This window comes from Crocuta crocuta, unplaced genomic scaffold, assembly GCF_008692635.1.
Source record: "Crocuta crocuta isolate KB4526 unplaced genomic scaffold, BGI_CrCroc_1.0 scaffold128, whole genome shotgun sequence".
Lineage (NCBI taxonomy): Eukaryota > Metazoa > Chordata > Mammalia > Carnivora > Hyaenidae > Crocuta > Crocuta crocuta.
In genome coordinates this window covers 615,014-687,102 of record NW_027532232.1, presented here as the reverse complement: position 1 = coordinate 687,102, position 72,089 = coordinate 615,014, and the positions used below count along the sequence as shown (strand labels likewise).

The window sequence follows — 72,089 nt, the reverse complement described above, 5'->3', positions numbered from 1 at the left end:
AAGAAAGAAAGAAAGAGAGAGAGAGAGAGAGAGAGAGAGGGAGGGAGGGAGGGAGGGAGGAAGACCAACATCAAGCCTCAAAGAAAATAATTTCAAAAAGTAGAACTAATATAGGCATTATTTTCTAAACAATTAAAAAATAGAAAATACTAACAAAATAGGAAAATAAAGATTTCATAGGATCTCAAAAATTTAACATAATGTGTAAACACTTGGTGAAAGAAATTTTAAAGTCCTTTGTAGTGCAACAAACCCAATCAAATGGAAGAACTTATGATATTCTTGAATAAGGGAACCAAGTATCAGAAATTCACCAATTCCCCTAAGCAAGTCAATAAATATAGTGAACTCCCCATGTGGCAATAGGATATATTTTCTAACTGGACAGAGTAATGCCAAAATCATATAGAACAGTAAAAAGCATGAATAACCAGAAAAATTCTATAAAGGAGTTATGAGGGCTAGTATCACCCTGATTCCAAAACCAGAAAAAGAAGCCACAAAAAAAGAGAACTACAGTCCAATACCTCTGATGAACATGGATGCAGATATCCTCAATAAAATATTAGCAGATCGAATCCAACAATACATTCAAAATGTATTTCACCATGTACATTTGCCATGATCAGGTGGGATTTATTCCCTGGATGCGAGAGTAGTTCAGTATTCATAAAACAACATGATACATCACATCAATAAGAGAAAGGATAAAAATCATATGATCATTTCAATAGATGCAGAAAAAGCATTTAACAAAGTACAACATCCATTCATGACAAAAACTCTCAACAAAGGAGGTTTAGAGGGAACACACCTCAACATAACAAAGGCCACATATGAAAAATCCATGGCCCACATCATACTCAGAGGTGAAAAACTGAGAGCTTCCCCCCTAAGGTCAGGAATAAGACAAGGATTTCCACTCTCACCACTTTTATGCAACATAGTACTGGGAGTCCAAGCCACCGCAGTTCGACAACATAAAGAAATAAAAAGCATCCAAATTGGTAAGCAAGAAGTAAAACTTTCACTATTTGCAGATGACATGCTACTATCTACAAAAAGCCCTAAAGATTCCACCAAACAACTATTAGAGCTGATAAATGAATTCAGGAAAGTCACAGGGTACAAAAATCCATGTACAGAAATATGATGCATTCCTACGCACTGGTAATGAATCAGCAGAAAGTGAAAATCAGAAAACAGCCTTATTCACAATTGCATCAAAAATAATAAAATATCTAGCAATAAACTTAACCAAAGAGGCGAAAGACCTATATTCTGAAAACTATAAAACACTGATGAAAGAAATTAAAGATGATACAAAGATATGGAAAACCATTCCATGCTCATGGATTGGCAGTACGAATATTGCTAAAATGTCTATGTCACCCAAAGCAATATATACAATTAATGCAATCCATATTGAAATACCAACAGCATTTTTCACAGAACTGGAACAAACAATTCTAAAATGTGATTGGAAACACAAAGGACCTCAAAAAACCAAAGCAAACTTGAAAAGTAAAACCAAAACTGGAGGTATCACAATTCCACATTTCAAGTTATAGTACAAAGTGGTAGCAATTAAATCAGCCTGGTACTGGTATAAAAACAAACACATAGATCAATGGAATAGAATATAAAATCCAGAAATAAACCCACAATTATACGGTCAATTAATTTTCGCAAAAGGAGGAATGAATATATAATGGGGAAAAAGACAATTTTTTAAAAATAGTGCTAGATAAACTGGACAACAACATGCAAAAGAATGAAACCGGACCATTTTCTTTCACCATACACAAAAATAAAGTATAAATGGATTAAAGACCTGAGGGCACCTGGGTGGTTCAGTCAATTAAGGATCTGAATTCAGCTCAGGTCATGATCTCACTGTCTGTGAGTTCAAACCCCATATCAGTTGAGCTCAAGCCCCACTTCAGGTAATAAAAAAAACAAAAACAAAAACAAAAAACATGAGCCCCACTTCTCTCTCTCTCTCTCTCGTTCCCTCCCCTTCCCAACCCTCCCTCATTTGTGCCCTCTCTCTCTCTCTCTTAAAAAAAAAAAAAAAGATTGAAGACCGAAATGTGAGACATGAAACCATAAAAATCCTTGAAGGGAGCACAGGCAGTAATGTCTCTGACATTAGCCATTGCAACATTTTTCTAGATATGTCTCCTGAGCCAAGGGAAATAAAAGCAAAAATAAAGTATTGGCACTACATCAAAATAAAAAGCTTCTACACAGCAAAGGACATAAACAGCAAAACTAAAAGGCAACCCGTGGAATGGGAGAAGATATTTGCAAAAGGATTATGTCTGATAAAGGCTTAGTATGCAAAATATACAAAGAACTTATCAAACCCAAACTTGAAAAACAAATAATCCAGTTAAGAAATGGAGAGAAGACATGAACAGACATTTTCCCAAAGAAGACATTGCCATCACTCATCACCAGGGAAATGCAAATCGAAACTACAAGGAGGTATCACCTCACACCTGTCAGAATGGCTCAAATCAACAACACAAGAAACAACAGGTATTGGCGAGGATGTGGCGACAAAGGAACACTCATGCCCTTTTGGTGGGAATATAAATTAATGCAGCCATTGTGGGAGATAATATGGAGGCTCCTCCGAAAGCCAAAAATAGAACTGCCCCATGGTCTAGGAATTACACTACTGCATACTTATTTTCAAAATACAAAAACACTAATTCAGAGGGATGCCTGCACCCCAACGTTTTTGCAACGTTACTTACCAGAGCCAAGATAGGGAAGCAGCCCAAATGTTCATCGACTGAAGAACAGATAAAGAAGAAGTGATATGGCGGCACCAGGATGGCTCAGTTGGTAAAGTGTTCTTAACCATTCATTCAGTTCAGGTCATGATCTCACAGTTTGTGAGTTTAAGCCCTGCGATGGGCTCTGTGCTGGGACAGCTCAGAGCCCGGAGCCTGCTTCAGATTCTGTGTTTCCTCTCTCTCTGCCCCTCCCCTGCTTGCACTCTCTCTCTCTCTTAAAAATAAACATTTCAAAGTTTAAAAAAAAGAAGTGATACACACACACACACACACACACACACACACACACACTGGAATATTACTCAGCCATAAAAAAGAATGAAATCTTGCCATCTGTGACAACATGACGGGAACTAGAGTGTATTATGCAAAGTGAAATAAGTAAGTCAGAAAAAGACAAATACCATATAAGTGATTTCACTTATATGCAGAATTAAAGAAACGAAACAAACAAGCACAGGGAAAAAAAGCGAAAGAGAGGGAAACCAAGAAACAGACCCTTAACTATAGAGAACAAACAGATGGTTTTCAAAGGAAGCATTTGCGGGAAGATGGGGGAATTAAAGAGTACACTTATCATGATGAAATAAAATAAAATGATAAAAGGAGAAAAAGCATGAGAATGACTGACAGTTTTGTATTTTCAAACTTCACTAAGTTACAGTAATTAAACCATGTGTTACCAGATCATGGCCAGAGAGACACATCAGTGGATCAGAATCAAAGGACTGTATGTAAACAAATAGATATTGGAATGTGTTCATGATGAAAATGATATCTCAAATCAGTGATGCAAAAATGGATTATATAATAAATGTACTGAAACCACTAAATGTATGAGAGAAATAATAAAATTGGATTCAGGTCTTTCAGTTTGTACCTTTCTATCTCCCAGAAAGCCAAATCCATTCCCAAGACACGGGGAAGTAAAGGAGATGTTTTTACTGTATACTCAATTTTAAGCCATGGTAAATGCATAATTTTTTTTAAAAAAATGAAATACGAAGAGCCTTTTGCTCTGTTCGGTTTTGAAATCATGTGTTTTTCTGATAGTTAAAGGAACATATATTGTAGAACATATGTTGTAGAAATGTGCAGAATCTAGAACATACAGGAAATCACCAAGACAAAGTAAAAAAAAAAAATCCCAAAAATGCAAAATGAAGGCAAACCTAGCTTAGTTACCCTTTCCTTTCTTTTCATGCTTCTATTTAATTGATTCATTTAATTATACTTATCTGAGTCTCATATAATATTCAATAGTATGGAATGTTTAAGATCCAATATTTCTTCAACTCAATTTCATGCCTCTTTTTTTTTAAATGTAAGCTGACACACACTGTTACATTAGTCTCAGATGTACAACATAGTAGCTAAGTTTATACATTGTGCTACACTCGCTACAAGTGTAACCACTATCTGTCACCGTGCAACACTATTAAGTGCCATCCGCTATATTCCCTTCCTTACCTGTGCCTATTATTCCGATGACTCAGTCATTCCATAACGGGAAGCTGTACCTTCCACTCCCCTTCACCCAGTTTGCTCATCCCCCACCTCCTTGCCATCTGACAAACCATCAGTTTGTTCTGCTTATAGGTCTGATTCTGCTTTTTTTTTTTTTTTTGCTTATTTATTCATTTGTTTTTACATTTTACATGTGAGCAAAGTCATATGCTAGTTAGCTTTCTCAGTCTGGCGTATTTCACTTCGCATGATACCCTCTGGGTCCATCCACATTGTCATATATTCATGCTCAATTTTATTCCCACACTGCACCTATGTCTTTAACATCAGCATCTATCATCAGGGTTACTTTGTGGATCCTCCAACAATTCGCTAAAGCACCCTGTTAGCCTCCCTTTAGGTTATTTGAAAGGCAACACCTTTGAATCAATGTATTATCCTGTAGTGAATCATATTCTAAGCTACAACTGCTCTTTCATATAACATTGGGATATTTGTCTTTTTAATTTATTCCATATATATATTAATTTACTCCATATTATATATATTATATAAATATATTTAATCTAAGCACTGTTACTTAAAAGAAGTTAAATTCCATACTCCAGGATTTTGCCTTTGAGTATGTTCACATGATTGACTCGACTTAGTGATTCAAGTTATTGGTTTATTGTTTACCTTCTCACACCAAAATGATCTAAAGCACTTCTAATTTACTTGCACCAGCCTCCGAGTCACTTAAAGAAGTTAATGTTCTGTTATCAACTCATCTTATTCTTATGTCCAGGGTCCCGTTAATAGGTCTTTGTTCTATACTTTTCACTGCACTAAATACTCCTTCCTTTTGCTACCTCCCCACCCCCCACTGCCCTCGGCTGTGCAAATCTTTGTTTACACAGCTTTCAGGATTCAGCTCTTCTGGAAACCTTATTTTTTAATTCACTGTGCTCTCAGCACATTTTTCTTATTCTTCTAGTTCTTATAGAGATTTTTGTCTGTATATTTTACCAAGAAGTTTTCAATCATATTGAATAATTTAAATATTCTTATTGTCACCTTTTACATATTCATGTCTTATGTCCTGTGTTGGTGGTTAATTATGAGAGGTAGGAAGCATGTTTTACAATTCTTAGCATCCCAGGTAAGTTCATTTCACATAATAGATGCTCAGCTTCATGAAGACTGTGAGAAACTGCTTAAATTTTGAAAATCTGTTTATTATTTGTAGAACGAAGAGTATTAGACCCGATTTTCTGCAAGCCAGTCTCAGTACTAGCTCCCCAAAGCCGATTTAGCTGTGGAGCATTACTCATATTTCCCACTAGATGGTACCAACATCAAATAAACATTTCTTGAAAAAAGGACCATTTTTATTTTTTTAATCTTTTTTTATGTTTTTATTTATTTCTGAGAGAGAGAGACACACACAGAATCCGAAGCAACCTCCAGGCTCTGAAGCTGGCTGCCCCACAGAGCCCAACGCAGGGCTCGAACCCACGAACCATGAGATCATGACCAGAGCTGAACTTGGACGCTGAACCAACTGAGCCACCCAGGTGCCCCAAAAAACTGACCATTTCTAAAAGTGAGTTAGAGACATGAATAATCAGAGCAAGTAGCCTATGAGGTACAGCAATTATAATTTGTGAAATTATAGTAAACGCACATCTTTTTTCCACTTTTTAAAAAAGTTTATTAATTTTATTTTGAAAGAGAGAGAGCATGCATGCACACATGGGGGAGAGGGGCAGAAAGAGAGGAACAGAGAGCAGCCAAGCAGGCTCTGCACTATCATCTCAGAGCCCAACACAGGGCTCAATCTCAAGAACCGTGAGATCACGACCTGAACTGAAGGCAAGAGTCGGTCGCTTGGCTGAACAAGCCACCCAGGCACCCTTCCCAATTTCAAAACTGGACAGATATTTAGTAATAAGTGGCTTGATGCATAGACCTGAGGACACATTTGGAGTAATGGTTATGAAATCAACCCCAAATACCTTACTAAGCAAATATTTACACAGCATTATGTGAGCGTTGTTTGAGGCCACACAAAGACAAGCCATGCGTGGAAGCTTCTAAAAGGAAGATGAGACATAAACAATGTAAAAACCATTCAAGTAAAAAATGAGAACTTTCAGAGGGCGCAGGTACGACTTCCAGCTACAGAAATTGGCATTGGTCTTCAAGGGAATTGGGATATTTTAGATTAATTTTGGGTTGTGGGTTCAATTTGTTGTGTCATAAAATAAAAAGCATGTTGAAGCAGAGAGTAGAGGATATCGAAATTCAGAGTAAGGTCTTTGGACTTTATTCAGCAGATAATAACAAAATTGAGGACTTTCCCAGAGTTTCATGATCAGCGCTGTGTTTTCAAGTTATGCCTGCCCACAGAAAGACTGCATGATCTCACCTGTATATGAAATCTAAAATAGACAAAATCATAGAAACAGAGAGTAGATGGCAATTGATAAGGGCCAGGAGAAGGGGAAAATGGGGAGGTGATAGTCAAAGGATGTGAAATTTCAGTTATGCAACAAAAATAAATCCTGGAGATCTATTGCACAGCACAGTGCCCATAGCTAACAACACCACACTGTATACTTAGTTTTTGAGAGGATTGATCTTATGTTCAACACGCTTACCGCAAAAATAACAATAATTAATAATAATAGCAATAATAAAGAGGGTGGGAGGAAGCTTTAGGAGGTGACGGCCATGTCTATGACCTTGACAGTTGTGATAAACTTTCACGTGTACACTTATCCTCAAGCTCATTAAGTTGTATACATTAATCACACACAGCTCTTTAAACATCAATTATTCTTCAATAAAGTGATTTTAAAAAATACATCTGCGTGCGGGGTGGCTATTTGATGAGAGTAGGAAGATGGAGATGGGGTGAAGGGCTATACCCGCACGTCTGCGTGGGGGGTTATGACACCTTAAAGGTGAATGGGGACAAAAGCGATCGTGCTTATCAGGCAGGGAAGGCAGCGAAGGATGGAGCGAAATGAAGGGCAAGACAAATGAGAACAAAGATAATAACTGGAGAACAATTGGAGAAAATCGGAGTCAGTTTTGCTCATGTGGGTTAGGAAGGAATTTGAAAAGGATTAATTTGAACCTCTTGAGTTTCAGAAGCAGACACTACAGCTTCTCTCTCAGTAAACCCAGTGTTTCTGTGCTGCAGCAGCAGCTGTTCTCAATTTCTGTTCTCGTAGCTACGTGTTGTCTGAGGACTTAAAAAGCTCCGAGATCTGGTGAATAAGTGTGATGATTGGAGCCCCATCTAATGCCAACAACCCCTAGCTCGGTCTTTGTTGAGATGCTAAGTAATAGCTACAGAATGTGTGGATCTTTGGGATTCCTGAGGAACCTTTTAAAGACCTTTAAAATAGTAGGGGAGAAATACCATGCATGGTTCCCCGAAACTCCTTAGTTCATTTTTCGCAGGAGCGCAAGCTCTCCCTTACTTCAGTTCAGCTGAGGTGAACAATGTTCATCGAACTACATCCCAGGTGCAGTGGTAGACTCTGGGGACACGGAGGTGAAAAACACACGATTCCTGTTCCTCTGAGTTCAGAGAAGAGAATATAGTGCAGATGATTGTGACTCAGGCAGGGGAGGGAGCCGCTAGTAAACTTCCGGAAGGAGATGATGCCCAAGCGAATTAGAAGAAAGGGGAGAAAAGCCCAACAATGCTAATCATATAAAGCTGGAGAAAGAAGATGCTGTAAGCCCAGGACCTCGCCAGAGCAAAGGTGGGGTGCCTGAAATAGCATTTGTATTGTAGAAACTACGAGAAGTTTGAGAACATAAAGTGCCAGGCGGGAATACCAGGCAAAGATACTGGGGAAGCAGGTGCCGAGGCAGGAAGGAGTACATCAGAGAGAGTCTCTGACCAGGCCAAGGACCACGTCCTTGCAGACAGTGGAGGGAAACACTTATGTGTTTTTAAAAGGAGTATGACAGGGCGCCTGGGTGGCTCGGTCGGCTAAGCATCTGACTTTGGCTCAGGTCATGATCTCGCGGTTCGTGAGTTCGAGCCTCACAGCGGGGTCTCTGCTGACAGCTGAGAACCTGGAGCCTGCTTTGGATTCTGTCTCCCTCTCTCTGTGCCCTCCCCTGCTTGTGCACTCTCTCTTTAAAAAATAAATAAGCCTTTTTTTTTTTTTAAAGAGGAGTATGACAGAGACACAGCAGCATTGTAATTTAGGAGGATTATTTTATCCTAGAAACAAGCAATACAGCTTTTTTACACAGAAAAAAAAAGTAGAAGATATGAGGAAAGTGGAGAAGGAGAAGGAGAACCAGGTGAGGAGGAAAAAGACAAAATCTTGGAATCCATATAGTCCTAGACAAACACTTCTTAAATTCTGTATCTGTACCCCCAGATGTTTTTCTTACTAGATTATTACTGACCACAGGGTCTCGGCAGACACGGAATCTTTCAATGTCTCAGACATGTAATCTTTCAATGTCTCGGACTAACCGTGAGTCAAAAGGGAAATGTTCCAAACATTAGATACATTTTATGTGGAGTTTTAATAGCTGCTTTCGTCAGCTCTGGCTTCTGAGCCCTACCGTTACCATGACAACCTTCCTAGCAAAAGGCGAGGTTGATCAAGTTGCTCTGATCCAGAAGATTTGCACCGCTGTTTGAGGCTTCAACATTTTTAATATCAGATAAACCAGAGACAACCTTTGCGTGCACTCGGTCATTCACGAGAAGTCTTAAATAACCTAAATTTCACGCTGCAATATAACATTTCCCTATGCACAGACTTACAGGGTCATAACTGACCCAATCCATAGATGCTCCTGGACCTCAGAGGATCTGGCAGTGAACAAAAGTAAAAATGCAAAATCGTTCTGTATACATTTACTACTCATTGATCTTGATGTAAGATTAGTGTGTCACGTGAGAAGCTGCAAGTTCAAAACGTAACAGCCTCCTCATTTTCTCTCAAATACTGCTGGGCTCTTAAGCCTTCACTTGATTAATTTTTATTTAATGTGTGATTTTTTTTTTTGAGAGAGAGAAAGAGAGAGAGTGCACATGAGCAGAGAAGAAGCAGAGAGAGAGGGGGAGAAAGAATCTTAAGCAGGCTCCACACTCAGCTTGGAGCCAGTTAGGGGCTCGATCCCACGACCCTGAGATCATGACCTGAACCAAGATCAAAAATCAGATGCTCAACCAACTGAGCCACCCAGGTGCCCCCATTTGATTAATATTTAACTTACTTACCTTCTCCTCTGCACCCCAAAGCTTATTAATTCTGCCTCCTTTTTCTATCTTTTCATGCAAGTACACATATGCCACGCATGCATGTATTTTTATAGGACCCTCATGCACATCGTTTTTGTAATCATTTATAAACTTTTTTTTTTGCTCAACAGTATATCATGAGCCACTTTTCCTTGTCGTTTTTTGTTTAGCTACAACATTTTCCATCATAAACCACATTTTACTCCAATTAACTCTATTTTTTAACACTCTGGGATTTCCTTTTTCCAATTTTTCTGTTATAAACAGCATTGCACGAAACATCCCATTAATTATTTCCACACAAAGGCATCAATGTCTACATTGGGATGATTAGTTCACAAGTCTGACTTTGTGCCAGCTTTATTGGGCCTTCTTTAAAAAAGAAGGTTACTCATTCTTCAGCTACTCTGTCACTCGCTTCAAGCTTCTGCAGTCAATATTCCTTCTGCTGATAAAACTTCTGTCCTAAGTCAGAATAAAATAAGTGCTTTATTGAGCAGTTACTCTGTGCCAAGCACTAATCTAAGGACTTTCCCCGTATTGATTGATTTAATCTTCTAAATGAGACAATGAAATAGATAAAATCATTTTGCCCAAGTTTACACAAAAACAACGGGAACCAGCTTCAAGCCAGGTTGTTTGGCCCCAGAGCCCGCACTTTTCAGTCATGATGCTTTACTTGTCATGACTGGCTCCCTCTCCATGTTCCGGCTTTGTGCAAAACGCTACTTCCGCCTCGGTCTTCCAAGATGGCTGATTCCAAACTATTCCCAGATCTTCCAAGATGGCTGATTCCAAACTATTCTCCACTCACACACCATCACCATGATGCTCATTCACCCTTTGCCCCACCCGGCCCACTGCCCCAAATCTAGTCTCTGACAAATAACAGACCCGTGCCAGTATTAACCTGCTAGTGAGAGAAATAGCAGACAGAAGACAAATGAGGTTGTTCTAACAGCACTCGAGAACAGAAATGCATACAGTCTCTCAGTAAAAGAGTAGCTACATAATTACTAAGTTGGATATAAGCCTGGTGAACTTTTTACACATCAGCTTTGGTTTAACTTCCCTAAGGAGGCTGCAAAATTATAGCATCCCATCAGTGTCTGTAAATTGACCTCTAACCCTATGGGGTTCTAAACCTTTGTCTGTTGTAAGTTGCTAGCCGTCAAACATATGGCGACATTCTCCAAGAATGGTACATTAGGATTAAGCAGGCTTATTATAAAAGTGTCTGCATAATATCAGAAAATCAAGAAATTGCCATTTTGCCATTTTCTGATCTGAGATAGTTTTTAATCAAAAAAAATTTTAGTTTATTTATTTATTTTGAGAGAGAGAGAGAGAGTGAGCAGGGGAAGGGCAGAGAGAGAGGGAGAGAAAATCCCAAGCAGGGCCGCTGTCAGGACAGAGCCCAATGCAGACTCAAACTCAAGAACTGTGAGATCATGACCTGAGCCAAAACCGAGAGTCAGATGTTTCACTGAATGAAACACCCAGGTGCCCCTGCTCTGAAATAGTTTTAAAAAAAAATAAATAAGAGCTGTGTGCACATACAGAGAGGATTGCTTAGTATCTTATCATCCTAGACCTTCAACTTGATAAGGTATCCACTGAGAACTGGGTTGTCTCCAGTCAGTGGTGGTGGGGCAATCATGGGGGAGGATGTGTTGTTGTTGTTAAGCTCGAACATTTTAGAAACTGTATCTTGGGGGCGGCCTGAGTGGCTCAGTCGGTTAAGCCTCTGACCTCAGCTTAGGTCACAATCTCGTGGTTCGTGGGTTCAAGCCCCACGTCGGACTCTGTGCTGACAGCTCAGAGCCTGGAGCCTGCTTCAGATTGTTTCCCCCTCTCTCTCTGACTCTCCCCTACTCTCTCTCATTCTCTCTCTCTCTCAAAAATAAATAAAAACATTTATAAAAAAAAAGAAACGAAAGTGTATCTTGGGAAATGAGGTATGTGAGGGTTCTAGGCAACCAAAATGGTAGCTCATTTGTAGTTTCAAGCAACCAAGTTCAAACTGCTTCTTGCTGCTGGTAACAGTTTCTTCTGTTTGAAATGCTTTCTGCCAGCAGCCACATGTCTTGCTCCCTAACTTCTTTGCATATTTGCTCCCATGTCACTTCCTTGCTGAGGGATTTTGTAACCATCCTATTGAACATTTCAAATACCCACCAACACTTGTTACTATATCTTCCGTCTTTCCCCCGACCATGGTGCTTATTACCACCCAAATTGGTATGAATATTGGTTTCCTAAGGCTGCCATAAGAAATCAGAGCAAACCTGGTAGCTTAAAACAACAAATTTACTTTCTTATAATGCTGGAGGCCACAAGTCCAAGATCAAGGTGTCAGCAGACCTGTGCTTCCTTCGAAAGCCTGAGAAGAGACTCTGTCCTTTTCTGCCAGTTTCTATCAGCTGCAAGCATCCCTTGGTTTATAGGAGCTTACGTCCAAGCTACCTCCATGCTCACACAGTCTCTCCTCTGCCTTCGCCCCTTCTCTGTCTTATAGCAAAACTGTCATTGGATTTAGGGCCCTTACAGATAATCCAAGATGGTCTCAGTTGGAAATCCTTAACTTAATTATTATGAAGTCCCTTTTTCTGAGTAAGTTGACAATCACAAGTTCTGGATTGAGGATGGGACAAATCTTTCCGGGAGTCACCGTCCAACCCACTACATGACGTATCTTACGTATGCCGTTTGTCTGTACAAATGTGTTGTCCGCCATCTGTTCCTATCTATGCGGGTTACAAGTTTTCACATTCTGTTTTAAAGATACATTTTTTATTGATTTGATGGACTCCATTATGGGTTTGATTGGTCATAACTGAATCCTGAGGCTTGGTCTCCAGGTAAGCTGCTAAAACTGACTACCAGAGTCTACATGGCCGTTGCCTGTCCCCAAGCAGGCTTGCCTGAAATGTCTACCTTGCTTTATGTGGCTCACTTTACAAATGATGTTCTTCTGTGTGCATTTGTCTGTTATACTGCTGTATGTATATCATCTTCCCTCTGTTGAGACTGATCCCTACATTGATCTGATCTGCACCCTCTACTTTCCTTAGCTCATGCATTGACCTCACAAAGAGGTCAAGGCAATATTACTGATTCCCATCTACTCTTTGAAACACAATTTAATAGAATTTGTGAAGAAATCTTACTTTCATACTTTCTCTCACCCAGACACTTATGAGAGATCATAAACAAACAGCCCTTACATCTGGAGTCTCCCAGATAGGGGTATGTGCAGCTCAGTCCGTACGGGATGGTTTCAGAAGTCTACACAGACTTCCCAGTTAGTTTCCCCACAAAAACTGTACCCAAGTTTGGCCTGCTTAGACCTAACACTGGCCCAGATCTTGAACAATCAAAGTCTTTTGAATTGTGTCAATTTGTCCTTATAACTATCACAGAAGGGAGGCAAAGCAGGCATTGCTATTTGTTTACCTATGAAGAATCAGGGTTTCAGAGAGTTTAGAGGGTTTGTCCCCGGTCACGTGATAAAAACAAATAATTTGTCAGCAGCCAGTTGGTTGTTCTTATCTCCCATCTCTACTTCTGGTTTTTCAATGCATGCATTTCATAGCCTGATAAGACTGTGCCAGTATGATTGGTTTATTTGAATTATCTCAGAAAATAGTTACGTTTCTTTATGTTTGGTTTTAAAAGGAAATATATTTATTACCACTTCTCTATTGCATCAAGAAATCAAAATATGTTCCAGGAGCAAACAGTAAATCATTTCCATTATGAGAGTCATTTCCTCTTGTATGTTTATTCTCTAAAGTAAGAAAGGTTTGCATTTTCTCTTAGTTTCTTGATCTCCTGAGGAATGCATTCCACATTTGTCCATTGTTATTTTACTGTTTCTCTGGGTACAGCAATTGATGATGCTAATTATACCCCTACACACTTAGCTTCCACACTCCATCTGTAGAAGAAGCATGTTTTCTCTCTAGAGAGATCCTAGCTAAGAACAGACCCAGGGTTCAGAGTCAGGAGATCTGGGCTTTTGACCTCTGCTCCCCATTGTCTGTGATTGTACATTATTAACTTCCTAAGCTTCTGTTCTGCAAGTTTGTAAAATGTAGCAAATAATCCTAACTAATGCCTCTTATTTCAAAAAAAAAAGGAGAAAGGATCTTTGGAAACAGTGTTTGTTTTTAGGTGAAAAATGTTGCAAATGGTACAAGTCATTCTATGTTTAACTGTTCTAATGGAAGGTTTAAATTCCTGCTGACATTAGCACATTATATTGACTACAGCTCAAAGTACGGCCCCTTGGCCATTGACGAAACTGTGAACCAAGAGTGGGCACATCTATACCTTCCTGTGGTGTGTGGCATGTCTGATCAGCACGCCTACTGTTAGTAGGAAGAGGATCAGATAAACAAGCCGAGACAACTGAGAAACACAGTAGCATAGAATGGAAATCTGCCAAATCCTAAACTTGGACTAGTTGCTTGTATTTGAGATGGCGTGCTGAGAGTTGACGGCCAGGGGGATTGAGAGCATATTGAAGAGGAAGGAGAACACGGAGGTCGGAAGAATAGATGGCTAACGAGGGCAACATTTCCTTCAACAAAGAGTATATTGGATGATGTTTATTTATTTCTCACTTATTTCGTGCTCATCCACTAGAAGATACAAACACACACACACATTGTAAATCTAGAAGGGAAATGTGAAATTCAGGACATAGCAACAGTATAAGTTATGTCAGAAGACAGACGATAATTGTATTAGGTACAGTTCATGTGCAGATAACAGAAAGCACTCTAGCTATTTGAAGCAGAAATGTATGAAATAAGGGAACCGGCTACTTACGAAAACTGTTGAGGGCACCAAAGGAGCAGTGTCTAATTTCTGCCACCAAGACTGACTCCCTGCAAAACACCCAGGTTAGGACTGTTGAGGACAGGGCTACCTCTGTCTCAGTCAGGAACCCACCCCAAATCTCTTAGCCCACAACCCTTAATGCTTGCGAGAGCCCCAACCAGCTAACTCCAGTGCTACCAACTTGCTCACCCACTTAACTCAGTTAGAAATGTAGATACAATCCCAGAAGCCCCATTTGAGGTCTTAGCCAAAGAGAATGTTCTATAATGCCCTTAGACCACAGACCACATATGCAGATGCAGACCTCACAACACAGCCAAGAGCCTGGGCTGATGGGGATGTGGTGATATCATAATGACATGAGTAGTATCAGTTCAGGCATTAAGCGAGAAAGGATGGAAGATGGAAGAGCAGGCACTGAATCAAATAATTTCTTTCTAATAAGTTGTAATTGACTAGTCCAATCGGATAGCTTGGCAATCGGCCAGTTTCTTCAGAGCCTCTTTGACCTCTCTGTTCCTTAGGCAATAAATGAAAGGGTTGAGAGCAGGGGTGACATTGGCGTAGAAGATGGAAATTACTTTGTTCATGTTGAAGGCATGGATGGCTCGGGGCCTGGCATACATGAAAATAGTGGCTGAATAAAAGACGGTTACCACCACGAGGTGGGAGGCACAAGTCGAGAATGCTTTCTGCTTTCCAGTGGGCATGCGGAGAACCGTAACCAGGATGCATCCATAGGACAGGACGGTGATAGAGAGGGGGATGAGAAAGATGACCAGCGCCAAGATAAAGTCCACCAGCTCAGCTACAGACATGTCTGTGCAGGAGAGGTTAAGGACTGGAGAGATGTCACAGAAGAAGTGGTTGATGACATTGGGGCCGCAGAAGCTGAGGCGGGAGATGAAGTAGATCTTAGCCAAGGAGATGCCAAAGCCAATGGCCCAGGAACCAAGAGCCAAGTGGAAGCAGAGTCTGTGGCTCATGATCGTGGGGTAGTGGAGTGGACGGCAGATGGCCACGTAACGGTCGTAGGCCATGGCCGCAAGGAGCACACATTCTGTGCACATGAGGGCAATGAAGAAGTAGAGTTGTATCATGCAGTGAGTGAAGGAGATACTGTTGCTCTCAGACCGAAAACTAAAGAGCAACTTAGGTACAGTCACGGAGATGTACCAGGTCTCCAAGAAAGACAAGTTGGCCAGGAAGAAGTACATAGGCTTGTGCAGTGACCGGTTCTGTTGCACCAACAAGATGATGACCGTATTTTCAGCCACTGTCAGAGCATAGGCAATAAGGAACATCAGGAACACTGCTACCCGCATGCCCCAGCTCCCAGGGAATCCCACCAGAATGAACTTGGTGACCTGGGTCTGGTTCTCCACTTCCATATTAGAGTCACAGGACTTAGCTCTCCTGGGGGGGCGGGGGCGGGGGGAGGGAAATCATTTGGTCAGAGTCCATAGTCCAGATAGAATCTTCCATCCTTTGCCTTCTCCGATCAGCAATAATAGTAACATATCATTTATTCATAATACAGGATAGGCTAGGCCATACACTGGGTACATTACTCACTAAGGTAATTCCTTCTCACATAGCCTCTTTACATGTTATTATACCCATTTTAGTGAGAAAGAAACTGAGTCTTGAAAAGACATTAAACAACTTACTAACTTCCCACTGGTAATAGGACAGGAATCGCATTGAAGTCTACATCTAAAGCCCAGGCGCTAATATTCTACACCGCCTGAACAATGTAACAGGATTCAGTCCCCATGTTCTATGTTACCACTATAAGTCCAAAGGATATGCGTGGCGCTCCTGGCCCATGTCTACACAGAACTTTGAAAGTTCTTTCTTACAACTCACTTACCCCTCACATACCATTTCACCCTTACCCTCCACCATGGAGGGAATGCAGCCATCACCATCTGATGATGACGATCACATGAGGTACGTGAGCGCTGAGATCAGGAGAGTTATGTTTTCAGTGTTAAAAAACTGGATCTCAGTCAAGTACCAGGTCTGCCCTGGTTTGCTATATGACCTTGACATCTTATCCTCCCTGAAACCCAATTTTCTCTTCTGTGATGTGAATGCTAGTATTCATTAGGCTTGCATCACTGTGGATGAAAAAACAAATGAGAGGATGTGAATGAAATATTACACACACTGTAAATGAGAGCACATGTGAAGGGACCTTCACTTCCTATTAGGGCACTAGGAAGGAGAGGGAGGAAGGTGGGGAGGGGCTGAGTAGAGAGCAAACACAGGCTTTGCTCTCAGGGAGTGGTAATTCCTCGTAGATGGATCTGGAATCTCTGGGAGGAGAGTTTTTAAAATAAGCAAACATGGGCACCTGGATGGCTCAGCCATTTAAGCCTCTGACTTCAGTTCAGCTCGGTCTCACAGCTCAAGAGTTCAAACCTTGCATTGGACTCTGTGCTGAGAGCTCAGAGCCTGGAGCCTGCTTCAGATTCTGCATCCCTCTCTCTTTCTGTCCCTCCCCTACTTATACTCTCTTTCTCTCTCTCTCTTTCTCTCATAAAAATGAATAAACATTAAAAATTTTTAATATATATAAAAAATGAAATAGGCAAACCAAAAGAAATGCATAATAAAACTTGAGATATTTTGTATGAAGACAAAAACACACAAAATGATACAGACAGGATTAGGGGATGTTCTCTGTGAGCTCTGAGGAGGTGACTCAGGCAGAGGAGGATTCCAGGGAGCCAGCCCTTTGCATTGTTGAGGAAGGACAGCGCTGCCTGAGTGGGGTCACCACTGTGTGCTGTGTGTGTGTGCATAAGATTACTCTGTCTGGGCACAAGGCTCTGGAAGCCAGAATGGTGGTGAGCCTGATTGCAGGCTGTTCAGAGAAGGTGGTGGTATCCCTGAATACGGGGGCACCAGAGAGGTGGGCCGATTTCAGATGCGTTTTCGAAAAATCTTTAATGGTAATTGATGGGTTGAGTATGGAAGGTAAGGGAAAGAGGGAAATCAAGGAGGAGTGTTAGACATACCGCTTGTTCCAGGGAAGTAACACCATCTACTAAGATGGGGGAAACTTGAGATGTTTACAGGCATTTTCCTCAGAGTTGAAGAAATGGCGATGGGCAAGAATTTGGTAGGGTGGTGTTCTGATTCGTTTTCATATGAAGCTTGAGCAATCAGCCCAGAATATTCTCTAACAATAATTTATTGAGCACTCACTAGGTGCTGAGAAGTTTGCTCAGTACTGAGTACTTTTCATACAACATCCAAATTAATCCACGAAACAATACTAGAGAGGTATTGCTATTCTAACTTCCCAGAACACACTGGCTTAGACAGATCAAGACACATTTCCAAGTCAGAGAGGGATGAGATCAGAATCACAGGCAGGCTGAGGCCTGTCTGATTGTGAAGACACAGCCTCGCCCCCCAGGCTGACTCACACACAGACGACAATACCAGATTTAAAACGCATCACCATGTTTTCGTATTTCAAATGTCTATTTTAGGAAATGTTCTCTAATCCTACTGAAATTTCTTTATAGGCACAGCCTACTAGAGATGAACCTAAACTTTAAAAAAATAACAATATGACATGGATACATATTCAGTCTCTCTCTCTCTCTCTCTCTCTCTCTCACACACACACACTCACACACACACACACACACACACACATACACACACACACACCAGAAATAAACATATAGAAATGCTTGGTAAATGTATCAGAGAAGAGGCAATCATTGGACTGAGTCTTGAAATATAAAGAAGTGAGAAAACACGAAATTTTAGGCAGAAGAATCAGAATGAACAAAGGCATAGGAGAGTGAAACAGCCTGGCAGTTTCAGGGAAGCAACTGAATAAGACTTATTTGCTGTGTGAGTGGGGAAATTATGAGAGAATGAATGAGTAGGAAAGGGAGACAGACAGACAGATGAGACAGACACAGAGAAGAGCCAGATCATAGAGACTTCCATATTAAATATTAAGGCATTTAGAAACTGTGCTGTGGTATAGACAATGAATAGTTGCTGAATGCTTTCAGCAGCTGATAACACTCTCATATTGTACCCTGGCTTTTGATGTGGGGAGCTGGACAGAGCTGGTAAATCAGAGATCAAGAGACTAGCTGGATGACAGCCTGATAGCAGACACTTTGAAGACACACATCAGAGAACAATCAGCCCAGTTACAGTATTTGTGAAAGAAACAAAGATAAACATGTAGACATGCATGTTCACAAATTACATGGGTAACTTTGCATTCTTAGGGGAAACTGGAAAGGAAAAAGCAAAGCAAGGCAAAGGAAAAGAAAAAAAGAACAAAGGGAGAGAGGAAGGAAGAAGGAAGGAAGGAATTCCTATTTTAAAAAGAAAAATTCCTATTACCTCAAAAACTAAAGAGTATATGGGCACTAATTATCGCACGCTAGTAAGAGGAATTGACCACATTTATTGCGAACGTATGCTTTTACCATCAGATCTGTGACTTTTCACTCATGATAGGTTTTACCCCATTAGAAGGTACTCAAACTTATTACCCCTCGTAGCAGATTTCTACCATTGATTTGGAATCAAACACCTTCGTCCCTTTCCCCATTCTTGTGCCTGCTGTGTATGCACTTTCTCTTAATTTTGCCTGGAGACTGTACAAATGTAGATTTCAGTCGTTAAAATTGGATGAAGACATAGGCTCTGTCCCTGTCAAGAGTATGGTGTTTTGTAGACTCCACCGCAAACGACTTACGGGGAAGAGGCAGCAGCCTGCTGCATGGGGTCCCAGATGACCTGTAGGTTGAAGTCAGAATCTGGGGTGCCTATTCTGATCTTACCCCAAGAAAAGCACCCTCAAAATCAGCGGGAGGAGCGTGTTCTCGGCTCACCACGCGCCTGGCTGCACTTACAAGTGTGAAAGACAAGGGTATCACCCTGGCCAATTGATAGGAATGGGGGTGGGGACAAGAGAGAGGTTCAACAGCATGAACTGTCTAGGATTCAGACACTGCGATGCTGTGGGAGCCTGAGAGAGAGCTGCCTGCAGAGTCAGACAGAGGTTCTGAACAAGACGCTTACCTTGGCTCAGCAGCCTCTGCTGGGGGGGAACGTGTAAAGATACTCTTCACTGATTCTAAAATAGGAAGAAGTAGAAAAGAAAGATTCAGGTACCAAATAGACGTGAGGAACCCGCTCTCTAAACCTAGAAGTAAATGGGCACAGATTACCCAAGTGCTTCCAGACTGATAGGCAGGACTAAAGAATAGGTGAGCCCCAGGCTGGAGGGTCACGTCTGTGCCTGACGTGTCACCAGGCTGGCTGTCCCAGCGCCCCGGGACCACAGCACCCATTGCCTGCCCGGTGGACGCTGCAGTGGTCTTAGATTCACCAAGCTCTGAAGAGCTCTGGGTTCTGAGGGCTTTAAATGGTGTCAAGACTTTCTCTACATCTCTGCCAAGACCCAAGAGAAAAGCACCTTGATGATGCCAGTTCAGGTCTCTCGTGGGAGCCATGAGAAATTGCCCTCTGCCCGCTGTGGCAGTCTTATTTGTGGTATAGAATAGTCATTCTATTAGGGAAAAATCCACCAACGACCGCACGCTTTGAAAAGGACCAGATGTGAATTTCTTCTTTGTGGAAACATGAAGAAAAAAAGTTACTACTTTGAAATCCCCCCATTGGCAGATTTTCGATGATTATTCAATCTTTGGCTTACTTGAAACAAGACGATCATATCATTGCTCCAAGACAGATAGTAGTAGTCAATGTAGACTTACGTTGCTACATGTTAGTAACATTTCAAATAGGTTTTTGCTTTAAATGCTTATGCCCTAATTGTGTGTTAACTCCGTTTATTGTGATGTGATGATCATCATTGCTTTGTCAGCTGCCTTTTTGGAACCACTTCATCAGTATCTCACTTTCTGGAACAAAACTCTATTACTATGTATTTGTAGCCTGCTGAAGTCTTAAGTAGCCCTCGCATTATGAAAAGCTGTCAAATTCACGGTGGCTTCTTCACATAATGGTAAATGGAGATACTGACTGTTATAAGCAATTCAGTCTGCAACATGAGGTCATGGTAATTATACACTTTTTTTTAAGGAAAAGATAAATTTTATCTTAAAATTAAGAAATCTTAACTAAATGACTCTTAAGTACTCTTTAATATAGTTTCTCTTATAGGACTCAAGTATNCTCTCTCTCTCTTTCTCTCTCAGAAATAAATAAAACATTTAAAAAAAAGACTCAAGTTAAACCAAAATTATTGTAGCAAATAAAAGTAAGGACCGCCTTTCAAATCACTGGCCTCAATTATCTCAAAATTCTGGGAGAATTCTGACATCCCCTAAAATGCATAAATTCTCCCACATGGATTTTAAGTATATTGTGACATGGTGGTCACTAATAGCAATAGAAATGACAGTGCAAACAACGGTTGCACTAACTGTTCTGCTCACCTGCTGTGGTGGCTGTGTGCTAGGGAGACGGAACAGGGCGGGAGCCATACTTTCCCCTCAAAATCAGGGAATGTGCATCTACTGTGAGAGGGTTCTACGAACCTTTGGGGCCGCTATCTCTTAAACAGATGGTTGGGGATCCGAATTCCCTACAAATAATCCCCCAAAGAGTTTGGAAACGTTCAGCCGATACAAACACCATGTTCTACAACATGCTGGCACTATCTTACCCAGAATTCAGCTCTCCAGGCTTTTTTTGGAGGATGTTTTTTCCCATTTGTACCTGTTGGCAGGTGCAGGTTGGAGAATGCTGCAGATCCCAGTCCAGGACACGGGGGAAGCAATAAGCGAGCCCAAGGACTCACTGTTCTGCTGCTCTTCGGGTCCCCAGGTCCCTTGTCTGTCTGCTTTCTTTTTGTCAGTCTTCTTGTATCTGTTGTGTTAGATCCAGATTTTTTAACAGTAAGGAGCTGTTCAGTTTTGTTTTTTTTTTTAATATTTTTATTTATTTCTAGGAGAGAGAGAGAGAGAGACAGCGTGAGCAGGGGAGGGTCAGAGAGAGAGGGAGACACAGACTCTGAAACAGGCTCCAGGCTCCGAGCTGGCAGTCAGCACAGAGCCCGACGCGGGGCTCGAACCCACGAACCGCGAGATCATGACCTAAGCGAAAGTCGGACGCTCAACCGACTAAGCCACCCAGGCGCCCCATGAGCTGTTCAGTTTTGGTTTTATTGAGTAATATCCCCATATATGGATATTTCCATGGCATGTTATCTGTTCACTTCTTGATGGACACTTGAAGTGTTTGGGGCACTTCAGGCCATATACAACTCTGCCTTGACCTTCATCCCCTAGTGTACAGAGCCTCAAGGTCACCCAGGGGTGAAATCTTAGCGTCTTCCCAAGCTTTCTCTAAGCATAAGTTCAGCCCTGGCCATGCGTGTAGCCTTCTCAATTCCCGGGTATAGACTTGAGGTTTTAAAACCCGTGTTCTCCCACGTGTGTCTCTTTCCAGCCTCTTTCTTCCCAGCCTGTTGGCCTGTCTATTGCTCATCCTCACGGTTATCCTAGCCTCAGGCCGCTGTGGCCAATTCTTTTGCCTTTAAATACGTTTAGCAAATGCCACCTGAGAAGCCATCCCAGCCCTGAGAACACTCCGAGTCAGAGAAGCAAAAGGTAAGGCTTTATGTCAGTCCTTCAGGTAGCTGCCAGATAGGGCGAAACACTCAACCCAAATTCTCTGAAAGTAAGGTACACAATGCTGGTTGTGGCTACCAACCTGCATCAGTGGTGGAGGCTGTTGTCTTCATGGCCACCACCAGTCAGAGAGGTGGAGATGATGGGTGGGCAACTTGAATACCCCATGTTACCACCATGCCAACAGCTTCGTTCTTCATTAATCTTTCCTGTCATTGCCATTTTTTTTAAAACTAGATCCCAGAGTAATGCAAAAGGTAATTCTGAAAATTTTTGAAAGGTTTTTAGCTATGTTTATAGAGAAATGGAGTCTTGGGATCCCCTGCTCCCCCATTTTCAGTGATGTTTCCTGAAGCACCATTACTTTAAAGTTAATATTTATATTCAAGAATATTGATGTATACATACTTTATGTATTGCTTTGCAACTTTCAACCTTGCCAAACTCCCTTATTAATTCTAGGGCCTTTTTGTAGATTCTTTGGGATTTTCCATATCGATGATAATGCTGCCTGAAAGTAAAGATGATTCCAGTTCTTTCTTTCTTTCTAATTTGTACCTTTTTATTTCTTTTGCTGGCCTTGCCACTTTGACTAGTTTATCCAGTGGAAGGAAATTAATGAGCATGGGCATCCAGGTCTTGTTCTCAACATTTGAGGGGAAATCATCTAATCTTTCACCATTAAACATGATGTTAGCTGCAAGTTATTTGTATATACCTTTACATTTATTTATTTATTTTGAGAATGACAGAGAGAGCATGAGCATGGTGGGGGAGGGGGGAGGTGAGAGAGAGGAAGAGAGGGAGAATCCCAAGCAAGCTTCACACACTCAGTTTGCAGAGCCAGATGTGTGCTCGAACTCACAAAACCATGAGACCATGACCTGAGCTGACATCAAGAGTTGGATGTTCAACCAACTGAGCCACCCAGGAGTCCCTCTATATACCTTTTATTAGATGAAGAAATTCCCATCTATACCTAGTTTTTAATGACCTTTATTATGATTAATTTTGAATCATATTAACTAGATTTTTTTGCATCTATTAAGGAGATTAACTGGTTTTCTCCTTTAGTCTGTAAATATAATGAAAGGCAATGGTTTATTTTTGGATGTTAAACCAATGTATGTTCCTTGCATAAACTCCCCAAGGTCATGATCTATTTTATTTCTGTAAATTAATGAAGTTTGATAATACTTTATTAGAATTTGTGTGTGCCTATTCATGAAGCTTATCAGTCTATAGCCTTCTTTTCTTTTAATGTCTTGGTTTGGTCTTAGTGTGAGGGGAATCCTGGCTTCATAAAAATACGTGGTCTTTCCTTCTTTTCTATGTTCTGGAAGAGTTTGTGTAGAACTAACACTGTGTTCCTTATATGTTTCATAAAATGAATTAGTGGACCTGAAGTTTTCTGGGTGGGAAGATTTTTAACTGTATATTCAATGCCTTTCATAGATGGGTTTTAGGTTACCTATTTCTTCTTTTTTTTAATTAAAAAAATTTTTAATGTTTATTTATTTTTGAAAGCGAGACAGACAGAGTGTGAGCAGGGGAGGGGCAGTTTCTGAAATAGGCTCCAGGCTCTGAGCTGTCAGCACAGAGCCTGATGTGGGGCTCAACCCACACATGTGAGATCATGACCTCAGCTGAAGTTGAATGCTTAATGGACTGAGCCACCCAGGTGCCCCAGGTTACCTATTTCTTCTTACAAAATCTTTGATAGTTTTTATTTTCCAGAAATTTATCTGTTTCATCTAAGAAACAATTCTTTTTGACATGATTGATATAAATCAATTAAAAATATTGGCTCAGTATTTTTTCAGTGTCTGATGGGTCTGTAGGAATACGTTTTTGTTTACTTCATCTATCAAATACTAGGAGAATGATGTTAACATCTCCAGTATAGTGGTGGATTTGTCTTTTTATTTCTTATGTATCTATAGCTCATGTTACTAGATTATTAGAATATTAATGTGCTCTTGATTAATCAATACTCTTATTATATAATGTCCTACTTTTCTTATTCTGCTAATTAGTTCATTTGATATTAATATTGTTACTCCTGCTTTCTGATTTTAGTACTGCATGGTCTATACATTTTACCTTTTTACTTTAAATCCATTTATGTCTTTATGTTAAAATGATTGATTTTAAAAGATACATACTTGGATCTTTCTATTTTATCCTACATGACATCCTCTGTCTTTTAATTACTGTGTTTAGACCATTCTAATTTAATGTTATTATAAGTAATATGCATTTAAATCTATCAGTTTTCTATTTGCTATTTTTGTCTCGTTTTTTCTTTGTTTCCCTTTTCTGCCTCTCTACCTTTCCATATTAATTACCTTAGTTATTTTATTTTACACTTATTGGATTATTAGTTAAACTTCTTTCAAGTGAGCAATTTTTTTTACTTTATAATTTATTATTCATATTGTACCATAGTCATGTTCCTGCTTTAAATGTCTTACAAAGTAATGATCTTCTGAATGGGAGCAATGTCTTACTAGACCTGGGTGAACAGAAACATTTTATTGGAACCCAACCATTGTTGTTTATAAATGTGATTTTATTTTTTTAAATATAATTTATTGTCAAGTTGGCTAACATACAGTGTATACAGTGTGCTCTTGGTTTGGCAGGTAGATTCCCATGATCCACTGCTTACAGACAACACCCAGTGCTCAGCCCAACAAGTGCCCTCTTCAAAACCCATCACCCATTTTCCCCTCTCCCTTGTGCCCCCCTTCAATCCTCAGTTTGTTCTCTGTATTTAAGAGTCTCTCTCTTTTTTTTCTTAGCATGAGCAGGGGAGGATCAGAGAGAAAGGGAGATACAGAATGTGAAGCAGGCTCCAAGCTCTGAGCTAGCCATCAGCACAGAGCCTGACACGGGGCTTGAACTCACGAACTGTGAGACCATGACCTGAGCCAAAGTCGGACGCTTAACTGACTGAGCCACCCAGGCATCCCTGGATTTAAGAGTCTCTTATGGTTTGCCTCCCTCTCTGTTTATAACTATTTTTCTCCTTTCCCTTCCCCCATGGTCTTCTGTTAAGTTTCTCAAGTTCTACTTATGAATGAAAACATATGATATCTTTCTCTGACTCATTTCACTTAGCATGATACCCTCCAGTTCCATCCACATTGCTGCAAATGGCAGGATTTCATGCTTTCTCACTGCCATGTAGTATTCCATTGTATATATAAACCACATCTTCTTTATCCATCCATTAGTTGAGAGACATTTAGGCTCTTTCCATGATTTGGCTATGGTTGAGAGCGCTGCTATAAACATTGGGGTACAAGTGCTCCTATGCATCAGCACTCCGGTGTCCTTTGGATAAATTCCTAGTAGTGCTATTGCTGGGTCATAGGGTAGTGCTGTAGGGGTTTTTTCTTCATTTTTTGAGGAAACTCCACACTGTTTTCCAGAGGGGCTGCACCAGTTTACATTCCCACCAACTGTGCAAGAGGGTTCCCATTTCTCCACATCCTCAGCAACATCTGTCGTTTCCTGAGTTGTTAATTTTAGCCACTCTGACCAGTGGTGTCTCAGTGTGGCTTTGATTTGTATTTCCCTGATGATGAGTGATGCTGAGCATCTTTTCATGTATCTATTGGCATCTGAATGTCTTCTTTGGAAAAGTGTCTATTCATGCCTTCTGCCCATTACTTAACTTGATTATTTGTTTTTTGAGTGTTGAGTTTGATAAGTTCTTTATAGATTTTGGATACTAACCCTTTATCAGATATGTCATTTGCAAATATCTTTTCCCATTTTGTCAGTTGCCTTTTAATTTTGTTCTTTGTTTCCTTTGCAGTGCAGAAGCCTTTTATCTTGATGAGGTCACAATAGTTCATTTTTGCTTTTAATTTCCTTGCCTTTGGAGACATGTCAAGCAAGAAATTGATGCAGCTGAGGTCAAATAGGTTGTTTCCTGATTTCTCCTCTAGGGTTTTGATGGTTTCCTACCTCACATTTAGGTCTGTCATCCATTTCGATTTTATTTTTGTGTATGGTGTTATGTAGTGGTCTCATTTTATTCTCCTGTATGTTGCTGTCCAGTTCTCCCAGTACCATTTGCTATAAAGAAACTTTTTTCCACTGGATACTCTTTCCTACTTTGTCAAAGGTTCGTTGGTGATACATTGGTGGGTCCAATTCTGGGTTTTCTATTCTATTCCATTGGTCTATGTGTCTGTTTTTGTGCCAATACCGTACTGTCTTGCTGATTACAGAAGTGAGCAATAATTTTTGGAAAAGTTTCCACAGACTAACTCCTGCCTCCACAAATGACCCTGGGCAAGTCAGCATGGTGGAGAGTAGGGGTTATTCTTGAAAGCCACTACTAAAAGCCAACCAGTTTATGGGGCGCCTGGGTGGCTCAGTCAGTTAAGTGTCTGACTTTGGCTCAGATCATAATCTCGCAGTTTGTGGGTTCGAGCCCCATGTCGGGCTCTGTGCTGACAGCTAGCTCAGAGCCAGGAGCCTGTTTCGGATTCTGTGTCTCCCTCTCTCTCTGACCCTCCCCTGATCACGCTGTCTCTCTCTCTCTCAGAAATAAATAAAACATTAAAAATAAATAAGTAAAAGCCAACCAGTTTGAATAGCATTAACTAAACTATTAATTGGAGTCACTATGAATGACATTAAAATGTATCCCACTGAATTCAAACTAAATATCCTATATTGGTTTGATTAGTGCCTGTGCTTCTCCTCCACCAACAACTACACGTCTGGAACCTTGGAATGTGTCCTTATTTGGAAATAGGATCTTTGCAGATGTAATTGTTAAAAATCTTGAGATGAGGGGCACCTGCGTGGCTCAGTCAGTTAAACATCCAAATTCAGGTCGGGTCATGATATACGGTTTATGGGTTCAAACCCTTCACTGGGCTCTGTTCTTATAGCTCAGAGCCTGAAGCCTCTTTCAGATTCTGTCTCCCTCTTTTCTCCCTCTTTCTCTGCCCTACCCTGCTTGCTCTCTTTCTCTCTCCCTTTCAAAAATAAATAAACATTAAAAAAAATTTTAATCTTCAGATGATATCATCCTGAGTTTAGAGTGAGCCCCAAATCCGATGACTGGCATTTTTGTAAGAAAAGGAGAAAACATAAAGAGCCACATGGAGGAGACGCCTTTTTGATAACAGAGGTAAGCAGGGATGAGTTATACTGTCATAGTCAGGCAACAATTGGGGCTACCAGAACCTGGAAGAAGGGAGGGTTATTTTCTAGAATCTGCAGAGGGAACATGGTTCTATCGACATCTTAATTTTGAATTTCTAGACTCCAAAATGGTAAGAGAATAAATTTCTCTAGTTTGAAGCCACCAAGGTTTTGGTACGTTGTTACAGAAGACTTAAGAAATAAGGATAGTATCTCCACTCAATTTTCCCTTAGCTGGATACCCAAAATTCTCACACCCATTTGAGCGCCTACCAGTAGGGTAGTATGACAGATGGAAACTAAGAATGGAAAGTGACATCAGCTCAACCAATTGCAGTTAAAATTCTTAATTTTGAAAAATTTCATTAAGCATATTTTACCAAAAAAACACACAACAACAACAACAAACCACATAGTCCCGTACACACAGCCCACACAAATAAGGGACTCTGAAGCTTAAGCTTCTTTAGCTTTATGGTAAATCCACTTCTGGATGTAAGAGAGGAGAGTCAACCACCAAGTCAAGGTCCTTGTGATGAACTCAAGGTATGTGTAAGGAATGATCCTACAAGTGGGCTTGGAATCTACACCAAGAAAGAGGGGAATTAAGATGAAGTGGTGGAGGGGTTGGTAATGGATGAGAAAAATGTGATAGAGTTAATATAATAGGGATCAGAGTGGGGTCAAAAATTTACTGGAGTTATACTAGATGGTGTGAACCAGAAAAAAGAAATAGGGGTGAGTGTCAGACAGTGGGGCGCTCACATGAAAGTGTTAGCGGGAGTGTAATTTTTGGCAATGGAAAGGACTAGGGTTTAAGCACAGAAGAGGGTGGCTGGACATCAGTTAGGGAACCAAAACACTAGGAGGAGATAGGAAGTCAACTGAGAGGCCACGACGCTGAATAATGACCCGCACAGATGTTGAAATGGTCACATGCGTGATGGAATTAATGGTAAACCAGTGTAAAATGAGGAGATGGGGTGGTAAGGGAAGAAAAAAAAAAAAGATGGAGTGATGGTGTTATAGCCCGACAGCACATGCTTCAGAGGGGTTTGGGTCATTTAGACAAAAGTAAAGAACACTAGTCTGGAAGTGGCAGAGGATGAGGAGAGACACTCTTCACCCTTCTGCCCAATCTTAGAGAAAAAAATGGGAGAAAATGAGTGTGTTTGAGGGAGCCAAGGGGAATCAGAGTTCTCAGGGAACAGTCAGGTTGAAGTTTGAGCAAGAAAAAGAAAAACACATTCACCAAAGACACTCAGAATACAGAGTATTTTGCTGATACTGGAGCACAAGTTTCAGGGGACAGCTGGGGAAGATTGTGGCATCAGCAGAGGTCAGTCTTCTGGTGAGACGTGTAGGCCAGGTTGGGATGAACGCCCAGGTAATGGATGTCCTGTGAAGCATGGACTTCCTGCAGAGCCTCAGATAAAAAGGGAGACAAGGCAAGAAGGATGTGCTTGGGACTGTCTCTTCAGGGAAAGCAGGTAATCAGAGTTAATTAAAGCCCCTTTCTAGACTCTGGGCTCTACCCAGTCCTTACTCTCCTTGGGGACAGCACCTTCATTCTGTACTTCCCACCCTGGTCTTTACTTCCTCACTCTCAACACATAGAAATTACAGCTTTGGAAACTTAATTTTACACTTAGAAGGTTCTGGCGTGTTGTCTCTTCTGTCACAATTTCACCTTCATGCCCTGGTTTTATTTTTAAGCCATTTTTTGTTGCCTGAAGTTGCTTTCATGTTTCTTTGTTGTAATTGTTATACTATTTTTTTAATGTTTACTTATTTATTTTTGAGAGAGAGAGAGCGCGCGCGCAAGAGTGTGCACATGTGAGTCGGGGAGGGGCAGAGAGAGGGAGAGAGAGAGAATCCCAAACACGCTCCTTGCTACCAGCACAGAGCCCGATGCAGGGCTGGGTCTCACAAACCAGGAGATCATAAGCTGAACCAAATCAAGAGTCAGACTCTTAACCAGCTGAGCCACCCAGGTGCCCCATGTTATAGTCTTAATGCAGGAGGAATAGGTAATCATTTTGAGTCCTTGCATACATAAATATGTATTTCTGTCACTATTTAAAAATTAACAATGTCAAGAGAATTAGAGAACAAGCCACAAGCTGAGAGAAAATTGCTGCAAAAGACACATCTGATGAAGAACTGTTACCCAAAATGTATAAGGAGCGCTTAAAACTCAACAGTTAGAAAACCAAGAACTCAATTTAAAAATGGGCCAAAGACCCTCACAGACATCTCTCCAAAGAAAATACACAGATGGAAAATAAGCTTTTGAAAAGATACTTTGCAAGAGATGTCATCAGGGAAATGCAAATTGAAACAACAGTGAGATATCATGGCCCAAATCCAGAATACAGACAACACCAAATGCTGGTGAGGATATGGAGAAACAGAAATCCTCATTCACTGCTGGTGTGAATGCAACGTGGTACAGCCACTTTGGAAGACAGTTGGGAAACTTCTTACAAAGGTAAATATTCTTTTTTTTTAATTTTTAATTTTTAGTGTTTATTTATTTTTGAGAGACAGAGAGAGATAGAGTGCAAATGGGAAAGGGGCAGAGAGAGAAAGACACAGAATCCAAAGCAGACTCCAGGCTCTTAGCTGTCAGCACAGAGAAGGACACAGGGCTCGAATCCACAAACTGTGAGATCATGATCTGAGCTGAAGTCGGATGCTTAACTGATTGAGCCACCCAGGTGCCCCAAAAGTAAATATTTTTACCATAAAATCCACCAGCCATACTTCTTGGTATTTACCCAAAGGAGCCAAAAACTTATGTCCTCACAAAAACCTGCACACAAATGTTTATAGCAGCTTTATTCATAATTGCCAAAATATGAAAACAACCAAGATATTCTTTAGCAGGTGAATGGACAAATAAATTGGTAAATGCAATTATTTAGTTCCAAATTATTATTCAGAATGTTTGGAATATTATTCACTTCCAAAAAGAAGTGAAAATATACAGAAAAAAACATAAATATATTATTACTAAGTGAAAGAAGTCAATTGGAAAGGCTACATACTGTACGATTCCAAATACAGTAAAACTGTGGTTTGCAAGTGTATTTTGTTCCAAAAATATGCTTGAAATCCAAAGAGCTTCTATATCAAAGTGAATTTCAAGACCCATTGGCTCAGTTGTGATCCTGTGACATTCGGAGTCACACTACTCATCTTGCAAGACAATGCTCTGTTTATCAAGTTAAAATTTATTAGAAATGTTTGCTCGTTCCTGCAGAAAACTCACAGAATAGGCTACTCACAATCCAGGGCTTTACTGTGTATGACATTTTAGAAAAGACAAAACTATGGAGACAGTAAAAAACAACAACAACAACAACAACACTGGTTTTCAGGGATGGGGGAGGGGGAGAGGGATGAAAAGATGGAGTATGGAGATTTCTGATTCAATGAAACTACTCTGTATAATACTATAATAGTGGATACAAGTCATCATAAATTTGCCCAAGCCCATGTAATGTACAACACCAAGAGAGGACCCTCATGGAAACTATGGATTTGGGATAAGGATGTGTCAATACAGATTCATAACAAGTGCATGACAAATGCGCCATTCTGGAGACAGGTTATGTATGTGAGGGTACAGGGAAGATAGGCAGAATCTCTGTGTCTTCTGCTCAAAGTTACTGTGAACCTAAAACTGTTCTAAACAATAAAGCCTCTTTTAAAAAGTGACTAATGCCTCAATCTAGTACAGAATTTTTCTTTACTAACGCTTACTCTCAGGATTCTATAAATAGATATTATTCTATCATCTTCTGTCATCTAATATTGCAAAGATGAATTCCAGCCAACCAGACTTCTAATCTGGCCCCCAGGACTCCCACCTCTGGGTGTCCATGTCCTATAGAGTCCTCTCCCCTTGACTATGAGTATGATGCGATTTCACTCATGTGATGATGTTTCACTACATAGAAAAGGGGATTCTGAAGACATCCTTACTCAGTTGAATTTTATCTGCTCAAAAGAAAGATTATTCTGGGTGAGCCTGACCTAATCAGGTGCACCTTTTTAAGGTGTCCCGGCGTTCCTGGGAGTCAGAGATTCAAAACAGTAGAGATTCTTCTGTAGCTCTTTTACAAACTGCCATGCTGCGACAAGACAGACATGTGTAGCAAGGCTGTGAAGGTGGCCTCTCAGAGCTTATTATAAATGGTCGCCAGCTAATGATAATCAAGATAACAAGTCCCTCAGTCAGACAGCTGCAAGAAAATGAATTCTTCCAACAAGTGAGCTTGGAAAAGGACTCTGAGTCTCAGATGAGATCAGCGACACCTTGACCTGAGCTGAGTGAGATCCTGAACAGACAATGCATTTATGCTGTGCCTGGACTTCCGACCAATAGAAACTGTGAGATGACAAATGTGTGTGGTTTTCAGCTGCTAAATTTGTGCTAATTTGTTACACAGTAATAGAAAATACACTAGCTTAACGTTTTCTAAGTGGCCCTTTTGTTTTATGTTCTAGATCTTTATAAACTTTCATTATACTTGAAATTCAGTTATTTCACCAACACGTCCATAGGGTTTTTTTTTTCACTTTAATTTATAGGTAGGTATATGCTGAGACCCTTTAATCTAGAGAACCAGTTTCTCCTTTATTTAAGTGAGGTTTTCACTGATTACAGTTAATGATGGGAAAGCTAAGCAAGGCATGACTTAAAATGCTAAAAACAAAGCAAAGAACTTGAGTAGTTAGTGATATTTTAAGTAAAAGACCTAGGGATGAAACAAGTCTAACCTTTATAGAAAATGACCTGATATTAATGCACAGATAAAAGGGATGAGACAAATCAAAACCGCACTGAGATACCACCTCACGCTGGTCAGAGTGGCTACGATGAACAAATCAGGAGACTCTAGATGCTGGAGAGGATGTGGAGAAACGGGCACCCTCCTACACTGTTGGTGGGAATGTAAACTGGTGCAGCCCCTCTGGAAAATAGTGTGGAGGTTCCTCAAAAAATTAACAATACAACTCCCCTATGACCCAGCAGTAGCACTGCTAGGAATCTACCCAAGGGACACAGGAGTGCTGATGCATAGGGACACATGGACCCCAATGTTCATAGCAGCACTCTCAACAATAGCCAAAACATGGGAAGAGCCTAAGTGTCCATCAATGGACGAATGGATCAAGATGTGGTTTATCTATACAATGGAATACTACATGGCAATGAGAAAGAATGGAATCTGACCACGTGTAGCAACATGGATGGAACTTGAGGGTGTTATGCTGAGCGAAATAAGTCAGGCAGAGAAGGACAGATACCATATGTTTGCACATATAGGAGGATTAGGATAAACTTAACAGAGGACCATGGGGGAGAAGAAGGGGAAAAATAGTGGGGGAGAGGGAGAGAGGCAAACCATGAGAGACTCTTGAATGCTGAGAACAAACTGAGGGCTGATGAGGGTGAGGGAGAGGGGAAGGAGGTGATGGGCATGGGGGAAGGCACCTGTTGGGATGAGCACTGGGTGTTATATGGAAACCAACTTGATGATAAACTATTTAAGGGGAAAAGGGGGGGGTGAGACAAAATGTTAAGCTAATCTTTTCATCAAATGAAATGACCTTTGAATAATAAAGGGGGGGAAGCAGCACAAGAAAATGATTCCTTCCTATGATGCACAAAAGAACAAACTAGCTATTTTTAATTAATTCCATTCATCCAGGTCCTGAATTTTATGCCAAGGCTCTAGAAACTAGTATATTTCATAGTTCCTTATCATAACCTGTGAGGATAGAATCTGTACCAGGAAGTTAAGGATGAACAGATGTAGAATAGTTCTATTTAAAAATTTCCAAATTATCAGGAGCATGGATTTGAAAACAACAGGCCTATTAGCATGGCAAAATTCTAGGATTAGCATTCAAGCATTGTTTGTGAGCATTTAGTAGCCCGTCATTAGCACTCACTGGGAACAAACTGAAGCACATTAAGAACAAATAATGTCATCCTATCTTTGCTTTCTATATTGATAGTTTGGTAGGTTGATATAAAAAGGTGCTGTTGTTGTTTTTGTTTTGTTTTGTTTACAATGCAGTATATAGGTAGTTTTGGTTAGACCAGAGCTGATAGGCTAATAGATCAGAGTGTGGGGTTAGCATTTGTGATGGCCTTAACTGCGTCCCACCAAAATTCGAATGTTCCAATCCTCACCCGTAGTACCTCAGAATGTAACTGTATTTGGAGACAAGGCCTTTAAAACTGTAATTAAGGCACAATGAGGTCATATGTACAGGCCCTAACACAACACGACAGGTGTCCTTATAAGAAGAGATTAGGGGGCACCTGGGTGGCTCATTTGGTGAGGCATCTGACTTCAGCTCAGGTCATGGTCTCACAGTTTGTGGGTTGAGCCCCATGTCAGCGTCTGTGCTGACAGCTGGGAGCCTGGAGGCTGCTTCCCATTCTGTGTCTCCCTCTCTCTGTGCCTCTCACTCACTCTCTGTCTCTCTCTCTCTCCTACAATAAATAAATATTTTTTTAAAAAAAAAGAAAAGATGAGGGCACAGACATGCACATGCAGAGGAAAGGCTTGTGAGGCCAGAGTAAGGAGACAGGCATCTGCAAGTCAGAGAGGCTGCGAAAGAAACAAGGCTGTCAATGCCTTGATCTTGGACCTCCAGCCCCTAAAACTGCAGGAAAATAAATTTCTGTTGTTTAAGCCACTCAGTCTGTGACACTTTGATACAGCAGCCCTAGCAAACTAACACAGCACCAGTTGATTACTAGACGTCTTCACGGAAGGCTGGACAGACCAGTCTGTGAGCATCAAAGAATGTCAGAGGCATTTTGCTGCCATGGAATGTTCAGTGCACAGAAACAGACACCCAGACTTAGCCTTTGATTTTCCCTCGGAAAACAATTTCACTATAGTCGACTTGTTCCGTGCTAATGTCACGTTCAATCATTCCAGGCGATGGTGGACCGCTTGTCAGTATTTTCCCTTCCTTTATTCCACCCTCAATAAATGGATAGAACTCTAGCATTAAAGATGAAACTAGATTCACTGGGGATCTCACAGCTGTGCTTTGAAGAACATGCTCTTGAGAAACTGAAGATATTGTGTTACTGAACGATGAGTCTAGAGGCATAGGCATTGGTTGTGATATGGGAGGTTGTTTTTTACTTCACCTGATGCCAATCCTTGCAGGGGCTCCAGGGGACCTGGGATTCAGTGCAATCTACCTTCAGGTTACACATTAGCATGTCTGGGAATGCTCAAGATACAGGTATAGGAAGTACAAGAATAGACCCCACTTTTAGATAATAATCAGATGGAGCTCAGAGAAGTAGATTATTAGGTGTTAGTTTAGATTATTGGCTTAGATTATTAGATAATAATCATATAGAGCACAGAGCATCAAGAATTATTTTAAGGGTGCCTGGGTGGCTCAGTCAGTTGAGAGTTCAACTTCAGCTCAGGTCACGATCTCACAGTTTGCAAGTTCAAGCCCCACATTGGGCTGTCTGGGGTCAGCGCAGAGCCCACTTCAGATCCTCTGTCCCCCTCTCTCTCTGCCCCTCCCTTGCTCTCTCTTGCTCTCAAACATAAACATTTTTTAAAAAAGACTTATTATTGGGGTGCCTGGGTGGTTCAGTCAGTTAAGCATCTGACTTCAGCTCAGGTCATGATCTCACAGTCTGTGAGTTGGAGCCCCACATTGGGCTTTGTGCTGACAGCTGAGAGTCTGGCGCCTGCTTCGGATTCTGTGTCTCCCTCTTCTGCCCCTCCCCAGCTTGGTCTCTCTCTCTCTGTCTCTCTCTCTCTCTCCCAAAAAAGTAAGCATTAAAAAATTAAAGAAAGGAATTGTTTTATGTAAATTTAGCACACTTATATGCAACAGCAGGCAAGGGCCAGAATATAACAGTTGAAAAGGTATTTGACAAAGTCTTATTATATCCTTCTAGATAAAATGATTAAAATATGCTTGAATAATCTATTTTAAAGCAGATTTTAAAGCATATACAAAATGTGTTCAATAAAGGTTTTCAATGTGGAAATGGGTCCATGGTGATATACAGTTGACATGTACCACTTGGTAATTCTTTTTATAACTGTTCTGTTTATAATGTCTATGAAACAGAAAGTCAACTCATGGAATATATTTGAGAATCAAGATTCAAAATATTCTTGGTGGGTTGGTGTGACATGTGAAAATCAATAATAACAATTATCAGAGCTGAGAGTACATATCTTCATTTTAGTTTTTAAAAATTAAGAAATTTTATAAACAGTTTGTAGGAAACAGGTCTTGGGAAATTAGTTAAATAAAAAACTACAGTTATAAATAATTTTGGAAAAAATAGTGATGTTTGAGAAAGTAATGTCACTGAATTGTACCCTTAAAACAGCTAAATTGGTAAATTTTATGTTTTATATATATTTTGCTACAATAAAAAAAAAAGTCTGCAGGGAAGCCACAGATATTTTGTATATTACAAGCAGATCTGATTCTTGAAAAGCAAATGAGAGCCAACATACTAGTGTGAACAAATATTGTATCATATATTATTGATTTCAGAATATCGTATCATTCTCTAGATTAAGACACAGATAGTGTTGAAAGTTCTAAAGCTGACATCATCTGAGAAAGAGTTAAAGAAGCCATTTGTAATTATCCTGGGGGAAATAAGGCTGTTCTGCAAATAAATGGGGTCTTTTCATACAGAAAGAACAGACATTCTCCATTCTGTTCTACAGGTGAAACAGACCTAATAAGTAGAATTCATCTCTTTATCTATTCCATGCCAGTCTGCTGGATGAAGCTGCAGATCACTTCTTTATACACTGATATCCTAATAAAATAAATAGTGGGCAGATGAAGTTTAAATACCACTGGATACCTGAGAGAAGATGATTAAGAAGAGATCCTCTCGTGGATCACTGAGATTCACTGATAATGTGAATTATCTGTCTTTGGCCTATTCAGGAAATTCATTAATCAGGTAGAAAGATGCTTTATCCAAACCCAAGGGCATTTTAGTCTTCTTTAGTTTAAGTGTGGGAGTCCTGTCTACCTTCAACTGATCTCCTTTTTGGTTCTGATGATAGATAACAAGAAATTCTTATGGTCTTTACTCTTTATCTCTGAATTTCTCTAGAGCCTTTCGGAGAGCAGCCATAACTTCCTTATTCCTCAAGCTGTAGATCAAGGGGTTCAACATAGGTGCCACCAGAGCATAGAATAGAGCAACCCGCTTCTCCACTTCCTCTGAGGAGGCTGACCGTGGCCCCAGGTAGGTAAAGATGGTAGCCCCAAAGCACATACAAACCACAGTGAGGTGGGAGGTACACGTCCCAAAGGCTTTGCTACGTCCCTGAGCAGAACGAATATTTAGAATGGCAGCAACTATACGAACATAGGAGAACAGAACCAGGAAACAGGGAAGCATGATCACCAGAAATCCGGAGATGGCCACCATGACCTTGTTGAAGGAGATGTCCACACAGGCTAGCCGTAGCACTGCTAGGGTCTCACAGGCAAAGTGATTAATAACATTGTGACACAGGGGAAGCCGGAAAGTAATGATTGTTTCCATCAAAGAATTGGTGAAACCAGCCCCCAAGCAGCCAGCAGCCAGCCCCAGACACAGCCGTCCATGCATGATGACCGTGTAATGCAGCGGGTGGCACACCGCCACATAGCGGTCATAGGCCATGGCTCCCAACAGGAAGAACTCAGAGCTGCCCAGTGCCAGGGAGATAAACAGCTGGAGCACACAGCTGTAGAATGGGATGGACTTCTGGGCTGAGAGCAGGTGGGTCAGCATTTGTGGGGCAAAACTGTTTGAATAACAAAGGTCCACAAAGGATAAAACACTAAGGAAGAAGTACATGGGGTTATGAAGCCTGCTGTCCAGTCTGATCAGAAGAAGAATGAGAACATTTCCCACAAGAGTCACCAAGTACATGGTCAGGAACAGGATAAAGAGGAAGACTTGTGTCTCCCAGTCACTGGACAGCCCCAGCAGAATGAACTCACTCACCCATGTCTGGGTTTTATTTTCCTGGCCCATGAGTTTCTGAGGACCAAACTCTGAAGATGTTGAAAAAACAAATCATGAAAACTCAGGATTGGAAAGTGGCTTTTATGGAGAGCCTACCCATCTGAACTCAGTTCTTCTAGAACATCTTAGCCAATTTGTCATCCACACTGCTTGAACCCATCCACATGAGGAGCACAATGGGACCCAGCTATGCAGCTGGAAATCAAAGAGAAAAGAAGTTACATTCTTGGAATTCAATTTACTGGAAAAGAATTTCTTCTCCCAAACATCTGCTCTTAAATGGTGGAAGGAAATTAATGAAGTCTTTAGACCTAAAATCCTATTCCATTTAGTAGCTATTATTGAAAATTCATGTCTTTCTGGTGAGAAACTTTTTGGTTCACATGAAAGACATTTTTCTGAATTGACTGATGTTCAGTCCCATTTAACTTCCTTTTGTTTATTGGGTTTCCCCTCTAGATATCTCAGGTACACGCTACTTACCCCTCCTCAGGGGAATGCATCCATGAAACCCTGAATGTTTTAAATGATATTCTTATATCTTATTAATAAATGATTTTCAATTTATTTGCTGTACCTTTCCCTTTTATTTTGAATGCTTTTTTTTTTTTATTTCTGAGAGAGAGAGAGAGAGAGAGTGTGAGCAGGGGAGGGTCAGAGAAAGAGGGAGACAGAATCTGAAACAGGCTCCAGGCTCTGAGTTAGCTGTCAGCCCAGAGCCCAGTGTGGGGCTTGAGTTCAGAGCCTGGAGCCTGCTTCAGAATCTGTGTCTCCCTCCCTCCCTCTGCCCCTTCCCTGCTTGTTCTCTCTCTCTCTCTCAAAAATTAAAAAAAAAAAAAAATTTTAAAAAATTTAAAAAGGTCAGGTGTTATTGGGGCACCTGGATGGCTAAGTTGGTTAAGCATCCAACTCTTGATTTCGGCTCAGGTCACAATCTCACGGTTCATGGGTTCAAGCCCCATGTGGGATTCTGCACTGACCACATTTTGTCCAAGTTTGCTTGGACTCTCTCTCTCCCTCTCTCTTTCTCTCATTTCAAAATAAATAAATAATCAGGTGTTTCATGAAAAGAAAGTACATATAGTTACTAAAATTCATCTCTCATGTGCCTTAAGGGGAATTTAATAACTCGTTTAACGATATGAGGTTGTTACTTAATAATGACATTTTCTCAAGGAAGGAACAGCTTATTCACTTCTCAGTACACCATTGATCAGTCCTTACCCGTGAAGACAGAAGGATAGAAAATCAGGTGTTAATTACAGAACATGAGGACATAGACATTAATTTTTGACCCAAGAACAAAATTTCTTTTATGTCTCTTTTCTTTTGCTCACTTACAGAAAGAAAGTAGTGATCCATAACTGAAGTATACAGATGGAAGCCTGAAGTCTTAGAGACCTCCCTGTGACAGTACATGAAAGCTCTACATGAAAGATTATTATTACCCCAATGGTTCCTGTGGTATTCATACTATAACTATAGATAGAGAACAGACTCTCATTGCATTTATCAAAAACTTCCATTTTTAGCCTAAAAACTTAGGATAGTTATTAGAGATCATACCACTTATAACATAGGTGGTTGGGAGACTTAAGGTCAAGGTCCACTGCCATGAAGATAGCAACATTCAGACTGTTAGTCATAAAATACACAGGATTTAGCATTGTTTTGAATAAGACCAGAAATACCAAGGAATTTATTAAAAACCGAGCTTTCAAAACACAGATACACAGAAATCAGTGGAAATGATCAAACAATGTGAGAAATCCATTCAAGGCTTTGCCCTGGAAGCTTCCAGTCACTCACACCAGAATTAACAGGAACAAGATACTTAGCTACAAGACTGGCAAAGAAATTCACAATGGAAATAAAGCTCCTTACTATGTAATAAAATAAAGTATTAAAAATCTTCATGGCAAATAAGTAGGTCATAATCAAGAATGATATTTTTCCAGAATGTTCAAAATTAACAGGTCGTTCAGCCTCATGGTTAAAAACCAATAGCATTGTCTTAATTTTTTAGTGTCCCTTTGCTTGTAATTTCTGTTGTACCACACCTGTTTGTACATTAGCTTCTTTTCATTTTGCCATATTTTACACGGAGATAAAAAATATTGTCATTATACTGGCTAGAAAATTTCCTAGTCATGAAAGCTCTAATCAAAATACGGGCTGGTATGTTTACAGTACTCTCCTATCCTTATGTAAATGTATCGTTAGCACACCATTGCTTTTTAGAGATTCACCAATAGCTATGGAAACCACACGTTACACAGCTCTCTCTGACATCTGCAAATCTGCAGTTTTAGAAGAGAATTATACCCCCCGTATATATTTATACATTTCAAGAATTGCTGAAAACGTAAAAGTTAAAGAAATTAAGTTATTTCGTGCTTACTACTTTGTGTTAGGATTTCACGAAATAAACCAAATAACACACTTAATAAAACCTGAAACATACCAAAGTGTGATGACTTGTTTCAAGACGCATTCTATTGTAGCCTGTCCTTTAAAGCAACGCCAGTGATCTGAACCGCATTGTACGTTAAGACTCACTCTAGATCACCTTTCCTCAGTCCTGTCCGCCCCGGGCTCGGAGGTAATCACTCTTCCAGGTACGTCAGTGGTGCGCACATGCACGTGGCAACGTGAACGTGAAGCGGCGAGGTAGTGCCAGATCCACTTACACTGTCTACACTCCTATAGCCAGGACTTAAATGTCCTTTTTAAAAAAAAATGGACTTCACAAGTAGTGTTTTCCCACCTGTCTCCAAAAACACACCCAAAACAAGAACATTTGCCATTAAAGCCATGTTATGCTTGCTCAGTAACTCAGTCAGGCAAGTGCATTTCAGAGTGATACACAATTTGTATAAGTGATTTTGCTTTTTTAAAGTCAAATACATTTGATATATTTAAAAAGTGATGCGTTGGGGCATCTGGGTGGCTCAGCCGATTGAGCCTCCAACTTCGGCTCACGTCACGATTTCACGTCGGTGGGTTTGGGCCCCAAGTAGGTCTCTCTGCCTTCAGCTGCTCTCAGTGCAGAGCCCACTTTAGATCCTGTTTCCCTCTCTCTCTGCCCCTCCCCCACTACCCCCTCTATCAAAAATAAACATTTTTTAAAAATGAAAAATAAATAAAAAGCGATGTGTAAAAGTCAAAGTAAATCTTGTTGTAAAATTATTTCAGATAACTTACCCAAGGCAATTGCCCTGTGAATCACTAAAGTTTTCCAAGATCTTCTCAACCTTATCTATTCTTTTGGTGGCAGATGATGGGAAGGAAGCAAGCTCCTGAAACACTCCTGCTCATCTAGAGTGCGAAACGTCATGGGTGGGAAGGCTGTTGAGAGAAGAATTAAAAATAACTGCACTTGTGTCTGTATCAAGTTGATCTAAACTAACGTTTTATTCATTTATTTCTTACTCTATACCAAATTATACTAAATACTCCATATATCTAATAAGTAATATAACACAACAATGTAACATAACATAATATAATACAATATAATATATAACATAATACAACGTAATATAATAATCATCACAACAATACTCTGAACTGCGGCCCATTATTGATGGGTGGCAAAGGAGGCGAGGATCTAGCCAGAGGAGGGGTCAGCAGGTTAGCGGGGTTACTTGAAAACCTGGGACACATCCCTTGTTCTCTTGTGCCCGACATGACACCGTGTGCAGCACAGCAATAGTCCCTGTTGAAAGACTGTGGCTTCCCCTAACGTAAAACTCAGCAGACATATCAAGAGGACTCAGTTCCTTCTGCCTTTGAGCTTATCACCTCAGAGTCATGGCAGAGCTGAGGAGGTGCCTCACTTACCCGCCATGTTGCAGTCTGTCCCCCAGGTCACATCCACCACAGGATGAGGAGAAACAAAGCAGATCTCCCTCATTTAGAAACTCTCCTGTAGTACAGGATTAGCTGGCCTCCTTCCCCAGCTCAGAAAGATGATCATGCTTCTACTTCATGTCTGGTGTGGTGATGAGTGCAAGATGGAGTCCATGGCAGGGAGCCATTTCTTTCTCCCTTAAGAAAAAAAGGAAGGGTTACAATTATGGACACTAATGGAAATAAAAATGATCTAATATCAGAAATGGATAAAAGTATATGCTCATTGTTTAAAGTCAGCTTACAAATGAAGATTAAACCTACGTACAGTTTTGTTCAGCCAAGACTATCCCTTAAAAGTGAAAGATGAGTCCCAGCAAAGGATCCTGGGCTACGGGGGTGAGTCTGGCCTCACTGGGGAGATTTGTCCCTTCTGATCTGCCTCTCATGGGGAACCTGGACCCTATTACCTTTAGTAGTGAGTATTTATGAGTAGTGCCAACATATCCCCTCTCTGTTTGAGTAAATAGTTACTGTCTCACTAACATAAAAGGCAGGCTACATTTCCAGGCCACTTGATAATCACTCCAAAGGCAGAGGTAAAATGTTGAATGGCCGGCAGCGTAGTTAAACCCAAATCATTACATGGGTGGAGAAGAGATCCAGCTCTTTCCAGTGAGAGGAATGCTTTCCAGAGCGCCCCCTGCGGGTCCCACACACAAGCACACTCACTCATGCCCTAGCTGTTTACCAACTTCTTTCATAACCTACTGAGTTGTACACTCACAACATAAACACAGCTCTGGGATGTATTGATACGGAACTGGGCACTGTAAAGTGGTTAATTTCATGTGATATGAATTATATTCCAATTTTAAAGTCTTCATTAAATGCCTTTCTTTAAAAAAAAAATCAAGGGGTGCCTGGGTGGCTCTGTCGGTTAAGTTTCTGACTTCGGCTCAGGTCTTGGGGTTCGTGGGTTGGAACCCCACATCAGGTTCTGTGCTGGCAGCTCAGAGCCTGGAGCCTGTTTCAGATTCTGTGTTTCCCTCTCTCTCTGCTCCTCTCCCTCTCATGCTCTGTCTTTCGCTGTCTCAAAAATAAATAAAAACTATAAAATTTTTAAAAATCAAAACTAGCCCAAACTTAAATAAACATGTAGTAAATAGATAAGTATTTAAAAGAGAAAGTTACAAAAAGTTAAACAGAAGAGGAGAATATATTGAGATATAAATATGAATAAATAAATGAGCAAAGTCATCGATAAGCTCTCTATGGAAAAAAGTAAAAAGTCAGAGAGAGAATTAATGGTCAGAAAGGAAAAAGGAAACCAAAAGAAGGCAAAAAAAAAAGTACAATGAAGAAGTCAAGGAAATTGAAATGTAACCAAATGAGGAAGAACTGTAAACAATGAAAATGGGAGAAAAGATCTATAGATGCCATTTTCTTGACATTTAATCAATGTACACGTTGCTAAAGCTATCCAATATTTTATGTACCAGGGCTTCTGATATTTTATTTATCTTGGTATTCAATCCTAACATGTTAGTTTTAATCCCTTATTATTTATTATTTTCGTCCTTCTTTGCAGAGAAATTTTCTAGAATCTGGTTCAATCATGGTAGAAATTCCACTCAAAAGAGATTTACCTGGGAAATTGATGAATTCCCAGAAAATACGAACAGTGAGATCTTTCAGGACAACCCTCCCACCACACACACACACACACACACACACACACACACACACAGCTTCAGGACAAATTTTTCCTCATTTACATTACTAGAAAACCCCAAATTCCCCACCCAAAAAAAAAAAAAAAATAGCAGACTCAAAACCGCTTAGCTGAGTACATATATCTGGCGTTACTGAATGCGAAATCACACAGGCTTTAATTTCTATTCTTCAGCCACTCTACCATCATCTGCTCTGTAGAGAAGCGTAGACACTTCCAGAGTCATCTCTGCATTACCACAGCACACTGCAGACCTTCAGAAACCCAGATCCCCTACCTCTGGGCTTAAAACAGTTGTGAAAGGAAAGGGATGTGGACAAAGGACAGAAGGGGCAGTAAAGTGCACAGAGAACAGACAGGAAGAGGGGGCCTGCACCGATCTGAACGGAAGTTAGGACTCCTGAGTCAGGCAGCCTTCTGCACCTCCTGCACACACACCCCCTTCCCCTCTCCTCTGCCCAGCTCCCATCTATCCAGCCCTGCTCCACTGTGACACTGTTTTCTCTTCCCTGACCCAGAGTGCTGAGTGAATGAGCTTCAAGCTACCGCCAGGCATGGTGAGCGGCCCACACAACTCTTTACTGCAAGGTGTATATAACAGCTGTCTTTATCATTTACTAACAACGGTTCTGCCTCTTTGAAGCATTTTCATGCAGCTTAAACATTTGATTTGCATTTCGAAAGCCCCCTTCCACTCGAATGAAGCTTTATGGAAAAGCACACGTTCCCCTAAAATCCTAGCACAGCAGTTTTCCTATCTGTAAAATCAAGATAATGGCATAAACCATGCCTTTCCGGGGGTGAGGCGTGGGGATAGACACATAGTTATCTAGCAATAATGAAAATACCGAAAATGCTTTCTTTAATAACCAAATGGAAACACTCTTGAACATGTAAACTTGAAAGTGACTTTTAACAACAAGCCACAGCTGAGCAGTTTGTTCAGCGTGCAGGTATAGACAGTGGGTCCTAGCAAAGCTCTGTTAGGTTTCTGGCCAGCCTCAGACGGACGAACACGGGAAGCATTTCAGGCAAGGATGTTACCCTAAGGCTTGTTACCCAAATGGAAATTCTGTACGGAGAGGAAAGAGCTCATCTCTGAGGGGGTCCTCTCTCTGCTGACATCAGTGAAGAAAAGGACTATCGGTGTCACCTAGCATCTGGGCTCTGTTTCCAGGAGTCAGGGGGTGAAAAGCAGAGATGAACGCCAATGCCAACTGATAGCAGGCTCAGGCCACCACAGGTGGGGGACCCTTAAATCACTTGAAACTTCTGACTTCCGAATCTGAAGAGCCAGGACGTATTTTCTTGGAACAAATCTCCAGGAAAGGATAACAGGGGCTTGAAGAACGCAGGAGGAGGCTACGGATTACAGGAACTTGCTTCCAGAACTTCTGTTGCTCAATGAGTGTTCAAAAGTCACTGACAAGGGCTGACTCACCTCTGGAGAATGGAGGAGGTCACCCCGTGCCTTGGAAAAATGGCAGGGCTGGGCAAGTTGTGGAATTTGAAGCAAGTACAATTGTAACAGGTTAACTTTCTCTAAGTTTAGTGACAGAGTCTCAAGGGGCCAATTATTCTTTGTTTATTAGATTTCTTGTTTTTTCCCTCCCCCTCTGGTCACTTCTGCACCAAACGCCCTAACCCACATTTCAACTTTGCAAATCAAAGTTTTGCTTCCTTGTCCCACGTGCATAGAAAGGAGCTCTCCAAACTTTAATTTCTCAAGGGGGTGGGGTGTGTCTGGGTCTTCACTGACACCAGCCTTGCATGGTGGACATTTTTACTCCACTTGGTGAGCGTGAAGAGCTGATTACATCTCAAGTTCCTCTTTCCAGATCACCCATCCCCACATTCCTTTGAGCAATAGCTCCCAACCAGGCAACTCAGGGGGCCAATGATATGCCTTGTAGTTCGTTGTCTGTTCTGAGCATGGGCAGGGAGGCTTCCAGATGTCAGATCCTAGGGAGACACGATGGCGGGGCTGCTCCCTGGGTCTGAAATTCTACCACCACATCCTGTAACCTTCTGAAAACGTACACCTTTTCCTTTAAGGAAGATCATCTTTGACGCCCTGGTTTGTACTTAGAGATTCGCAGCACTCAGAACCCTTAATAGAAGTCCAGCCTTCTTGTACGGAAAAACTCCAGTGAGGATGTTAAGCTCTGTGTAGTGAAACCTGTGGAAGCCCTGAGTATTCCCTTCTCCAAGAGGGAGGGAGAGCTCCACTCCTGGGCCTTGTGTCTGAGAGAGTGACCAGGCTCTCCCCCTCCGCTCGGCTACCCGGCCTTGCTCCAGGAACAGGCTTGTGATCCCTTCTCCCCGACTTACTCTGGGAGCTTTGACAATAGTCCTCCCCCAGCCAGGGTCCGAGACCCACTTCTAAGCACACCGGCCTGCCTGCAGCGTGCTGTGCTTGTGGTCGAGTTAGAACGTCAAGTGTAGGAGAGCCTGTGAGCTCTGGACCTTAAAAAGACAAGAGGAGAAAAAAGTTGCTCTCCACCTTCCCAGATGTCTCTGACATTTCTTTTAAAAGACTTTTTTTTCTTATCTATTGTTCTCTTTACTTTGCGGATCTATTATCTTGTTTCCTAGCCTTTTACCGTTATTTAGTACATTTTGAGGAGAGAGCAAATATAAACTCAGTTGGACAATGCTCGCAACTTCTTTGCCTTTGGATAGTTGGAGTTCACTTTTCACGGCGTGTAACAGGAAAGATGCTATTTCTTTGTCCTCTCAGTCAAACATTGGTCCCAAATTTATTTCGTGGTACATGTTTCCCCATGTTAATTTGACATTATACACTGATGATAGATTAAATTCCTATATGCAAAGGTTTCTTTGGGGATTGTGGTTTGATTCATGCCTTCTTTCTATGCCAATACCACAGCTTTAATAGTACTTACTTTTATAATCTGCTAAGCAGGTGCTCCCTCACTTTATTACACTTCTTTCTCCAAAACTTAATAAAAATTAAATGTCTTCAATCCACAGTAAACAGTATACCTAATGGAGAATCCATATGTACTTGGCTTTGGATCAGGAACTGGAAGGATACTTGCCATCATAGCTTCAGGCTAACCTGACATTAAAGGCCCTGGACTATGATATCAGTTAAGAAATAGATTCAGGTGACAAAGATTATAAGGAAAATAATCGCTATTTACAAATGATATTATATACCTAGAAAAAACATTTTTCAACAATGAACCTTAATAAGAAAGAACTACATACCAGGCCACCTCACAGAAATCAGTAGCATTTCTGTACGCCAGCAATAACCAATAAGAGAAAGGAAAGCGGGGCGCCTGGGTGGCTTAGTCGGTTAAGCGTCCGACTTTCGCTTAGGTCATGATCTCGCGGTTCGTGGGTTCGAGCCCCGCGTCGGGCTCTGTGCTGCCAGCTCAGAGCCTGGAGCCTGTTTCAGTCTGTGACTCCCTCTTTCTCTGACCCTCCCCTGCTCACGCTGTCTCTCTCTCTCCTAGAAATAAATAAAATTAAAAAAAAAGAGAGAAAGGAAAGAAAATGCCATTTATAATAGCAACTTAAGTTACAAAGTATTTGGAAGTTCTCATCGGCGTATGCACGATTTCTACGAGCGCTTTGCCAAAACTTTCAGTCCTTTCAATATTCATCATCCACTCTTCCTATTTTATTTTCCTCTAGAGCAGTTAATACCTATAATATACTACATATTGTTTCTTATATTTATTATGTACTTCCCTTAAGTAGAATGTAATCTCCATGAAGACAGACACTTCTGAGTTTCACTGTTGTACCCACCATACTTGGAAGAGCATCTGCTCTATAACATGCATGTAACAGATATCTGCTAAGTGAATGTGGAGAAAATATTGAAACTTTAAGTAGGAGATTTATGATTATCAGAATAACTCCAAAGCTTAATATTAGAAAGATGTCAGTGCTCTAAAATTAATCTACATATTCAGTGCAAACCTAATCAAAATTTTAGATGGACCTTTTGGGGAACTTAATAAAATTACACAAAAATTTATATGAAATACGTTATTCTGTAAATAGATGACTATTTATAGATGGACTATAAATAAATATACATAGACTAGCTATTTTGATTACATATTTAATAACTTTGAAGAAGATGTGTTTGCCCATCTTATTTGATAAACTGCACATGACAAATGATGACTTACTACAAACCAAGAAGACTTCTAGTAATAGAATGATAGAATTGTATGCTGAGGGTGCAAACAAATGAACAAAAGAAAAAGAACAGAGTTCAAAAACAGATCTGAACATAATACATTAAAGTTACTGAAGACAGATGAGTAAGAACAGACTATTTGATAAATGGACCACAACATGAAAGAAAACCCACCAGATCCATATTTGACAACATATGGAAAAGAAAACTTCACATAAACTAAGGAAATAACTGTGAATGGTAAAAGTAGACAACTTCATTAAATAGGAAAATAGAATATTTTATGACCCTGATGCAGGAATGCTTGCGGGGAAACCTTCCTAAGCATAAATCATAGAACAAAAATTGGATGAATCAGATTATATCAAAAAAGGCTTTCTGTTCAACAAAAGACTCCATGAGTAAAGTTAACAGAGAGACGACAGCTTGGAGCTATGTATTTGCGATGGTTATAACAGAAAGGACTAATATTTATAATATACGCACCAACAAGGAAATGGCAAAAGACCCAAAGGAAATGAATGCTCAGCGTACAGCAATGGAAACCCAAAAGGTGGATAATATTATTCACTCAGAAAATATTTATTATGTGCCCACTAGGAGACAGACACTATTCTAGACATTTGGTATCCGTAAATGAACAAAACAAAGAATGCTGCTCTCAGGAGGGAACAGGAGTGGGGGCGCAAAGAAAGTTTGTATATTGAATGGGTCAGTGATGATAGTCGAATGAAGAATTAGAAGGGGTGAGGAAGCGGCCGTGAGTAAAGAGCATTCCAGGCAGAGTATAGTTGAGAACAGGCCTGTTTTCATTGTAAACACTTTACGGCTTATTCTGAGTAATTGTAGGCTGAAAAGATGAATGGCATCGTTTGACTTTTGTTTCAAAGGGATCACTCCGAGTGCTGGGAGATAGGGGTTGTCACAGAGAAGTACACTGCAGGCTATTGTAGTAACGCAAGTGGGAGATGATAATGGCTCACATCAGGGTACAGGAGTAGAGATGATAAGTGATTATATTCTGTATATATTTTGAATGTAGAGACAACAAGATATTCTTGCAGATTTGAATCAGATATGAGAGAAAAGAGAGTGGTAGATGGTCTAACCACTGTAATGATGGAGTTAGCATGAACTTCATGAGGTCGGGAAGCCATGGATAGAACAGAATGGGGTGAAGATACATGGAAATCAAGAGTCCATGTATGGAGACATAGTCATATGGATTACTTATCAGAGTAATGAAAAAGAAAATAATTTTGTATCTTTCAAGCTAGAAAAATTCAAAACATGCAGGCTGTAGATAGAGAAGAACCCTCAGGCACTGAAGTAGGAGTAGAGACTTACAAAGCCATTCTGGTGAGCATTACCTATAACCTCGCATGTTGGTTCCTGCGAATATTCCCAAATAAATTCTCACGCAGCTCATTAAGTGTGCGTTATCATGATGTTTATCAGAGGGCTGTATGTGATGGTGGGCAGTTGGGTGCCATAACAGAGAAACAGCTAGAATATGGTTTACTATGGATCACTATGAACCATTAGAAGTCATCGACTAGCAATATGTATGGATCTTCAAAATATAGTGGTGAGTGAAAAACACGAAGACACAACATAAGTAGTCAAAAATACATAGCATTTTAAAAAACAACATAAATATACTCTCAAACATTAAACATATTAGAAGAGTTGTCCACACAGCAAGGAAGAAATAAAAAATAAGACAAAAGATCATTAATTTTTAAATTTTAAATTCAGTATCATTAACATACAGTGTCATATTAGTTTCAGGTGTACAATAGAGCGATTCACCAGTTCCATACATCATCCTTAGTGCTCATCATGCTGAGTGTTTTCTTAATCCCATTCACCTGTTTCACCCATCCTCCACCCACCTCCCCCTTGGTAACTATCTGTTTCTTCTCTATAGTTGAGTCTGGTTTTTTTGGTTTGTCTCTCTTTTCTTTCTTTATTTCTTAAATTTCACATATGAGTGAAATCGTATGTTATTTGTCTTTCTCTGACTTATTTCACTTAGCATTACGCCCTCTGGATCTATCAGTGTTGCTGCAAATGACAAGATCTCATTACTTTTTATGACTGAGTAATATTCCATTGTATATATCTATACGCCACGTCTTCTTTATCCATTCTTCTATCAGTGGACAGTGGACAGTGGACTGCTTCCATAATTTGACTATTGTAAATGATGTTGCAATAAACATGGGGGTGCTTATATCTTTTCAAATTAGTGTTTTCATATTCTTTGGGTAAATACCCAGTAGTAGAATTATTGGATCATATGGTAGTTCTATTTTTAATTTTTTTAGGAACTTCCATACTGTTATTCCATAGTGGCTGCCAAGAAATAATTTTTAACAATTAATAAAAGGGTCCGTGTGCAGGTGATAATGATCCAGCTACTGAGGAATATTATAAACTAATTATCTCTGCTGCTGCAGCTGGACCACATCAGGCCCCATGTGTACGAAGCGGGACTTTATTCTAAGGAGGATAAAGCTATGACCCGATTTATTTTCTAAGAAAAGATGCCTTCTGAAGGTCAAATGGCCTGGGCCACTCAAATAAATTGCAGGAGAAACAAAGAGTTGGGCAGAACTTATAGATTAAAGAGACTTCAAAGACATACCAAGCACATTCTACTTTATCTATGTTAAGAATGCAACTCATGTGATGTAATTGAAAGTGTTAAGCAAGCCATTGGATACATGTGTTTGAAGCTCCTGAGAAAGGTTTTGCCTGCCTTGGAGCTAAAAATATATATAAGAGATGAATGGCTGAGAGATTGAGAGATCAGAGATTGGGACAGAGAGATCTATAGATAGATGCCATGGTTCTGGGTAAGATGATCACCTGGAGCAGACCAGGACTTACTAGAACCATACAATAGAAAAAGTTCATTTTGTATAATTACATATGGAGAGAAGTTTGCATAATGCTTAGCCCTAAAATTTTGTCCTAAAAACTATTTTAAAAAATAGTTGAATGACAGCACTCCTGGGTGGCTCAGTCAGTTAAGGTCCAACTCTTGATTCCACCTCGGGTCATGATCTAGCAGTTCATGAAATCAAGCCCCACACCAGGCTCTGTGCTGACACTTGACCGTGTGGAGCCTGTTAGGATTCTCTCTCTTCTCTCTCTGCCCCTCCCCTGCTTGTGTGTGAGCTCTTTCTCAAAATAGATAAACATTAAAAAACATAGTTGAGGAGCACCTGAGTAGCTCAGTCGGTTAAGCATCCAACTTTGGCTCAAGTCAAGGTCTCGCGGTTCACGAGTTGGAGCCCCATGCCAGGCTCTGTGCTGACAGCTCAGAGCCTGGAGCCTGCTTCAGATTCTGTATTTCCCTCTCTCTCTCTGCCTCTTCCTGTTCTCTCTCTCTCTCAAAAATAAACACTAAAAATTTTTTTTAAATAGTTAAATATCTATACCACTCCCCTACTGAGTATTTTACATAGAGTGTTTATAATCTCCAAAATAATCACACATATTGAATGTTATTCCTTCTTTTTATGATTGAGGAAACTGGAGGTCAGAGATATTAAACATATTTGTCAAAGCCACAGTGCTGGTGAGGGGTGGGTCAGGATGTGAGCCGTGGCTGTTCTCATTCTGAGACTTTTCATTGTCCACACTGCATTTCCTCGAGGCATGTACAGGAGAAGTAAGAAAAGTGTAGGAAAAGTGTGAACTGTGGAAAGACTGCTAACCCAGCAGACCCCAACTTAATAACCGGAAGCTTTTTTTTTTAACTGTACGTATAATAGGGCATTAATACATAGTCAAAATGTGGACTAATGTGAAAAGTCAGTCTTCAAGACTGTGCTCACCTTGATCTACCTTATGAGCAAATCTGGAGAAAAGGGCATGTCAACCATTGTTTGAAATGTCCTCCTTCAGGCTATTGGAAGGAAGGAAGAGTTCTTTGACTCTTCACCTTTTTGCACTAAGTTTTCCCAACAGTCTTCTCAGGGCGTTCATTACCTCCTTGTTCCTCAGGCTGTAGATTAAGGGATTCAGCATTGGGGTCACCACAGCATAGAACAGGGCAACCATCTTCTCTTGCTCTGCCGAGGAGCCAGCAGTGGGTCTCAAGTATGTGAAGATGGCTGTTCCAAAGCACATGGAAACTACGGTGAGGTGGGAGGCGCAGGTCTCAAAAGCTTTGCAGCGTCCCTGGGCAGAGCGGATGTGCAGAATGGCAGCAACTATACGAACATAGGAGAACAGAACCAGGAAGCAGGGAAGCATGATCACCAGAAATCCGGAGATGGCCACCATGACCTTGTTGAAGGAGATGTCCACACAGGTCAGCCTCAGCACAGCCAACATCTCACAGGCAAAGTGATTGATAACATTATGGCACCAAGGTAGCTGGAAGATGATAATTGTCTGCATCAATGAATTCATGAAGCCAGCCCCCAAGCAGCCAGCAGCCAGCCCCAGGCAGAGCCCCCCATGCATGATGACCGTGTAGTGCAGCGGGTGGCACACTGCCACATAGCGGTCATAGGCCATGGCTCCCAGCAGGAAGAACTCGGAGCTGCCCATGGCCAGGGAGATTAACAGCTGGAGCACACAGCTGTGGAATGGGATGGACTTCCGGGCTGACAGGAAGTGAACCAGGATCTGTGGGACGGTGCTGTTGGTATAACAGATGTCCACAAAGGACAGGACACTGAGGAAAAAGTACATAGGCGTGTGTAGCCTGCTGTCCAGTCTGATGAGGAGGATGATGAGGGAGTTCCCCAGCACGGTCACCAGATACATGACCAGGAAAAGGACAAAGAGGGAGACCTGAGTGTCCCAGCGGCTGGACAGCCCCAGCAGAATGAACTCACTCATCCATGTCTGGTTTTCCCTGCCCATGAGCCTCTGAGGACCAAATCCAAGTTGTAAATCAATAGATACCAGATACTTAAGGTGGCGGAGGGGCTGATGAGGTCATTGAGACCAAAAAGCCATCTCACACTGAGGTGTGTGCTTTCCCAGATTATATTTCTCCTTCAGGGTTTGGGACCACAATAGAACCCATTGATGTGGTCAATTCAAGGAAGGAGAAATCTCCTCTCCTCCCTTAAATAGGAAAGGTTTTACTAAAATACTTAGACATTTGAGTTAAAAAGATTAATGAAAACATCCTTCTCTTTCTTAGGACCAGTTCCTAAACATGGAGTTTGTTTAATTCTTCATAGGATACCAGTATTCCCCTCTTTATTACCTCAAAAGCCATACTGAATGGAGTCTAACAGGCATTAACTGTTGTTTCCAATTTACCATTTTACTTCTAGAGTATCTATGCAAATGAAATACTCAGTTTTCATCCTTTTAAAATCAGAAATTTTAGGTTGCAAGTTAGAAGGTAGTAAACGTTACATTTCAGAGTCAGTGAAATAAAGAGTTAAAGCCTTGGGTGATCAGCCTCTGTTTTGAAAAATCTTCATCTGCTTGTCTTGTTTCTGTAAGAGGGTAAGAGGAAAGAATCGGCAGTGTTCTTTTCCTCCTCCTTTGGAAGAGAAGCACAGCACAGGTATGACTGGGAAGAAACAAATCAAAGTCAAAGACGCATTAAAAAGCTTCCCTTAGAAATGATAGGCACTCAAATACTTGCCACACCTATTTGCCTATTAGCTAAGAAATCATGGAACACTGGCTGCACATTCCACTGAGTCCATATGTGTCCTGGGCAGTGATAGCTATGGTTTGGAGTCTATCTCTGATGGAACATAATTAACCAGAATGAATTCAGTGAAAAGGCTGTTGGTTATCTTTTCTTTTAATCTCCTCTTACTTTTATCCTCATCTGAGATATTTGACCATTTCTCCTTCTTAGGAAACTGTCTTATTGCCTCCGTGGGCTAATGCTCCATCTACCATAACTTACATGACCAGAAGGTGATACTCTAGCCTGCTCAATAACATCTCCAAACTCTCTAATCCTGCTGATGTTATCAGTACTTCAGAAAGTTCAAGGGCTCCAGTATTCAGAAATTCTCTTTAGAACTCTTATTAATCTTGTTTGCACCTTATTCAAATCACAAGTGATTTCCAAAAAAAACTCATGGACCAGCTCAATCTCCCACATCCTTTGTCCCTCTAATTACTCTGCCCTTTGGGTAGAGAAAGTCAAACTCATGCACAGCTGTCCCAAGGAGAGATTATCTGCTTACTGCTGTCTGTGATTGGATAATGCCATTTGTGATGAAAATCCCACTTTGTGTGAAGGGTACTCATGACAGTAAATGCAGCTAACCCCAGATAAATAGGGTGCCTGAGATGCTGGGATTAGCCAGCAGAGAGGGGTCTGTGGGCATTTGCATATGAATGCAAACTTTATTTATGAATAAATCAAACTTGGTAAACCATGCTCACTCTAAGAGATAAGTGTTCTTTGATTCTTTAGAATTTACTCCAGAGCTTCAAAAGGTTAGCAAGTCACTTTGTAACATTTCTATCAAAGAAGGAGGAAACATACCTCTTTAGCCCTAATGAAAAAGGAAAAATTGGGATACAAAAGTATCAAGGCCAAAGTACTTGGGTACAAAGGAGACAGACAAGTGACCTTACAAGAAAAATCTGTATCTGGGACCATCAACGGAACCTGACCATCAACAGATAGTATTTCATGAGCTAGTCCTGGGAAGGTGGATGCGGTAGTCCCTAAAGATGTTATACTATATGCAACAAGCCATGTAAAGGCACGTGACCAGCAGATGGCTCCAAGAAACAATAACAAAAACAAACAACAGTGCTGGAGGTAGCTGACGATTAATGTATTCTCAGGTACACAAATAAGGGGAATCTGTTTTAAAATCTGATAAAAATCTCTTAGAGTTTTGAGTCTTTCACTTCTCAAAAACTAATAATTACTTAAGGGCTTGATTTTTAAATGTAGTGATGCCCGAGTTTTAAAGGTCAGGGCTTTCCTTAAAGGAAGGTATGGATTACAAATAGAAACACGCTTAGCATGGTTTCTGTTGGGGCAACAGGAAGTTTGAAGCCAGCTGTCCAGCTGAAATCACATTCTGACCATCATCATTTAAGAATGCCAGTTGGCAGGGGCGCCTNCAAGTTGGCACAAACCTGTCTGCTGGTGCAGATTTCCAGGAGTGGGTAGGTGCGGAGGGGTGCAGTGTGTACACAGGACATGACCTGTGGTGGCTGAGCCCATTGAGTCCTTCGGATGCAGCCAAAGCCCTGTGCTAGGTGCTGCATTTTCCAGAGGTATCTGGAAGAACTGTCTCCTCAGTTTGACTACTCAAAATATGTTTTCGTTATGCTATCTATAGATAACATAGATATAGATAGATCTATTATCTACAGATAACATAACATGATGTGTTAACTCTATTGGAATTAAAATCTTAAACTTAATAATATTAATACATTTTAATAAAATTAAAATAATATATGTGTTTTCCCTAAACCGATTGCCCAAATGAGACACTTATCTCTCCAGTAGCCAGATTCAATCCAGTTGCCACATGAGCCAAGGAAGGAGTTGTGTGTGAAAGGAAACCCTAGTTTCCTGACTGCTGGTCCTAGGAACCCAGTGGAGCACCTCTGAGCATGACTGCCTTACCTTCAGGATGGAAGGCCATCATTGCCCTCAGGAAGAGCAGACATGGGCAAGATGTGGGATTTGGAAGAAGCCACTTTCTCTTCCCTCAGAGAGACCATCTCTATGGGCCAATTACGCTGTGGTGATTAGGCTCCTATTACTTGTTCTCTGAATGGTGACTTCCTCACCTGAGACCCTCACTTATTTTTCAAAATAATTTACAAGTAAGAGTTTAGTTTTTCCTGACCCAGAAACGTGAGAAGAGAATCCAAAGCCGCGGTTTCCTCTGGAGACATTCTCCTGTCTTTGCTGAAGTTTCCCTTTGAGAGAGTTACAAATTGCCGATGACTTTCTGTCCATGTACCCAGGATTGAGACCGTTTGACCCAAAGCGCCCAATTATTCAGAGATCACTGAGGGGCCCTTCAAAGCAACATCTCCTGTAACTCGATTCTGAAGTTGAACATGAGCTATGGACAGATATTCTCTTCACAACTGATGCAACTATTTGGTGAGACTTCTCCCCATTTTGTCTCGCTGTTGGAAGGCTTTTAATTGGGCACTATCAAATTCTTTGACTATTCTTGTATCTAGATGTCTGCTCTCATATTCTGCAAATATGGTACAAATTTACAAGCCAGTTTAAGCATCTCAAATTACATATCCATTCTTTTGATAGACATTTAGGGTGTTCCTAGTTTGTGGTTATTGAAAACAATACTATGAACATCTCTCTCTCTCTCTCTCTCTCTCTCACACACACACACACACACACACACTTTTGTCATATATACCCATTTCTGTTACCTAGAAATGGAATAGTTGCATCACAGATTATGTACAGGTCCGCCTTCAGCTAATATTATCAAAACAGTTGTACCAATTATATTTCCACCAACTACATACGTGTGAAGACTTCTTTTGGTTTAAACTTTATCCTTGGATTGTCAGTCTTCGTTTTAGCCCCTCTGGTGGGCATAGAGTAGTATCTCATTGTGATTATATTTTACATTTCTCTGATGACCAGTGAGGCGGTGCGTATTTTTAAATATTTATTGGCCATTGAAAATTCCATCTTCTGAGGTGTGTGTTCAGTTTCTTGCCTGTGTTTGAGTTATCGCTCTTTTTCTTATTGATTTTAGTTCTGTGGATATTTTTAATATGGATCACAAATGTTTTCTCCCACATTGTGTTTTTTTACTCTCAAATGGTAGTTCTGATGAAGAGATGCTCTTAATTTTAGTGTAGTTCCATTTATTAATTGTTTTTCATATAGTTACTGCTTTTTGTATCTTGAGTGAGAAATCTTTGTCTACCCCAAATCATGAAGTTATTCTTCAACATAGTCTTTGGGAACTTAAATGGTTCACTTTTCACATTGAAATCAACAGTATATCTGGAATTCATGCCTGTGTATTGTTTAAGATGGAGCCCAAATTTATTGCATTTCAATGTGGATGTTCAATTTTATTCAGAGTCCATTCTTTCCTCTCTGTTCTATTTTGCCATAAATCAATTTTTTATTTATATGTGTCAATTGGTTTCTAGACTCTTTTTTTCTGACCCATTGGTCTATTTATCTATTGTTAGAGAAATATTACATTGCCTTCATTACTGTAACTTTATAGTAAATCTTGTGTTGCTATGATGTAAATCCTCCAAATATTCTGTTTTCAATTTTTTTTTTTTTTACTATTCTTGACCATTTGAATTTTCAATCTGATTCTAAAAGTATCTTAAAATTTTCCAGGAAAAATTTGCTGAAATTTTATTTGGGATTTAACCTAAAAATAAATTTGGGGAAGGGCACCTGGCTGGCTCAATTGGTAGAACATGTGATTCCTGATCTCAGGGTTGTGAGTTCAAGTCCCACATTTGGGGTAGAGATTACTTAAAAATAAAATCTGTTTTTTAAAGGTTATTTATTTATTTTGAGAGAGATGAGGAGGGCAGAGAGAGCGGGAGAAAGAGAATCTTGAGCAAGCTCCATGCTGTGTGCAGAGCCCAGTGTGGAGCTCAAATTCATGAATCATGAAATCATGATTTGAGCTGAAATCAAGAGTCAGATGGTTAACTGACTGGGCCACCCATGAAAGAATTTGATTTCAGCAATGTATCTTATGGCTCTATTGGAAATGCTGTCAAATATTTTTTAAAAACCGTATACTTGCAAATTTGCATAAGACTTTATATAGAAAAGACAAACAAGGGATCATGATTTAACTCATTATATGAGGTTAGGATGGCCATCATATCAAATGTAGACTAGGAAAGTAAAAGAAAGGGAAATTACACTTCAGTCTGACTCAGGAAAACGGATAGAAGATTCTCAAATAAAATAATAGCAAACTACACCTATCAATCTACAAAACCAAACTCATCATGACAAAGTCAGTTTATACAAGAAGTTTTATACAAGAATGTTTGATTTCATATCAGAAAACAATTGCTGTTATTAACCTCATTAATAATTAAGAGAAGAAAAATTATATGATCATATTAACAGATATAGAAAAATATTTTAAAGTTAACATAAATTCATGATTTAAAAAAATAGAGAACTTACTTATCTTATAAAATGCACATAAACATCATACTTACTGTGATTATTTTGAAACTATTCCCTGTAAATTCAGAAACAAAATAATAATGCTACTTACATTCATCTTTATTTAGCATAATACTGGTTGTCGTAGTCAGTGCAAGAAGAGCAGGTGAAAAATATGAGGATTGGAAAGAAGTAACGGTTCTCTTGACTTATTTGCAGATTATATAATGTTCTTTATAAAAAATTCAAAAGAATTTATAGATAAATTGTTATAATTAATATAATAAATAGGCATGATTTTTAAGTTAAATAAATCAATATCAAAAGTCATTGTGAATTTAGTATCCAGCTATAATGGAATAACAGGGGTAGTATTTATTCTCCTACCTTAAACAACTAGAAAACTGGACAAAGTATATGGAGCAATAGTTTTCATACATTGGTCAACAGACAGTGTGGACAGGGATGCCCAAGAGAAGGGAAACAAATGAGGTGAGCCAGAAGGTCCCCTGCTCACTGCCTGGAAAGAATGTCCAGGCCACAGGATGAGAAGAGGAAACCCAAACAGAGTCTGTGATCATCCTAAGTTGAAAAGACAGTTCAGGGGTGTCTGGGTGGCTCTGAAGCATCCAACTTCGGTTCAGGTCATGATCTCACAGTTCGTGGGTTCGAGCCCCGCATCAGGCTCTGTGCTGATAGCTAGCTCAGAGCCTGGAGCCTGTTTCGGATTCTGTATCCCCCTCTCCCTCTGACCTCCCCCGTTCATGCTGTCTATCTCTCTCTCAAAAATAAAAATAAAACATAAAAAAAAAAAAAGACTGTTCATAGTTTGAGACAGAGTACCAAAGAGGAGGGAGCTACAGAGAGAACTTGTGTTACCTGAAGATGGGTGTCCTTATATCTTTTGCTGATTTGCTAATTCTTGTGTGAATGTGAGGAATCTATCAAGGCCAAGGAAAGAAACACCAGAAAGAGGTAAACAGAATGATCTCCAGAAGGCCCGGAACAGTTCATGGTCTCACCAGCCAAATGGAAAGATGTCTAACACCCCAGACATCAAAAAGGGTCTTCAGAAAAGTATAATCTCAGTAGTGGTACAAACTGATCCCACACTTCAGCCTTCTGGATGTAACTTAACAACCCTTAAAAGAAATCCTCAAAAGACCAAACAAATTGCCAGAAACCTAACTGCCTCTTAGGACAAAGTACAGAAATATTTAAAAGAAAGCGAAACGACCCAACACCCCAAAACATAAAACTCACAATGTTTGTAATTCATAAAAATAATTCCAGGCATGCAGAGTCAGGAGAGTTTCTAGGCCACAGCACAAAGAGAGGAACCCCAAACAAACCATAACAAGGACAAAAATCAGTCAATGGAAACACATACAGAAATGACACAAATGATATAATTGGGACACAAGCACTTTACAAAAGTCATTACAAATACATTCACATTGAGTATTTCTGTGTTCACAAGAAGACAGAGGAAAACCTAAGCAATGAGGAAAGAAACCAAGGATATAAAAACACCCAATTCAAACTACAAAGTGATAAAACTTAACAATATCTAAAATGAAAAATAGACTAGATTCAATCAATAGCAGACTAGACTCTGCAGAGAAAGGTTAAAGGACTTGTAAACATAGCAAAACAACCATTTCCAAAATGAAAGAGAGAGAGAAAAAAACAAGACTGAAAAAAATTGAATAATGTTTCAATAAGCTATGAGAAATAACAAACGAAATCAGAGTCCCAAAAGGAAAAAAGGAAAAGATAGAGTATAGGGAAAAACATAACCAATATTTTTAAAATATTAACCCCAAATTTCTAAACATGATAAGAATGAACCTCCATAGTTGAGTGGGTCAAGAAACTCCAAGTATTTAAAAAAGAATGAAAGAATGAAACCAAAGTACTAAACTATCAAAATTCTACACTATTAAGATGCCAAAAAGCAACAATAAAAAGGAAATCATTAAAGCAGTTGTAGAAAAACACATGCATTACATAAAGAGGAAAAAATATAAGGTTAATAGAAGAACTGAAAGAAAAACTGCCAAGCTAGAATTCCATTCCAGGGAAAATAAGTGAAAAAAGAAGAGAAATGTAAAAATGAAAGAGAAATAAAGACGTACTCATCATGCAAAGGATAAAAGTATTTATTGTCAGCAGACAAAAGTATTTCAAGCAAGTTAAGGACATAAACCTAAGGAAAATAATAAAAAGATAATAAATCAATAGAAAATAAAATAATGGAGAAAATCAAGGAAAACAGAAGCTTATTTTTTGGAAAATATCGACAAAATTTATTAACTTTTATCCAGAATGATCAAGAGAGAAGACACGAATTATCGATATAAGAAATGAAAGTGGTGATATCACTACTGATCTTAAATACATCAAAAGAATAAAAACAATTTAAAATCTCCCCACAAAGAAATCAATAGGCCAAATGGCTTCACTGGTGAACTGTACCAAACTTTTAAGGAAGAAATATTACAGAATTCTGTCAAACTTGTCTAGAAAACTGAAGCAGAAGTAACTTTATCCAATTAAGCATTACACTGATATCAAAACCAGACAAAAACATCACAAATGAAAAAGCAGAAATAAATAGGGGCACGTAGGTGGCTCAGTTGGTTAAGCATCCAACTTTGGCTCAGGTCATGAGCTCACAGTTGGTGAGTTTGAGTCCCGTGTCAGGCTCTGCATTGACACTCAGAGCTGGAGCCTGCTTCAGAGTGTATGTCTCTCTCTCTCTCTCTCTCTCTGCCCATCCCTTGCTTGTTTGTTTTTTCTCTATCTCTTTTTCTCTCTCTCTTAAAAATAAACATTTTTTAAAATAATAAATAAAATAATAAATAAATCTATAGATCAAAATCACTCGTGATCATGGATACAAAAATACATTTAAAATATTAGCAAAATGTATCTAGCTACATAAAAATATAAACAGAATGATCTCAAAGATGGCAGCAGAGTAGGAGGTCCCTAGGCTTGCCTCATCCCATGAATACAACTATATAACTATCAAATCATCCTAAATACCACAGGAATCAACTTGAAGACTGGCAGAACCAACTCCATTACTAAAGGGAAAGAAGAGGCCGCATTGAAGAAGGTAGGAAGTGCAGAGACATGGTTTAGGAGAGAAATAGATCACAGCTACTGTGGATTGGAGAGAACTGTGGATTCAGAGAAGGGTGAGAGTAAGGAGTACTTACTCTCCTTACTCCTTGTTCATGTGTGGGGGAATGCACAAGGAGATTGCTTCCTCATAGACATTGCCTTAGAAAACAAGAGGGGATGAATTTCATGAGTTTTTACAACCAATGGGGCTTAAAGCTTGTAGTTTTAAAGGTTAGAAGGCTTGGCTGAGATAAAGTGCTGAGGGCACTGCACTCCTCCTGGAGAGAAAGCAGACAAACAACCTGAGGGCAGAAAACATGAAAACAGTGATCTAAAGAGCACCTGGGGTACACAGTGAGGAGATTACTTTTCTATGAACATGCCCCTTAGAGGCAGCATTCATGGAGACACCTCTCTAAGAACAAAGGAGTTGGCTTGTGCCATTTCCCTTCCCTACCCCTCAGTATAAAGACATAGCCATGTTCAAGAAGCAGAGCAGCACCGATACTGGCTGCCTAACTTGCTTACACCAACCACCATCCCCCTATACTCTGGTGGAACTGCCCTTCTTAGTCACACCAGCTTTAGTCCCAGAACAGCTGGCCCCTTCCCTAGAAGATCAGTATAACCCCCTGCCCACACCAGGTCTCCCTACCAGAGAGTTTTGCAGGACCGCAGTTCTGGTGGAGGTGGTGATGAGTCTCATTTCACAAGCAGACCACAGCACACCTTGTTAAACCCTCCACATTCAGGCCAGGGACCAAACACTGCCCAAAGCAGACAAAGAGAGCTTCTGCAGACAATGGGCCTGAAGGATAGAGTAGCCAGAACACAACAGCAGAATGCATGCAGCAAACATTGGAGACACTCCCTGAAGCACCAGTCCTGGGCACTATATGATCCCTTCATAAGTCCATTACTTGCAGGAACAGAAGACGTAACTGCCTTTTCTAACACAGAGAAACAGACAGATATTTAGACAAAATGAGAAGATAGAAAAATGTATCTCAAATGAAACAACAAGACAAGACCACAGACAGAGATCTAAGTGAAACAGATACAAGTAACATGCCTGATGGAGACTTTAAAGTAATGATCATAAGGATATTCACTGGACTTAAGAACAAAAAAACGTAAGTGGCAGCCTTACCCACAGAGATAAGAGTTTAAAAATAATCAGAGATTAAGAGTGCAATAAATGAGATTAGAAACACCCTTGATGCAATGAACAGTAGACTGGATGAAGTAGAAGAATGAATTAATGACCTAGAAGACAATGTAATTGAAAGAAATGAAGCTGAACAAAACAGAAAAAGAAGAAATATGCACAGGAGAATAGACTTAGGGAACTCACTGACTTCATCATATGCAATAACATTTATACTACAGGAGTCTCAGAAGAAAAAGGGAGAAGGGGGGGCAGAAAATTTATTTGAAGAAATAATAACTGAAAACTTCTCCAACTGGGGAAGAAAACAAACATCCATATCTAGTAAGCACAGAGAACTCCCATAAAAATCAACAACAGCAGGCCAACACCAAGACATATTGTAATTACATTTGCAAAATACAGTGATAAAAAAATCTTAAAAGGCACAAGACAAAAGAAGTCATTAACTTTCAAGGGAAAATCCAAAAGTCTAGCAGGAGATTTCTCAACAGAAACCTAACAAGCCAGAAGGTAGTAGCATTATATATTCAAAGTGCTAAATGGGAAAAATCTGCAACCAAGGATACTCTATATTCAAAGCTGTCATTCAGAATAGAAGGAGAGATAGAGTTTCCCAGACAAACAAGAACTAACAGAGTTCATGACCACTGATCCAACCTGCAAGAAATATTAACAGGGACACTTTGAGTGGAAGGAAGAACCAAAAGTAACATTATAAAAGTAGGAAATATGTAAGGAATTAAAATGAATATTTCTTTAAAAAATCAGTCAGGGAATTCACAGAAAAAGGATATAAAATATAATAACACATACACAACACATGGGGGGGAGAGGAGAAAAGAATGAGTTCAAACTTAAACAACCACCCACTTAATATGGACAAATATTTGCAGAAGATGTTATATACAAAGCTAATGACAACCATATATCAAAAACCATTAATAAACGTGCAAAGAATAAAGAAATCAAATACATCACTAAATAAAATTAGCAAAACATGAAAAAGAGAAACACAAGAAAGAATCAAAGAAGATCTCCAAAAAGAACCATAAAACAATTAATAAAATGGTACTAACTACATATCTATCAATAATTTCTTAGAATGTAAATGGACTAAAACACTGGTCAAAATAAAACACTGGTCAAAAATATAGGGTGACAGAATGTATAAAAAACAAGACCCATCTCTATGGTGCCTACAAGAGCATCATTTTAGACTAAAGATACTAAAGTGAAGGAATGTTGAAACATTTATCATGAAAATGGATTTCAAAAGAAAGCCATAGTTGCAACACTTATATTGGACAAACTAGACTTTAAAACAAAATCTATAATAAGAGGCAAAGAAGAGCACTATGTAATAATAAAGGGGACAATCCAACAAGAAGATATAACAACTATAAATATTTGTGCACCCAACATGAAAGCACTCAAATACATAAAACAATTAATACCAAACATAAAGGAACTAGTCAGTAATAATACAATAATAGTAGGGAACTTTAGACTGCACTTACAGCAATGGACAGATCATCTAAGCAGAAAATTAACAAGAAAACAATGTCTTTGAATGACACACTGGTCTAGATGGACTTAACAGATATATTCAGACTACTGCATCCTAAAACAGCAGAACACATTCTTTTCAAGTGCACATGGAACATTCTTCAGAATAGATCACATCTAAGGCCACAAAACAGGACTCAACAAATTCAAGAAGACTGAAGTCATATCATGCACCTTCTTATTTAATTTTTTACCACAACACTATAAATCTAGAAGACAATCACAAGAAAAACTGCATGGACCACAACTACATGGAGGTTAAATAACATGCTACTGAACAATGAATGGGTCAACCAGGAAATAAAGGGAAATTTCTAAAATACATGGAAACAAATCCAAATTTAAACACAACAGTGCAAAACTTTCAGGATGCAGCAAAAGCCGTTCTAAAGGGAAGTATTTAACAATACAAGCCTACCTCAAGAAAAAATCTCAAATACACAACTTAATCTTATACCTAAAGGAGTTAGAGAAAGAGCACAAATGAAGCCTAATGCCAGCAGGAGGAAGAGAATAATAAAGATTAGAGGAGAAATAAATTATATAGAAACTAGAAAAATAACAGAGAAGATCAATAACACCCAGAGCTAGTTAGTTCTTTGAAAAATTTTAATAAAATTGATAGACCTGTAGCCGACTTGTCAAAAAAAAAAGAAAGAAAGACCCAATAAAACCACAAATGAGAAAGGAGAAATAACCACCAATACCACAGAAATACACAAAATTATAAAAGATACTATAAAAAAGTATATTTCAACAAATTGGACAACATGGAAGAACTGGATAAATTGCTAGAAACATATAAATTACCAGAACTGAAACAGAAAGAGATAGAAAGCTTGAACAGATCAGTAACCAGCGAAGAAATTGAATGTGTAATCAAAATCTCCCAACAAATAAAAGTCCAGGACCAGACAGTTTCACAGGTGAATTCTACCAAACGTTTCAAGAAGTGTTAGCACCTATTCTTCTCAAACTATTGCAAAAATTAGAAAAGGAAGGATAACTTCCAATTTATTGTATGAGGCCAGCATTACTCTGAAACCAAAAACAGATAAAACATATTATGAAAAGAACTACAGGCCAAGATCTCTGATGAACATAGATACAAAAATCCTCAACAAAGTACTGGCAAATTGAATCCAACAATATATTTTAAAAAATTATTCACCATGATCATGTGGGATTTATTCTTGGCTTGCAAGTATTCTTCAATATTTGCAAATCAACCAATGTGATACATCACATTAATAAAAGAAAGGATAAGAACCATATGGTCATTTCAATAGATGCAGAAAAAGCATTTGACAAAATACAACATCCATTCATGATAAAAATCCTCAACAAAGTAAATTTAGAAGGAACATACCTCAACATAATAAAGACCATATATGAGAAACCCACAGCCAGCATCAGACTCAATGGTGAAAACCTGAGAGATTTCCTCAGGAAAATGACAGGAATGTCCACTCTTACCATTACCATTGAACACAGTACTAGAAGTACTAGCCAGAACAATCAGACAACAAAAAGAAAAGGAAAAAAAAAAGATATCCAAATTGGCAAGGAAGAAGTAAAACTTTCACTATTTGCAGATGACATGATACTATATATAGAAAACCTAGAGACTCCACCAAAAAATTGCTAGAACTGATACACAAATTCAGTAAAGTGGCAAGATACAAAATCAACATCCATGAAACCTGTTGCATTTCTATACACTGTAATGAAGCAGCAGAAAGAGAAATCAAGGATCAATCCCATTTGCAACTGCACCAAAAATAATAAGATACCTAGGAATAAACCTAACCAAAGAGGTGAAAGACTCATATTCTGAAAACTATAAAACACTGATGAAATTGAAGATGACACAAAGAAATCAAAAGACATTTCATCAATATGGACTGGAAGAGCAAATATGGTTAAAATGTATATACTACCCAAAGCAATGTACACATTTAATATAATCCCTATCAAAATATCAATAGCATTTTTCAGAGAACTAGAATAAACAAAAGACCCTGAATAGTCAAACAATCTTTAAAAAGAAAAGCAAAACTGGAGGGTTCACAATTCCAGACTTCAAGTTATATTACAAAGCTGTGGGGATTAAAATATGGTACTGGCACAGAAACAGACACATAAATCAATACAACAGAATAGAAAACCCAGAAAGGAACACACAAGTATATAGTCAATTAATCTTTGACAAAGCAGGAAAAAATTTTCTATGGGAAAAAGACAGTCTCTTCAATAAATGGTGTTGGGGAAACTGGATAGCAACATGCAAAAGAATGAAATTGGACCACTTTCTTAAACCATAACACAAAAATAAACTAAAAATGGATTAAAGACCTAAATGTGACACTGAAACCATTCTAAACTCTAGAAGAGAACACAGGCAGTAATTTCTTTGACATGAGTCATGGCGACTTCTGTCTAGATATGTCTCCTGAGTCAAGGGAAACAAAAGCAAAAATAAACCACTGGGACTACATCAAAATAAAAAGCTTCTGCACAACAAAGGAATTAACAAAACTAAAAAGCAACCTACGGAATAGGAGAAGATATTTGCAAATGAACTATCTGATAAAGGGTTAGTATCCAAAATATATTTTTAAAAAAACACCTCTAAAACTGATTGCCCCAAAAATGAATAATCTGACTAAGAAGTAGACAGGAGACACTGACATTTTTCCGAACAAGACATCCAGATGGCCAACAGACACATGAAAAGATGCTCAGCATAACTCATCATCAGGGAACTCCAAATCAAAACTACAATGAGATATCACCTCACACCTGTCAGAATGGCTAAAATCAACAACATAAGAAACAACAGGTATTGGTGAGGATGTGGAGAAAAAGGAACACTCATGTGCTTTTCGTGGAAAGGCAAACTGGTGCAGCCACTCTGGCAAACAGTATGGAGGTTCCTCAAAAATGTAAAAATTGAACTACCCTACCATCCAGCAATCACACTACTAGGTATTTACCCACAGAATACAAAAATACTAATTCAAAGGGATACATGCACCTCTGTTTATAGCAGCATTATCTACAATATCCAAATTATAGAAACAGCCCAAATGTCCACAACTGATGAATGGATACAGAGGACATCTACACACACACACACAAACACACACCCTGGAATATTATTCAGTGATAAAAAAAAAAGAATGGAATGTTGCCATTTGCAATGACGCAGATAGAACTAGAGAATTATGCTAAGCGAAGTCAGTCAGTCAGAGAAAGACCAAATACCATATGATTTTGCTCATATGTGGAATTTAAGAAACAAAACAAATGAGCAAAAGGAAAAAAAGAGAGAGTTAGGCCAAAAAACTCCTTTTGTCATTTATTTAAATTCAAGTTAGTTAACATATAGTACAGTATTGGTTTTAGCAAGAAACAGACTCTTCACTCTAAAGAACAAACGAGGGTTACCAAAAGGGAGGTGGGTGGGGGATGGGTTAAATAGATGATGGGGATTTAGGAATGCCCTTGTTGTGATGACAATGGGGTGTTGTACGGAAGTGTTGAATCACTGTATTGTACACCTGAATCTAATACTACACTGTATATTAACTAACTGGAGCTTAAATAGAAACATTAAAAAATTAGTATATTATTTCCAAATTGAGTTAATCCCAGAAATGCAAGTTAGTACATTTAATTGAGCAATACTCCATAAAGATGTCATGACATGAAAGACAAGGAAAGGCTGGAACTCTTGCAGAATGATAAAGACTATAAAGATAAATTACAAGCAAATACAAAGTGAAATACTGGATATGATCTGAAATTTTTGAAAAAGTAATTATTGGGAAAACTGATGAAATTCTTTTACATTGTAATTTAACTAAAAATGAAGTAAATTAACATTAGTTGCACCAACGTAGATTTCACGATTTTGTTATTTACTGTTTTATTACTTTTTAAATTTTGTGACATACTATGGTTTTGCAAGATGTTAGGATGAGGGGAAACTTTCTGTTCTGTATTTGCAAATTTTCTGCAAGTCTGAAACTAGTTCAAAATCAAACTCAATATTCATTAATAATAAAAACATTATTATTCATTAGTTATTATTATTCATTAATAATAAAAACTAAGAAATCTAGAAATAGAGGAACACTCCCTCAATCTGAAAAAACAGCAACAAATTTCCAATAATTAACATCATTCTTAATGATGAAAGATTAAATGCTTCCACTCTGAGATCAGAAGCAATCAGATGTTTACCCTCAGCACCACTATTCAACATTGTACTGGAGATTCTAGTCCTGCAATAAGGAAAGCAAAATAAATAAAAGGAGAATCCATATGGCAACTATGCAAATGAAAGATGATCAACATCTCTAGCCATTAGGAAATTGCAAGTAAAATCATAATGAGCTGTCACTACACATCTGTTAAAATGCCTAAAATTGAAAGAACTGCTTGGGTGCCTAGGTGGCTCAGTCAGTTGAGTGTCCAACTGTTGATTTCAGCTCAGGTCATGATCCCAGGGTCGTGGGATCGAGCCCTGTGACAAGCCCTGTGTCAGGCCCCACAGTGGCCTCAGTGCTGAACGTGGAGCCTGGTTAAGATTCTCTCTCTCTCGGGGTGCCTGGGTGGCTTAGTCGGTTAAGCGTCCGACTTTCGCTTAGGTCATGATCTCGCAGTTCGTGGGTTCGAGCCCCGCGTCGGGCTCTGTGCTGACTGCCAGCTCAGAGCCTGGAGCCTATTTCAGAGTCAGTCATCATCATCATCATCATCATCATCATCATCTCAGACAAATAAGACCAGAAACCAATAAAATGGCACATGAAGTCTAAAAAATAAAAAAATAAAAGCCAGTCTATATGAAGAACAATTTAGTCAGCCAATCAAAAAATAAAATAAAATAAAGTGGAACCTGATATCAGTGCATCAGGAAAATGCAATTAAAAAAAATAAAAGAACTGGCAATACCAAATTCTGATAATGATGTGGAACAGATGAAACTCTCGAGTGCTTCTGGCTGAAATGCAACATTGTGCAGCCACTTAAGAGTTTGGTAGTTTTTTATAATGTCAAATATATACTTATCTTATATTCTAGCAACTCCACCTATAAGGATTTACCCAAGAAAAATTAAAAGTATGTGTCCACAAAAAGACTTATACCCTAATGCATATATCAGTTTAGTTCATAATTGCCCAAATCTGAAGATAACCCAAATATCTATCAACTGGTGAATGAATAAGCAGACTGTGGTACATCAACACAATGAAGCACTACTTGGCAATGAAAAGATATAAACTACTGCTATATAGGATGGTATTGCGTGAATCTTGATGAATTATTGCAAGTGAAAAAAGACAGGCACAAAAGGCCACATTCATTCTGATGATATTTATCTTAACATACCGGAAAAGGCAAAAATATAGGAACCGGAATGTGATTAGCAGTCTTCTGGGGCTGGGGTGAAAAGAGGGCATTGACCACACACAGGAACAAGGAAACTTTTGAGAATCTTTTATATCTTGTTCACGGTGGTTATAAACATTTGTCAAAAATTATATAACTATACACTTTAAAAGAATGAATTTTGCTGTGGGTAAAATATATATCAATAAACATGTTAAGAAAGGAGAACGATATAGGACAAATAAAATAATAGTAGAATAAAAAAGGATATAAGTACAAATTCAGTAGACATTCAAAGGACAGTAAGCAAAACTATGAATATATTTACAACAATACATTTGAAAATTTAAAGGATAAATTTCTGTTAAAATATAACTTACCAAAAGCTGATGGAATATAAAATATCCTGAAAAAAATCCCAAAGCCTTAGAAAAATAAAATCTACATTCAAAATATTTCCTCAGTGATAGCTCTCTGAGTGGGATCCATCAAACTTCCATGAAACAGAATCATTTCAATCCCACTGCACTCTGGAGCTGAATAGTTGTGAATTACATGAACATAGAAAGAGGAGGGAGAGAGAAAATATAATAAAACCCATGTTTTGCCTGGCAATGTGCCCTGCATGGGACTTCTTATCCTGAAGGGATGCCGTTTACTAGTTGGAACATGTCTTACATAGCTCTCAGCCCTAAGCCCTGTTACCAACCTTCTACAGACTAGAAAGTTGGGTTACATGATATCTACCATTTATTTATTTCATGTCTACAACACCTAAGTTTATTACAATCTATCAAATTATCATCTTTGCATGAATTGGCTCTTCCTCCTAATTTCCATATGCATGTGCCATTCAATCAGGCCCTTTTCTTTAAAAAAAAAGTGCAAGGGCCTTGTTCAGTCACATTCTCTCCTTCCTCTTAAGCATCTTATGGATCTCTAAGTGCTCACAAATTATCACAAAGTTGACTTTCACTTGACCTCTAGTAAGAGTACTTAACTCTTAGCATTTAGTAAGTATATATAGAGAGTTCTTATATAGTACTTGTAAAATACCTAAATAATAGATAGCACTTAGTACTTGTGATAGCCCTTAGCAAAATTGTATCTCTATAAAATTGCCTGTGATGAAATTTTATTTCAAAGAGTTTTTCTTATCTATAAGACCTTTCTTGTCTTTTAATAAGCCTCAGCAATTTTACAGAAAATAGAATACCACTCAAATTAAGATTTTTGTAACCTTTCCAAATTCTCTTCTGTTACTGGTTTCCTCATATTTTGAGTGGGAGTAATTATGCCAATTCTCCGACCTTAGTGGGTAAAGTATAAAGGAATGGGACTATAATAGCCATGGCAATAATCTTTGTTGAATAGGAGAATACTATGGGCTGAAGTGGGTCCTCTCCAAATTCATATGTTGAAATCTTAACTCTCAGAACCTGAGACTGTGACTATATTTGGAGTCAAGTTCTTTAAAGAGGTAATTAAGGTAAGGTGGGCCCTAATCCAATGTTACTGGGACTCTTATAAGAAAAAAATTAAGAAACACACATGCAGGCAGGGAGGACCATATGAAGACACAGGGAAAAGACACCCACCTACAGAAAAGACAGAAGCCTCCAAGGAAAGCAACTCTGTCAAGACGTTGATCTCAGACTTCTAGAATCCAGAATTGCAAGAAAATGTATTTCTGCTATTTAAGCCACCCAGTTAGTGGTACTTGTAATCGCAGTTCTTACAGTGAACTAATGAAACAGTAGAATGAGATAATAGTTACACAAACACTTCAAAAATTAAAACTCCTCTAATATAAAGTAATATTGTCCAAATTAACAGTAACACAAGCAATGCTGTCACCCATATCTATAGACATTGATTTTTCTTTTAAAATGTTTCTGTACAAAAGGTTAGAGAGATGGAACGCCTTGCCCCAAGTCACACAGGGATTTAGGGATTTAGATCTAGCTTCCTCCAGTATCACCATTCTTTTATGAATCATAGGTTTTGTGGAACACACTATTTTTTTTAACGTTTTTATTTATTAATGACAGAGAGAGAGAGAGAAAACACGAGCATGGGAGGGGCAGAGAGAGGGGGATACACAGGATCTGAAACAGGCTCCAGGCTCTGAGCTGTCAGCACAGAGCCCGACGTGGCTCACAGAATGTGAGATCATGATGACCTGAGCCGAAGTTGGACACTTAACCGATGGAACCACTCAGGTGCCCCACACACTATTTTTTTAATAATATTTTTATTTTGTTAAATCATTGTTAATCAATAACAAAAGAAGCATTATATTTAATTTTTTAATTTTAATTTATGTTTTTTAGGGAGAGAGCATACATGAGCAAGCGTGGGGGTGGGGGGCGGGACAGGGAGGCAGAGGGAAAGAGAGAATCTTAAGCAGGCTCCACACCCAGCACAGAGCCCAACAAGGGGCTTGATCTCACAACTGTGAAATCATGACCTGAGCATAAATCAAGAGTCAGATGCTTAACAGACTGAGCCACCCAGTGTCCCAAGCATTATATTTAATATGCCTAACTTTATGAAAAATTTCCCAAATAGCAACATGATATTCCTATCCACTGTTACATAAGACTCTCTTTGTATCACAGTAAAATCAAGTCAAAGTTTTTGTGTTTTAAAAATGTCTCTGCTTTACAGCTATAACTTCTGATTTTTAAGAAAATCAAAGTCAAAATAGAATTTGTTTTGCAAAAACTAATGGTAAACTGTTTCATATAACTTTATCTGATATATTCACCTTCTGCAGAAAATAGGAGTCAGGAACTCACAGAGTAACATAGCTTTATGGATGTGTTTCCTACCTAGTCCAGTTTCTATAGATAGATAGATGATAGATAGATAGATAATGTATCTGGGAAGTGGCTGGTTTAGGAAGCACTGGAAGGTAGAGCTTCTCCTGTGAGACCCCTATCTTCTCACCACTAGAAATAAAACATTGTAGAAGCAATGTGGGACAGTGGGTCACAGCATAGTTTCTTTTCTTTCTTTCTTTCTTTCTTTCTTGCTTTCTTTCTTGCTTGCTTTCTCGCTTTCTCGCTTTCTTTCTTTCTCTCTCTCTCTCTCTCTCTCTCTTTTCTTTCTTTCTTGTTTATTGTCAAGTTGGTTTCCATAGTTTCTAGAACCAGATAACCTGAACCCCAATGGAGAAAAGTGAAAGGGTCTTGATAACTATTTTGAGTTCTCAGACATTTCCTCATGATACTTACTAGAGTAAGAAAAATGATTCCAGAATCTAAACACAAATTTAGTTGCAGTAGGCTTTAAAAAACTATGAAAAGACTTCTGTTTCTAGCCAAGACAGAGAAAGTGGGATTAGATTTATCCTTCTATCTGAACAACTACAGATCAGGAGAAAATATACAAAACAGCAATTTTCACTGGGTATCAGGCAATAAAGGACAGGGATCCCTGAGATATGGTGTTCCTTTTCATCTCAGGGATTTTTAACACCAATTAAAAGAAACCTGGAGTTTCTATGTTAATATCAGTCAAAGCAGATTTCAGAGAAAAGGACATTACCAGGGATAAGGAAAGGCATTTCAAAATTATAAAGGGTTAAATTAATGGAGAATACAGAACAAGTACAAATTTTTAGTGCTTAGCAACAGAGCTT

The 72,089-nt window shown here is 39.4% G+C and overlaps 3 protein-coding genes across 3 annotated transcripts; all 3 read right to left on the bottom strand.

Moving 5' to 3' along the window:
- Positions 1-14,846: 14,846 nt before the first annotated feature.
- LOC144242979 (olfactory receptor 6B1) lies at positions 14,847-15,782 on the bottom strand. Its single transcript, XM_077778023.1, has one exon. It carries the CDS (start codon positions 15,780-15,782, stop codon positions 14,847-14,849), a length of 936 nt encoding a protein of 311 aa, XP_077634149.1.
- A 20,566-nt stretch (positions 15,783-36,348) lies between these two features.
- LOC144242958 (olfactory receptor-like protein OLF3) lies at positions 36,349-37,290 on the bottom strand. Its single transcript, XM_077777993.1, has one exon. It carries the CDS (start codon positions 37,288-37,290, stop codon positions 36,349-36,351), a length of 942 nt encoding a protein of 313 aa, XP_077634119.1.
- A 13,712-nt stretch (positions 37,291-51,002) lies between these two features.
- Positions 51,003-51,938, bottom strand: LOC144242957 (olfactory receptor-like protein OLF3). The gene has a single exon (XM_077777992.1). It carries the CDS (start codon positions 51,936-51,938, stop codon positions 51,003-51,005), a length of 936 nt encoding a protein of 311 aa, XP_077634118.1.
- Positions 51,939-72,089: the final 20,151 nt, after the last annotated feature.

Coding starts and splice junctions, on each gene's coding strand:
- LOC144242958 (XM_077777993.1), bottom strand. CDS start 37,290: ATGGGCCAGGAAAATAAAACCCAGACATGGGTGAGTGAGTTCATTCTG.
- LOC144242979 (XM_077778023.1), bottom strand. CDS start 15,782: ATGGAAGTGGAGAACCAGACCCAGGTCACCAAGTTCATTCTGGTGGGA.
- LOC144242957 (XM_077777992.1), bottom strand. CDS start 51,938: ATGGGCAGGGAAAACCAGACATGGATGAGTGAGTTCATTCTGCTGGGG.